At 41.2% G+C, this 72,089-nt stretch overlaps 4 protein-coding genes and 1 pseudogene across 4 annotated transcripts; 1 reads left to right on the top strand and 4 right to left on the bottom strand.

The window, feature by feature from the left end:
• Window positions 1-18,749: 18,749 nt before the first annotated feature.
• On the bottom strand, window positions 18,750-20,533 carry LOC137837558 (acidic endochitinase-like). The gene is made up of 2 exons (XM_068646583.1): window positions 20,064-20,533; window positions 18,750-19,376 (listed from the first exon to the last, which is right to left on the bottom strand). The coding sequence occupies exons 1-2, from the start codon at window positions 20,464-20,466 to the stop codon at window positions 18,886-18,888; spliced, it is 894 nt and encodes a 297-aa protein (XP_068502684.1). The 5' UTR covers window positions 20,467-20,533; the 3' UTR covers window positions 18,750-18,885.
• A 13,971-nt stretch (window positions 20,534-34,504) lies between these two features.
• LOC137837557 (uncharacterized) lies at window positions 34,505-36,880 on the bottom strand. The gene is made up of 2 exons (XM_068646582.1): window positions 36,339-36,880; window positions 34,505-34,847 (listed from the first exon to the last, which is right to left on the bottom strand). The coding sequence occupies exons 1-2, from the start codon at window positions 36,737-36,739 to the stop codon at window positions 34,742-34,744; spliced, it is 507 nt and encodes a 168-aa protein (XP_068502683.1). The 5' UTR covers window positions 36,740-36,880; the 3' UTR covers window positions 34,505-34,741.
• A 2,590-nt stretch (window positions 36,881-39,470) lies between these two features.
• Window positions 39,471-41,212, bottom strand: LOC137838722 (ABC transporter C family member 10-like; annotated as a pseudogene).
• Window positions 41,213-52,603: 11,391 nt separating this feature from the next.
• LOC137837556 (uncharacterized) lies at window positions 52,604-61,607 on the bottom strand. The gene is made up of 4 exons (XM_068646581.1): window positions 61,431-61,607; window positions 61,306-61,356; window positions 60,741-60,802; window positions 52,604-54,632 (listed from the first exon to the last, which is right to left on the bottom strand). Exons 3-4 carry the CDS (start codon window positions 60,754-60,756, stop codon window positions 53,761-53,763), a joined length of 888 nt encoding a protein of 295 aa, XP_068502682.1. The 5' UTR covers window positions 60,757-60,802; window positions 61,306-61,356; window positions 61,431-61,607; the 3' UTR covers window positions 52,604-53,760.
• A 1,038-nt stretch (window positions 61,608-62,645) lies between these two features.
• LOC137838721 (uncharacterized) lies at window positions 62,646-63,683 on the top strand. The gene has a single exon (XM_068647949.1). It carries the CDS (start codon window positions 62,646-62,648, stop codon window positions 63,681-63,683), a length of 1,038 nt encoding a protein of 345 aa, XP_068504050.1.
• Window positions 63,684-72,089: the final 8,406 nt, after the last annotated feature.

The raw sequence follows: 72,089 nt of genomic DNA, 5'->3' as shown, positions 1-72,089 counted from the left end.
TAGCATTGATTCAGCTTCAATGACTGCCTTTTTCTTCAACAGCTTGATCAGATGGCTCAGTTCTTCTTTTTCTCTTAATTTTTCCTGCATAAACAAATTCAAGTTGCAAGATTTGGTCCCCTTACAAATTTGGGTCCACTTGGCTTTTCTTTGCTGTTAGAAACATCACATCCCTTTGGAATCGATTTCATAAGACCTTTAGGAACATAATATTTTCTAATTTTACAGAATCTAACAGAGTGACCTTACTTCATGCAATTAAAGCATGTAATAACCGGTTGTTTCGGCTTAACAATCGGTTGCTTTTCTAATTTTCTTAAAAAACTTTTTGAAAACCTATCTTGCTTGTTCTGTGGATTGAAGCCTAAACCAACCTTTCCAAAAACACAGCTTTGAGATGCCAAGACATTCTCAAAGTTTGATTTCCCTTTTGAAAGCTTGTCCACAGTTTCAACAAGATAGTGAACCTTTTTCTCAAGATTTTCACAATTTGTGCAAATGAGAGTATCACACTTGCAAGAGGCATTTTTGAAATGATTTTCCAGTTTTTCAAAATCACTTTTTGCTTTTCTCATATCCTCTTCAAGTGATTTAACTTTCTTTTCAAGCCCACTGTTAAAATCTTTCAATCGGTTGTTAGAAAGAACCAATCTATTACCTTCATCATGAGTTTCTTGAAAAGCTTCAAGCAATTCACTATAGTTTTGAACTTACCTCACTTGAACTGCAAGAATCATCATCATCCTCAGCTACTAAGCATATGTTGGCTTTTTCATCTTCACTTGATGAAGAACTTGATGATGACACCTCATTTTCATCCCAAGCAATGTAGGCTTTTTTTGTCTTGTCTTTCTTCTCCTTGTAGCTTGTCTTTTTCTCTTTGCTCTTGTTGGAACAATCTGCCTTTATGTGACCTTGCTCACCACAACCAAAACAACTATAGTTATTTGAATTAAATTCATTGGGTTTCTTGTTTCCATACCTATCCTTGTTGTTGTCTTTGTTGCGGTTTCTCTTTAGAAATTTGCTGAATTTTCTTGACAGAAAACTTAGATTTTCCTCATCACTATCATCACTTGAATCTTGCTTTCCCTTATGTTTGGATGCTTTCAAGGCTATGCTCCTTGTGTGCTTACCTTCACTCTCTTGAACATTGAGTCTATTCATCTATAGCTCATGTTCCCTAAGCTTTCCAAACAAAGAAGCAACACTTAATGATGTTAGATCCTTAGATTCGGAAATAGCAGTTACCTTTGGTTGTCATGCTCTATCAAGACATTTCAAGATCTTGATGTTCAGCTCTTCTTTGTCAAACGTCTTGTCTAGGTTCATAAGGTGATTGATGATGTGTGTAAACCTTTTCTGCACTTCAGCTATTGTTTCACCTTTCAGCATTCTAAACATCTCATACTCTTGGATGAGAGCATGCTTTCTAGCTCTTTTCACCTCATTTGTTCCTTCATGAGTGACTTCCAAAGTATCCAACATTTCTTTTGATGATTTGCATTGTGAGACCCTGAAAAACTCATCGGGATTTAAAGCAGAGGTTATAATATTTTTGGCAATGCAATCGAATTTGGCCTTTTTACTTTCTGCATCAGTCCATTGAGACCGTGGCTTCTCAATGACAAAACCATCTTTTTTCAAACTTTGGGATAAAAGGACCATTTTCAATTGCATCCCAAATTCCTTTGTCAAGAGATTCCATAAATATTTTCATTCTAACTTTCCAAAACTAGTAATTCAAACCACAAAACAAGGGTGGTCTGTTTATTGAGGCACCTTCCCCAAACGGTAGTCTATCAGCCATTTTAAAAAGATTTTAGGATCAACTTGAATGACTTTCAAGAACCAAGCTCTTGATGCCGATTGTTAGAAAAGATGGCTTTAAACTAGAGGGGGTGAATGGTTTAAAGGGGTTTTCGCAAACTTTTCAAAGCTAGAATGAATTTATTTCAGAAACCAATTGATTCAGCAATTCAGTTAGCCAAAACAGCAAGCAAAAACTGTAATACTAGAAAAAAAATCGGTTGTTTCTTCGAAATAATCGGTTGTTTATACACATATCCCTTCATGGAGCTCGGCCATAATTCTTGTACATTTTTCTCCGTGCACACATTCTAGGAGTGGGTGTGTGAACCCAAATCTGTACAACTCGCTGTCAATCATGGTGAACTTGCTGGAGTTCTTCTTTATCTTCCTAGCCTCCGTAGGATCCAGCGGGAGAAGGCCATCTGCCAGGCAGCGCTGGTACTGTGTTATCCATGTGTCTGGCTCATGCGTCGCGCAAACCTGCGTCATGTTCACCCTCTCCCCCCGACATGCTCTTATTCTCGGCGATCTCAAGGTCTCCTGAGTCAAGGACCTGTGACTCCTCGCCGCTTTCTCCGTCGACTTGCTTATCTGAAGAACCAGGTGATCTGCCACAAATGCTCTAGGCGTCTTCAGAGTTTCTTGGATCACTGTCCTTTGCCTACCCCCCTTGCCCGAACTGGCGAGCTTAGCTAGCAAGTCTGCTCGGGCATTCTGCTCTCTGGGCACATGCACCACTTCAAATGAGACAAAGGAACTCTTCAATTCCTGCACATACTCCAAGTAAGCTGCCATTTGTGGATCCTTGGCCTGGAACTCGCCTGTTACTTGTCCCGTGACTAATAACGAGTCACTCTTGGCCATCAGCACCCTAGGTCCCATCTCCTTAGCCAGCAAGATTCCGGCGATCAACGCCTCATACTCTGCTTGATTGTTGCTGGCTTTGAAGGCAAACCTCAGGGACTATTCTATCAGCACGTCGTTGGGCCCTTCTAGAATGACCCCAGCACCGCTACCCTGCTGGTTTGACGATTCGTCCACCGAGAGCACCCAACGAAAGTCCTCTCCTTCAACTCGTGCTGCTTCTGACGAGAGCTCGACCACAAAGTCAGCGAAGATCTGCCCCTTGATCGGACCTTGGGGCTCATATTTGATGTCGAACTCTGACAGCTCCACCGCCCACTTCACCATTCTCCCAGCTACGTCAGGCTTCTTCAGGACTTTCTGGATGGGCAAGTCGGTCATCACCAGCACTGTAAAACTGTGAAAATAGTGGCGCAACCTCCTCTCCGAAAACAGTACAGCCAGTGCAGCTTTCTCCAAGGCCTGGTACCTCACCTCCGGGCCTTGCAGCACCTTGCTGACGAAATAAATAGGCTTCTGAGCCTGGTCTTGATCTTGGGCGAGCACCGCACTCACCGCCCTCTCAGTCATAGCAAAATACAACCTGAGAGGGGTTCCCACCAACGGTTTGCACAAAACCGGCGGGCTCGCCAGGTACTCTTTAAGCTTGACGAAGGCCTCTTCACACTCCTTCGTCCAGACAAACTTATTGTTTTGCCTTAAACACTGGAAGTACAGGTGGCCCTTCTCTCCACTAGCCGATACAAAACGAGACAGGGCGGCCATCCGACCTGTAAGTTGTTGCACCTCCTTCACGGTAGCCGGGCTCCTCATCGCCAAAATTGCAGCACACTTATCAGGATTTGCCTCTATTCCTCTTTCAGTTAAGAGGAATCCCAAGAACTTCCCTGCCTCCACGCCAAAAAGGCACTTCTCGGGGTTCAGCTTTAATCTGAACTTGGCGATTGTGGTGAACAACTCCTCCAGATCCGCAACGTGCTTGCTCTTTTCTGGCGAGGTCACGACCATATCATCTACGTACGCTTGCACATTCCTTCCCAGCATTGGTGCAAGTACCTTATCCATCAATCTTTTGTACGTGGCCCCCGCATTCTTCAGCCCGAAGGGCATCACTTTGTAACAGTAGCACGACCTCTCAGTCATGAAGGCATTTTTCTCTTCATCCATAGGATGCATCTTTATCTGATTATACCCAGAGAAGGCGTCCAGAAAGCTCAGCAACTTGCACCCTGCTGCACTGTCGACCAGGGCATCTATGCTTGGCAAAGGGTACGAATCCTTTGGGCAAGCCTTGTTCAGGTCAGTGAAGTCGACGCACATGCGCCACTTCCCATTGCTCTTCTTCACCAGTACGACGTTAGCCAACCACTCAGCGAGGAGCTTCTTCGATTCATCCCTGATCGCCTGCCTCCTCTCCTCGTTAAATTTCCTTCTTCTCTGCCGCACTAGTCTGACCTGGTTGTCCATTGCTAAATGGTGGCACAAGAAGTCGGGGTCTATTCCTGGCATGTCTGAAGCAGACCATGCAAAAGCATCCAGATGTCGTTCTATCACCTTGGCGATCTGGTCTTGGAGCCCAGCCTCCAGAGATCTTCCCAGCTTGAAGACCTTTCCCCCGATCTCCCTTTCGAGCCACTCCTCGACGGGTTTGGGTCTGGCTTCCCTGGCGATCACCGCCCTGGCGATTCCCAATTCCCTCGCTTCCTCTGGGCGTTTCCTCGCCTCTTCCTCCCATCTGGCGCTCTCTCCCTCAACCTCAGCCTCCACCATGGTGACATCGCCTCCGGCGGCCTCCTCCATCGCCGCATCAACAACTCGCCATTCTGTTAGCTTAGGCTTCACACCAGGAGGCGGCGTCGTGGTGATGTAACTTACTGACCTCTTATTCTTCAGGCTATTCTCATAGCACTTCTTCGCTTCCTTCTGGTCAGATTTGATGGTGATCACCACCCCCTCCATTGATGGCAGCTTCACCTTCATGTGCCTGGTCGAGGGCACAGCTCCTATTCTATTGAGTGTTGGCCTTCCCAACAGAATGTTATACGCGGAGGGGGCATTCACAACGAGGTACTTGATTTTCTCCGTCCTCGAGCCCGCCTCATCCGCGAACGTAGTTCTTAGCTCTATGTACCCCCTGACCTCCACCTGATCGCCAGCGAACCCATACAAGCACCCTCCATAGGGTCTTAGCTGGTCAAGGGGTAGTTGCAACTGCGTGAAAGTCGGCCAGAACATCACATCTGCCGAGCTTCCTTGGTCCACTAGCACCCGGTGGACTTTCCTTCCCGTTGTGACAAGCGAGATAACTATGGGATCGTTGTCGTGAGGCACAACGTCCCTGAGATCTTCTTTCGTGAACGTGATGTCCACATCTGGTGAGTGGACCTCGAACATGTCCACCGTCATCACAGACCTTGCATATTTCTTCCTCTGTGACGCAGTGCATCCACCACCCGAGAATCCTCCAGCGATGGTGTGGATCTCGCCATGAGTGGGCATCTCGTGCTGCTGAATCTCGCCACTCGCCGGCTGGGAGCTCGACGCACCTCCCGTCCTCTTGTCCAGCAGGTAATCATTCAAGAAACCGCTCTTGACCAGGTCGTCGAGCTGGTATCCTAGGGCCAAACACGAATCAACGGTGTGACCAAAACTTTGGTGGAACTCACACCAGGCGTCTGGTTTTGGTCCTAACACCTTGTCGCTCACTTTCTCAGGCGCCTTAAGCCTGGCTACTGTGTTGGGAATGGCGATCAGATCCGCTGATGAGAGTCAAGTAAAGGAGGTTTTTATTAATGAAGGAAGAGGCAATTCACCATCACACTTGAAGTTCTTCCTTCTAGTCTTCTCAAAATTAAAAGAAGACATAAAATAAAGAGAGGCCCAAGCCCAAAGCCCAAGCCCAAGCCCAAGTCCATCCTATGAAGGGCAAGGCCAAGTTTTAAATAATAAAGAATTTTGTTTGAAGGTGCTTAGAGGGAAACATTAGAAACCTCTATTGTTAAAGCATCTTTTAGTCTTTAGTTAGGAGTCTTAGGGGGGTGTGTTAGTAGATAGGTGTAGGACTAGAAAAGGAGGTGTCAAAGTGAAGGAAGAGGTCACACCTTCCTCATGCATTGTTTTAGGCACCATATCTAGAAGCTTTTTAGGAGGGAGTTTTTGAATTTGTGTAGCTTACATTTCATCACCTTAGGCTATAAATAGAGGTGCTCTCTTTGTAAATTTCAGATTTGAATTTTAGAGAAAAGAAACTATACTCAAATTTTGAGTGATCATTGGAGAGCTTTTGAGCCTTCTTCTCTAGTCTTATCTTGAAGGATCCATGGTGTCCTCAAGTGCAGCAGCACATTCATCTAGGAGCAACCATCCTTCTAGTGGCGTGATCATCCAACCATACATCCATCTTCATGAGCACTCTCTTCTCCTTCCTTTCTTCTTTTGTTATTTCCTTGTCTTAGCTTATTTCCTTGTTGAATTTGGTTCGGCAGTTTCAGCTTAATTTGTGTTGCTTCGGTTCTTTCTTTATGCCTTGCTGTTCTTCATCTTTCTTCTTCATTTTCCAGCTTTTTGTTCGGTACAATTCAATTTCCAGCTTTCTATTTCAGTTTGCTTAGCTTTTGTGCCTTTTTGTTCGGTTCAATTTGACAATAATTGGAACTTCTATATGAGTTTGTGTTTTGGCACTAGTTTTGGTGAGTTCTTGTTCATAGAACCTTGATCCATTTCTATGATAAAGTGCCTATCTCTTAACCAACTCAAGATGATTCCTAAGAATGTCAAGAATCATTCTAATTGTGCTAGTGGAATCACATCATGTGACAAACTTGTGCTTTGGTGGGCGATTATACTCCCTGGGGCGTCCTGGGCCACTTCCCTTGTTCCTCCTCGGATCATAAGGATGGCGAGTCCTTTGATCCTTCATGGCCGCCATCGCCTCCAGCACCCTCTGCGGCTGGATCCTGGTCTGGGCTCGTGGCCTAGCAGGGGCCACGCTCCCTCTCTTCTCGACGACCTCACTCTCGTCGGCGATGTGGGCCACCGCAAGTCGCCTAACTTCAGCAAACGTGGCGGGGTGAGCCCTAATCAGCGCCTCACAGAAAGGTCCCGGCAGCACGCCCTTTTTAAAGGCGTATACCAGCATCTCCTCGTCTTTAGCAGGCGAGCGGACCATCTGTGCTCCAAAACGATTCAGATAGTCCCTGAGGGACTCTCCCTGGTATTGCCTTATGTCGAACAGGTCATAAGACACCCTAGGTGGCGCCTTGTTCACAATGTACTGCTCGACGAAAAGCTTCGAAAACTGCTGAAAGTTGGTTATGTGACCTGTAGGCAAGCTCACAAACCATTACAGCGCTGTTCCCTGGAGCGTGCTTACAAACATCTTGCAATACACAGCATCTGAGCCTCCTGACAGCATCATCTGCGTGTGGAACGTGCTGAGATGCGCCTCAGGGTCCTCCACGCCGGTGAAAGAAGCTTTCACTTGTACTACGCTCGCAGGAATAGGCGTGTCTATGATCGCCTGAGCAAACGGCATAGGGAAAACGCGAGGTGGCGACGACGGCGCGACCTCTTCAACAGCTGGGCGTCCTTTCTGCTCCTGAAGAGCTTGACGCAATTCCTCAGTCACTTTGCTGAGCTCTTCATTCCTGGCCCGAGAGGCGACCAGGTCTTCATGCATCTTCGCTTGCTCTACGCGCGAGGCCTCCACATTCGCCTGCAGCGCGCGCATGATCTCCACCATCTGCGCCATGGTCATGGCGCCTTCTGTAGCGACTGGCACAACGGGACTTGAACGGTTGCTTCTCATCTTTCTCATGAAAAATCAGCCAATCACACTTCAACGAGCAAAACCTTCACCAGCAAACGATCGACTCAGCAATCAATCGGTCAAAAAACCTTCAAACTCCCAAGAACCTCAAAAACGCGACTGCAACAGCACGCCGATAGATTCGGACGTCGAAACCTTCACCGAAACTTGCAATCGCACCACGAACCTACCACTTCTCCAGCAAAACTCCCGATTCGCCAAACAGAAACGCGAACGAACGGTAAAACCTCGAATCAACCGATTGAAAACCGCGTAAACAGCAAGAAAATTCAAGAAATCGATCTGAAGCTCGAACGAACGGTGGCAACTTCAAACTACCGAACAAAACCTCGAACAAACGGCAGAAAAATCGAATTCACCGAACAAAACTTCGAACGAGCGGTGGAAACTCGAACTCACCGAACAAAACCTCGAACGAATGGCAGAAAACTCGAATTCACCGAACAAAACTTCGAACGAACGGTGGAAACTCGAACTCACCGAACAAAACCTCGAACGAACGGTGGAAAATGGTTGCACCAGCACACAACCACGCGGAAACTACAGAAACCTCAAGAACTCACGCTGTGGATGGGGACAGGTTTTACACGGCCCCACTATGGGCGCCTGATGATCCTGCCTGTTGACCGGAACACAAGAGCCTCGCCTCGTCAAAGGTATCTTCCTCTGGATCGGCTTGCACCACGCTAGCTTCCGTCCTTCACACCTCGATTCACCTCAAGAACCTGCAAAAGACAGAGTGGCGCCACTGCGGCCGATCGCGCTCCGACGCTCAAGTAAGTGACGGAACCACCAAAACTCTAAGAGAGAAAACTAAGAACTCAAGGAACCGTGCAAAAACTCTCTCAGTCACTCGAGTATTCTCCAAGCGTAAAGAAGTATTCTAAACGCGCGTACCTCAGAAGTTCGTTAGAATCTCTTATATACCCGTGCACTTTCTCTCTCCTGACGGTTATACATCTGAACACGTGTCTCGCATCCAGCTGTACACGTGTCACCATCTGGAGCGTTCTCTGCTTGAGCGTCACTTCTTACTCTTCAGGCTGTTCAACTAAGTTACCCATGCAAGGGGTAACTCGGTGTATAGCTGCCTTGGAGCGCGATCTCTTCTGTGTGGCGAGTACGGGTGTCATCATGCACACCTTCCCTGTGGTCTCGCCGGCCGCCATCATGATCTGCTTCACTTGCTTCACCGTGCATGTTCTGACAAACTGTTCCCTGGCCTCAACCTCTGGCTAGGGAATGATCTTCTAATAACTTCATCCTTCGTACTCGTGCCCCTTGAACGCCTTGAACAAGCTTTCCTGATCTTTCGGCGATGTCCTCCTTTCGACGATCTCTGATCACTTGGTCGCCTGGGTTCACATCCGGCGACTACGACACAAGCCTGGTGACCGCCAGTTTAGATATGCTGGAGATGGGAGCACGCCAACTTAACAATTGGCGACTACACGAGCTTCCCGACTTCCTTCCCTACTGCCAGCCATGTGTTCCGCTCAACACGCCTATTTTATCTCTTGTTGCCACGTCATCACTCCCGACTACCTGGTCGGTACATTACTTAACAGTTATAACCATTCAAAAACAGTTTTCAAACTTTCTCAAAACACCTAAGTGTAAACAATCGGTTGTTTCGACAAAACAATCGGTTCTTTCAACTTAGTTTGAAAAACATTTTACTTTGATAAAAAATTGAGATGCTAATTGCTTGAGATTCAATCTAAGGGTGGATTACAACATTAAACTACCCCAGAACAAAGCTTAAACCAGCACAGCAACAACAAGCAGAGCAGAGGCTTCAACATCCTTCAAAGGATTTGGATTCTTCAAAACATTGAACACCACTTGGTTCAACACATTTATCCACCTAAGGCATAGAAACCATACCCGTTGTGCAATAGAACAATCTAAGAACAAGTGATGAAAGGACTCTTCTGAAGCTTGGCACATCACACAATTCGGAGACATCAATTCCACTCCTCTCCTAATAAGGTTGGTTCTCGTTGGCAATCTATCCAAAAGAACCCTCCAAGTTGTAGTTAATACATTAGGAAACGCTTTAGTCTGCCATAACTGTTGAAACACACAATCAAGCGGGCCTCATCCCAATTAACCAAGCATTTGTATATTGATTTGACAGAGAACTCCCCTGAGGCATTCGTACCCCAAAGTCGCAGGTCTGGCTCCTCCGTATTCAAAGCACTCCTAGATAAGTAGCTTAGTAGTTCTATTTCTTGTTCAGATTCCTAGTCGAACCTTACCCTTCTCCACCTTAATTGCCATAGTAATACATGTTCTTCCCACTTCCCTACCTCTCCCACCGTCAACCCCTGATCCAGTCAGGCATCCTCCCAAAATCTTACTTTATCTCCTAGTCCGACTTTCCAGCGTAATGCTTCTTGGAACCATCCTTCTTCTTCACCATCTCCACATACTTTACATAAGTCTCTCCACCACCATGATTGATACTTCATACGGGTTTGACTTCGGCCTAATTCCAAATATTTGGAATCGATAATATCTTTCCATTTCTCCTGTTCTTTGCTCACCATCTGCCATCTCCATTATGGTATCTCTAATCCCCAATCCTCCTTCCTCCAGTGGTTTGCATACATTTTCCCAACTGACCAATGATATTGATTTGTGCTCTCTTCCCCATGCCCAAAGGAACCTCCTCTTGATACTGATAATTTTATTACACACCGATGTCGGAGCTTTATAGGAAGAGAAATAAAACAAAGGTAGGGAAGAAAAAAACTGACTTTATAAGGCTTACTTTTCCCGCCAAAGACAAAAATCTCCCCCTCCAAGTACTTAGTCTAGCACTTATCTTATTCAACATTAGCTCCCAGAACTACTTCTTCCTTGGGTTACCTCCAACTTCTAGCCCAAGGTATACAAAGGGTATCCTCATTAAAGTACAGTTTAAAGTTTTGAAAAACATTGTAGGGAGTTTCTCTCAACATTTATACCTACCAATTTAGATTTGTGAAAGTTGATCTTCTTACCAAAAGCAATCTCAAAACACCTTAAAATAACTTTAACATCAATAACATTAGGATAGGAGTCTTCACACATGAAAAGCTTATCATCCGCGAATTGTAACATACATAATTCAATGTCTTTACTCCCCACCTTTAGACCTTTAAGCATATTCTTCTTAACTTTTTGTCTTACTAACCCAGCCAATCCTTCAGCTACAACAAGAAAGAGAAACGGGGCTAAGGGGTCTCCTTGCTCCAACCCTCTCGATGGCTGAAATTCCGTCGTGGGACTACCATTAATCAGAACTGACACCAATGGTGACTCCAGGCAACCTTTGACCCACTTAATCCATTTACAATGAAATCCCAGCCTTTGTAACATATCATATAAAAAATTCCACTTGACCGAATTGTACACTTTTCCGTAGTCCACCTTCAGACATAACCCACTCCTCATGTGCCTCCTTAACTCTTCAACCACCTCACTGGCCACAAGGATACTATCTAACATTCCTTTACCCTTTAGGAAGGCAGACTGACTATCATTAATAACCATGGGAAGCATGTTCTTGATGCGACATGATAGGACCTTGGTAACGATTTTGTATAGAGCACCCATTAGGGAAATCAGACGATACTGGTCTAAGCTTGTTAGGTCTCTGACTTTAGGTACTACTGTTATAGAGGACGTATTACATCCCTTCAGAAAGCACCCCGTCTCCTGGAAGCATAACATTGCTTCCACAATGTCTTGCTTAAGAGTGTCCCAATTGAACTTTATGAAGTTAAAGTTGAACCCATCCGAGCCTGGATTCTTTGAACCTTCACATTGCCATATCGCCTCCTTCACTTCTTCCTCCGTGATGTCAGAAATCATGCTTAAACTAACCTCCCTTGGAAAAAGATTTAAATTCAACAAACCCCAGGCTAATCGCTCAATCAGATGTTGCCTTAAATGTTTCTTCAAACAAAATTTTAGCTTCCCTTCTAACAACTTCCAGATCCTCACACCACACGTTTCCTACCTCAACCCCTTTGACCGCATTTCTCAACCTTCTCCACCTAATAACAGAGTCATAATATTTTGCGTTAAGATCTCCATGCTTAAACCAGTTTGCTCTTGCTTTTTTCCTAGAAAGAGATTCAAGTTTTTTATCAATCACCCTCAGCTGGCATAAAAGATAAGCACAATTTAAAATCATGCTCTGAATACCACATGATGTGAGTTGATTTTAGGATTACACATTTTATGGGTTGCACTTTGTTTATGAGATTTTGATTTAAGAAGAATATGGTGATAAGCTCAAAGAAGATTACCAGAGGATACGAACTTAACCAAGTCGTTAAGTAAGTGTGATGGTTTTCATCTAGAGAGAAAAATAGAAAACACAATATCAGTGTTGATCAAAAAAAAAAACACAATATCAGGTGATGATGATGAGGTGCGAAATTAAGAACAAAAGAGGAAGCAAATATAATAGATGAACCGAATTCTAAATGAAGAAAAGGAAGAACATAAAAAATGGAAGAAGAGTGGCGCAAAGAAGGAAAGGAAAAGGTGAAGAGATGAAGAAAGCTTATAGAAAAATGGAGTAAGGAGTCATGCCACTTGGAAGGATGAGAGTTTTCAAGATGAGTGGTGAAAAGCCTCCACTTAAGGTGCACTACTCTCAAGACAAGACCCAAGAACAATTTAGGAGACAAAGCTCACTAATCACTCAAGCACAGTTTCTCTTTTTAATTCAAATTCAAGTGTCAATACATGGGGGAAAGCACCCTTTATATAGGAAGGAATGACTTGGAGAGTAAGATGAGAGAAGGGTAGAAAAGGCATGGATGAGGGACGGCCCTAGGGTTGACTATGGTCAATGTCGTCCCCTATACCTAGTTTCTAGAAGCTAGGGTTGCAATTCCTAAACCTAGGTGTTCATGAAGAGAAAATGGGCTTGGCACAGACCCAAGTTCCTAAGTACATTCCTGCTAATGCTATGTGAAACCTAATCTACTGAAAATAAAAACAAAGAGACTAGTTGGTGCTCAGCTCCCATCATGTGGGCTCTGCTCCTAGTGGTCCTCTGAGGAATGATAGGTTCTGAGGCACTAGCTAGTGGATGATCCTAAACTTGTCCTAGGTCCTGTGTCATGCTTCTGGTCATTCTTATGGAAGGTTGGACTAGTTCAGGAGATGCTCGATCTCTCAGGGCTTCATTAACTCCCTTTCCCCGAGAGCACTGTCGTTCGCCACACGCCGTTGCTACCCTCCCCCGCCACCCTCATCGTGCATTCAACAGTTCTTTCTCCACTTGTTTTCGCAACATCTTCCTTTCCTTCCCCATAATCTGACCCCTCAGACTCAAGATACTCTTCTTTCTCATAAACATCTAACTCAACTCCAAAATCTTCCGCATCCAAGTTTGAAACAATTCATGTGCTCCAGTAACATAGAATCTTCCTAAATAGAAATTTGACACATAATATCATTAATCCTCATATATTTAACCCATCTAGCCTCCCATGCTACTAGCAATCTAATATAAACCCTTGTGTATTCCAATTCATTCTTCTCCAAAGTTGCCTCATCCACCTCTATCAACGTTCCCACCATGGCGACAATACTCTCTAGGCACTGCCCAGACCATAATTTCAAAGGTAAACCTCTAATCTTGACCCAAATGTACTTATCCGCATTCACAAAATCATCATCCCTAGGAGAAACAGAGTTAAAGATAGAATCAAACCACTTTTTATTCTCTTTCACCATCTTTTTCACCGCTTCATCACCTTCCTCGGACAACAGCACACTGTTCTCTCCCAAATATCTCACTCTAATAGAGTTAAATCCCCCTAAAATGAAGCTTTCCTTTAAATTTTGCACCTAAAAGAACTTTATCGTTCTTCCAATATAGAATTGCCCAACCACTCCATTGATTCAACATTAGTCTTAAATTGAATGACATTTTCCTTTCGAGGAAACTGCACACCTCTATTGCTACCACCCATGACCACTAGGGCATCAGGTTGAGACTCAGGAAAAGCCTTTTTACATAGCATAATGATTCAAGAATGAAAGTAATAACGTCAAAAACTGTTTCAAAAAGTTCATAAAACACCTTAATATAGGTTTCAAATGATTGCTAAAACAAAATTTCAAATTAATGAAAATAATTGAGTCAATTAAAATCAATTTGAAAGCATAACAAAAATATGTTAAAACATTTAATTGATTCACTGAAATAACTTATTATTTCCATTTAATAAATCAACTTTAAACACTTGGTTTACTTAAAGAAATAACTGATTGATTTCATTAAATATAAAAAGTAAAAATATTTAATATTAAAATCTTTAAAATTATTATAAAGATTTTAGTATTTTCAGACAGTTGATACATAAATCAACCCGTTAACATACTTTACTAAAAACGCAAGGCTTCAGCTTTAATGACTTTAACGGATTAAAACCTGAATCAATTCATTTAAAAATATAACAGCTTTTTAAAATGTTTTCTTAAAGATAAGTTGAATCATAATACTTAGTAAAAAAAAATACAATACAATCTACCTAAACACACATCTACAACTTTACAAATTTTAAGGTTGAGCTTTGATCACAACAAATTCATCCACTTTAGTCAAGAATAACAAATCCCAGAATATTTTGCAATCGGATGTTTCCCGCCTTAAAGATGCGGAAGTGGATTTTCTTTGCAGCTCCCAAAAATCTCCTTACTAAGGTTACTACCCTAGTGAGCTTGGCCAATCTTAAGGCCAAAGTAAGCTAAGATGGAAAGTAAGAGACAACAACACATTTCTAACCTCTAAATGAGGTTGACCGACTTCAGGTCGAGGCTTTGGAGGTGGATTGACTTTGTTCCGAGCGACGCGATGGGCCTAGGAGAAAACTAACCTTGCCCTTTAGATTCACCAACTGGAAGGGGAGCTGAAGTCTAAGGATTACTAGAACAACACGACAGAAAATTTGAAGAACGGGATTGGTTGCTCCTATGGAGTAGGTTTCGAGGTTGCTCTTGAGAAAACCGCTATTCTTCCTCCCATCATCGATCACTTCGTGGTGAATCCATGTAAGGCGGTGATGGATGGAAAGATAATAAAAGACCTCCAAGACTATTTATTTATTTGGAAACATATTGTATTTTGCCTAAGATATTTACTCGTGCCTTTTTGGATTTTTTTCTTGTATTTCTAAGTTTGTGGCGAATGAATTGCAAACTTCGTATCTACTCACCTAACAATCATACTTGTGTTCTTACAATAGTCGAAAATCAATTTAACTTTGGCCCATGAATAATTACAGGAAAGTAGAGTAACTCCTTATTGATTTTAATAGGCAAGAAATAGCACTAAGTTGTTGGTCATAGCCATCCAGTGTACAAATCACGATAAGGAAAATAATTATAAATAAATAGCTTAATCGGACAAATAAAACCTGGGTTGAATTCGAGTTAGTTGGGGGCAGTAGCTCTGAGTTGATCGGAAAAGTAAATCCAAATTTTCAGAAAAATAGATTTGAGGATTTCGAAAAAGTAGATTCGAGTAATTATTATGTCAGAAAAGTATATTTGAGTTGTTCGCACTACAAGAAAAATCCAATTAATTTACGGAAGAAATTTGTAGGTAACAGTCAAAATTCATAGGTAAATTAACATCACCTAGGATGTGTCTGTGGGTAACGAAAACAACAATTACCCACGAACTGCAGTCCGTAAGTAATACCCATTGATTCCAAGTCCGTAGGTAATGTTAATATACTTTATTTTTAAAATTTTAATTATTATTTGAATTTTTTTTATTTTCAATTATTATTTACATATATTAGTATATATGATATGAGAATTATAATTAATGTTAGAACTAAACTGCAGCAGGTGGGACTCGAAACCAAGTCCCTTTTGATAATTGTGTCAGCTTCCACGTCTTGTTCTTCTTCAAAGACTGAATCTCCTCTTCCATCGCACCTGCCCAATTACCACTCTCTGAACTCATAATGGCTTCTGGGTAAGTGGATGGAATGTCATTAACAACTGGAAGTGCATAGGCAACCATATCCATGAAATGAGCAGGCTTCAGAATATCTCGTCTCTGTCTTCTAACTGCAATTGGCACTGATTGTTGTTGAGATTCTTGGGTAGGAACCTCTTCCTCATCTGACTCTTCTTCTGTCATATTAGAGTCACTTGTGGTATTTCGTGTTGGTATCACCACCGTTTGCTCAAACTCCACCTGCTTCCGGGCACACTCCACTTGTTGCGGAGTACTATCAGCTCCTTCTGGATTTACCTTCTTTAACATGACAGATTCATCAAAGGTAACATCCTTGCTGATAATCGTCTTATTTGCCTCTAGACACCACAAACGGTATCCCTTTACTCCAGGACTAAAGCCCATGAAAAGAGCCTTCTTTTGCCCGTGGATCCAACTTTGATTTAATCACATGATAATATGCAATGAAACCAAAAACATGCAAAGAATCATAATCAGTTGCAGGTTTTCCAGACCATACCTCTAACGAGGTTTTGCCATCTATAGCAGAAGATGGCAAACGATTGACGAGATGTTGAGCGTATGTCACAGCCTCAGCCCAAAACTCTCTGCCTAACTCAACATTAGACAACATATAACAAACTTTCTCCACAAGTGTCTTGTTCATATGCTCTGACACCCCATTCTGTTGTGGTGTTTTTCTAACAGTGAAGTGTCGAACTATGCCACAATCTTGGCATACCTGCAAGAACGGATCACCCTTGTATTCTCCTCCATTGTCTGTTCGGAGAACCTTAATCTTCCTTCCTGTCTGGTTTTCAACTTGAGCTTTCCACTTAAGGAAAATTTCAAGCACATCATTTTCGTTCTTCATAGTAAACACCCAAACTCTCCTGGAAAAATCATCCACAAAAGTGACAAAATAATGCGTACCTCTGATTGACAGAGTCTTGGCAGGTCCCCACACATCTGAATGCACATAATCCAGAATACCCTTGGTATTGTGAATTGTAGTGCCAAACTTCACTCTTCGTTGTTTTCCCAGAACACAATGCTCAAAAATTCAAGTTTGCAAGCCTTCGTACCTTTCAACAATCCTTGCTTGGTAAGAATTTGCAAGGATTTCTCTCCAGCATGTCCCAACCTCATATGCCACAACTTTGTTGCCTCGGCATCCTTCTTAGTGCTAGAAGTTGTCGTCGGTACTGTCCCCACCACTGTACTACCTTGATAGTAATACAGATTGTTCTTCCTCGCACCTTTCAACATCACCAGTGCTCCTGAAGTTGCTTTAAAAATTCCATCTCGCATCGTCAGAACTAGGCCTTTAGATTCTAAATCCCCCAATGAGATAAGATTCTTCTTCAACTTTGGCACGTACCGTACATCCCGCAAAATTCTGGTGGATCCATCATGATTCCGCAACTTGATTGAACCTATCCCAGCTGTCTTACATGGATTATCATTACCCATGTAAACAACCCCGCCATCAAGTTCTTGAAATTCAAAGAACCATTCCTGAATGGGACACATATGATAGGTACAACCTGAATCCAATATCCACTCATCTGGATACGATGATACTGAAAGAGAGAAAATTAAAGAGATATCTGATTCCACATCACTTTTGCATTCTGCAACAATTGCATCTTGCGGAGCCTTCCCTTTCTTCTGCAGTTTTGGACAGTCTTTCTTCCAGTGTCCTTTCTCATGACAGAAAGCACACTCATCTTTGACAACGGCTCGACCTTTAGACTTAGACCTTCCTCTTTTCCCCTTTGTTTGGCTTTGCTGACGACGTCTTACCACCAATGCTTCTTCTGATGTCATTGATTTGGTTTTCATCTTATCCTGCTTTCTCAATTCATGACTATATAAAGCAGAACAAACAGCATCTAGCGACACATTCTCCTTCCTGTGAAGGAGCGTAGTCTCCAAATGTTCAAATTCATCAGGAAGAGATGTTAACAACATCAAAGCCAAATCCTCATCCTCAAACTTCACATCTAAATTCAACAGGTCTGCTACTAATTGATTAAACATAGTGATGTGTGCATTTAGTAGTACCTTGTTGGTAGTCAAATCGGAACAACCTTTTCTTCATCAGAAGCTTATTCTGACCACTCTTCTTCAGAAACTTGTCGTCCAATGCCTTCCACAGTTTGTGTGCAGAAGTCTCATTTTTTACAGCATACTTCTGCTCTCTGGTCAGGCAGGATCGAATAGTTCCGCATGCTAACTGGTTGATGATGCTCCAGTCTTTCTGCTCTACCTCTTCTGGTTTCTCTCCTTCAATAGCAATATCAAGACCCTGCTGAAAAAGAGAGTCCAAGACCTTTCCTTGCCATATGCCGAAATGTCCAGTGCCATCAAATATTTCCACCGCCAATTTCAAAGTGGACACCGGGAACCTCGACCATGATGACGAGGAGCCCGACACTCTGGATACATCCTTCGCTTCTTCTTCTTGATTTTCCATTACAAACTCAAAATATAGTATTCAATATTACAAACAATTTCAAACAACCCAAGGGCGAACCTTCGACTCTTGATACCATTTGTTGGAAAAAACGGGTAATTTCCCCACTAAAATAGAACACTAAAAGAGCTACCCGACAAATAATATTGAATACTATAACAAAAGAGAAAGCAACATAATACTTATAAATAGAGCGGAATAATAAAAGAGATAAAGAGAAAAAAACACACCAGAAAATTGTTAACGGAGTTCGGCCAGTTTAGCCTAATCTTTGAGCACAACTGAAACAACCCGTTTTTATTATTATGGAAGAAGATATTACAAATTGGGATATATTACAGTGAAGGAGGAGAGGTTAATTTATAACCCTCAAACCTCCTTCTCAAACAATGAACCCATCGATGTGGGACTCGGGATTAAGCCAAAATCAACCTCTTATATATCTCTTTCTTGGTTTTTTTATTTTTTTTATGTATTTTCATTTAAAAAAGGACATGATAGATGGAACTTGAAGTGACAACCAGTTGAAATTTCATGTCTTGATAGTAATACTACTTAGAAGGAAAGCTTTGATAAAAATAAACTCTCTTTTAAAACATTGAACATAAATTCTCATATAATTTATAAATGTTTTGAATAAAATAAAAACATTGTAAACCTTTAACAACACATTTGTCCCGTATTAGCATGGGTTAGAAAACTAGTAGAATAATAAATACAACAAGAATTTCTCTACAAGAAGCACACAATCTTCTATACGTAAGAAAGGTTGAAAATGACACTTCAGAAATGAACTTTTTATTACTGAGTGATTATATTGTAACTTGTAAGCCAAGTTTTACAACAATGGTATATTGAGTTCACAGCACACTAAGTGGTGACTATTAATTATTTAAGCAGTGTTTGAGTATTAACTAATTAAACATTGCCAATAATTTGATTACTGTAATTATTTTGGAGATCAAAGAATCTGCTCCAGAGCATGAGTCCACCATATTTTGAAGACTGTTTTATCTGAGGAAGAACCTGAGAAGTTAACACATCAGCTGGCACAAAACCACCACTTGGAGCAGCTGCTTCTGATGCAGGAAGCCCCATGAAGACTTGTGAGGCTGGCACAGTGATCCACTGGTTCCATGAACTGATCAAGTTGTTGGTATTTCCACTAGAGTATTGGCATGAAGGGTTGTTGTAGAACTGAACCCACACATAGTCAAAAAGCCCTGTTTTGATGGCAGAATCTAACTGTTGATCAGGGATTATGCATTGTGGGGCTGCAGACAAGTACACCTTTCTTTGTGAACTGAAGCCATTCAGTGCCCTTGCTAGTTCATCCCAATGCTCTCCCCCACCAGACTCAATGTCAAAGTCAATGCCATCCAAGACTGCATCTCCTAATGGTCTTGATCCTGAATTACCAAGGAAACAAAATGGTGAAAACCTAATACTACTATAATTTAACACTTATTGAGAGAAAGAAAAATAAATGTATATACCAATAAAAGGTAACTATTGTTGGTTTGTGTTCTTTCTGCACTAAAAAAACAATGCAACGCAAAACAAGGGATGGAGAGTTTAAGATGGGGTTAAAGAAAAATGTTATTTTGAAAACCACATAATTGAAAAAAACATTAGTTTATATTTGCAGAATAAAAGAAACATAAATTTACAATTGTGATAGCTGTGATATAGTATAATATAATTTCAAAAAAAATTTATGTCAATAAAATATTATTTCTTTTTTCTATTGTAATGTGGTGTAAGTTATGAATATATCATTGATAGATTAAATAAGATTATGTTTTAGAGAAACAAGGTTAAACAAGAAAGTGTAACTAATGATAAATTGTAGAAGTGGAATAAAGTGACAGTGAAACAGAGTTTTCCTGTCTTTATCCTTGAATGTGGTGGTATTGATCGTCCATCAAAAATTAAATTGAATGAAAAATTTATTAAGTTTAAGTTGATAAAATCTTAAAAACTATATTAATAATAATTTAAAGTATAAAATTATTTCATACACGTAATCTTTGTACTTAATTTTATAATATTATCATTGATGAGGAGTAGAAATATATATAAATGATCACTCTTACCGGATTGTCCTCCAAGGAAATTGTCCCAGAGGTATGTTGCAAGTTGATTGGCTTCTTCAGCTGAGTTGAGGGAGTAGCTTCCAGCACCTCCTCCAAGGGAGAGCAACACTTTGACTCCACCGTTTTGGCATGTTGTGATGTCACTGCTCAACCCTTGGCAACCATTGCTGAGGGGATTACAGTGGCCTGCAAGGTTCAGTTGAGGGGTTTGGCCATTGCCAAATGTGGACAAAAAAGCTATGTTCACAAATTGGAAGTTTTTGGTGTTGCAAGTATCTGCTAAGCTGTCTTCTCCACCGTTTTGGCCCCAATACACAGCTATTCCTGCACCATAGGAATGACTGAACAGGGAAAGGAATAAGAGAGGGAATAAGAGGAGTGAGGCTTTGTTTGGGGATTCCATGTTCTAGGGCTTTATGTGTTTGTTTCTGTGTGTTAGCTTCTTGGTTTGGTTTGGTTTAAGGTGCAAGAGATGGTAGCTACTTATAGCTGCTTGAAGGTGTGTGAACATAAATGTTGGGGACCTGAAAACTCTTCAAAGTTTCCTAGAGCATTCTTTTAATATTTTTGTAATTAATTCAAATTTATTAAAAATAATCAGATAACAAGGAAGAAACTTTAATGATTTTTTTTGTAATTATTGATAATCGATAATATAAAAAAATTATAAACAGGGATGAATAACAGATTGAGAGAAAAATTATTTGTTAAACTTGCAAGAACCAGCTCACTTTCAACATGCAGAAAGTATAGTCAATAAGAGAACTTTTCTCACCTTACCAATCCCTCCAAATATTAACTCAACCACACCATCTTCTTTAATTATTTCATGTCCCTCCTAAGTCATAGTCAATAGACTCAAAGAAACAGAGACTTAAAGGACCCAGATCCACTAAATTATGTTCCCTTTATGAGTCAAGTTATTATGGAATAAAGACTTCAAAAGTTTAACGTGTGCTATGGTTTTTTCTTTTGCTATAACGTGTCCTATGGTCACATTATTATTCTCAACTACTTGCTGCCTTTTCAACACCTAGGTTTTCTTAGTATTTTGCTTGTTCAAAGTTTCTTCATAGAGATTAAAATGTTTAATTTTTATAAAATTAAGATAAAGTATTCTTATTTATTATTAATATAAATAATTCTAAAATTAATATTGCTAAAAAATCAATAATGTTATATTTTTAAGAAATATTTATCTTTAATGTTTAATAACCTTTTATTAAAATTATATCATACAATAAATTAATTTCATTTATAGTGACATTTATTTGAAAAAAATTATAATATTGCTATTGATATTACTTATAGTAACATTTATTAAAGAAATGTTACTGTAGTGTATAAAATTTATCTATAGCAATATTTTTAATAAATGTAACTAATAAAAGTAAATGTTCTAGTGTGTAACATGATATTTTTTATATTTTTTTATTAGATAGTGTTTATTTTAATGCAAATTTTTGTTAGAGATATATAGTATTCATTACTTCCCAATAAAAGCTCTTGTAAAAATCAAAGATATTAATAATTTATTATGAAATATAGACTTAATTAGAGTATAATTGAAAAAATATGTAAATTACTATTGGAAGTTTTAGAAAAGCTAGAAATGCTAACACAACAAAAGATTGGAAATGATAAAAGAGACTTTATAATGTAGACTTTTGGAGAAAATATTTTTTTAACTATTTATACCATTGAAATAAAACATCTAGAAAAATAGATATCACTCATGAAAACTTGAAAAAAAAATTCAATTTTAATTTATTACTCCTACAAAGTTACCGAAAGTATCCTTTTAAGTGTGGATTCTAATAACATGTATTTTATCACTTTTTTAAGAAAACTTTATATTATATTGTATTGACAAAATGGTACAATTATTTAATAGCAAAGGCAATAAATTTGAAAGAATGACAATAAACATATACCTAGCTATTCATGAGAAATAAATGTTTATATTTTTTTTTAAAAAAAGAAATTTATTGGTAAAATATTTTTCTAGTCACACTATAAGAAAATCATTTAATAACAACTAATTTAGATAAAAAATAATAATTAGTCATTATACGAAGTAAGTTAGATATTTTTTATAAATTAAATTATTGGTATCTAAAATAATTTTTATTATTTATAAAAATTGATAAAATAATTTATAAATTGGTATCCAACATTAACTATTAAGGTTTTAGTTATTAACTTCTGTATTCTAAATTAGTTTCGAACTTTTGAAAACTCATAATTTTTTATTTTATATAACTTAGTCACTATAGTGACAAAAATCTTTTTAATTTCTAAAATTAGTTGTTATTAAAAGATTTTTTTGAAGTGTTGTCATGTATACTTGTACTTGAATTTATATATGCTTTCGTATTGTTTAAACATCAAAACAGAAAAAGCAAGATATTAAATAACAATTATATACAATTGAATTTTCTTTATAATCATGACATCTTTTATTTTTTAAAAAACAAAATTCAAAGGGAAAATTCCTCATGAGTTGAGTGAACTTGATGAGTTGAGTGAACTTGACTGAACGACATAAATTGTTAAAAGAGAAGATGAAAAATTATATATAGTAAAAGAAGAAAAATATTTCAAATGAAACCAAACTAGGAATAAAAAAAAAGAGATAAATTTATTAGGGTTAATGGATAGATCAAAGGTTTATATGATTGAAATTGATAAATATTATTGTGTGACAAAAAATAAACAACAAATAAAAATATTATAAAAACATAAATTAAAAAATGTCTACCTTAGAAATCATTAGTTCAATAAGATTGATCTTTACATTTTTTTTGGAATGCAATACATTGTTTAAAGAGAACCACAACAAGAATAATATATCTATTTATATATATAGAGAGAGAGATGTGAGTAGCCGAAATTGTGATGAGAAAAAAAAGTATCTTCTTTGAGTGAATTTGATGAATATGGAATGAGTTAAACAATTGAGGGGGAGAATGAAAATATTGTGTAACAAGAAGAATGATTCTTTATGTAATTATTTTTTTGTGAATTTGAAAAAATTTATTTATAATTTATTTTTAAAAAAATTATCAGCAAAAAATAATAAATAAATATAGATCACTTAAGGGGTGACTCAACTCTTATACAAGAAATATGAATAAGATAGGACTTCACACCTCAACCTATCCTAAGCTCCCAACAAAAGCTACCAACTATCCCTAAACCTAAAAACAACATAACCAAAGAAGCTCGCTCTTGGCAATATCCAGAGTATAACAACACATCAGACACTGAAAAACATAAAAACATAATCAGACCACCAAACATTAACCTCCAATATTAGAGGCACTTTTAAAAATCCCCTTTACAAATAGCACAACACCTTAATTTACCACGAACTCAACCAAAAAATCGTAGATATCCCTTTTCATGTTACTTTTTCTCCTCCTTAAAGTCTCTTTATTCTAACGTAAAAGACAAATGCTCCTATTGCATAATAACCCCTCACTCCATTAGAGGGATAGACTGCTTAAAACCAACCTGCAAAACACACAACTTCTTTCTTCCTAAAATACATACCAAAATAAAGGGAGCAAATTTATTTAACAAATTTCATACATACCAAAGGTTCCAAGCACCAATCAGAATAAGTGAACTCTGCATCTTTGTCTTTACTAGTAATCCAAGCCCAGACTTTTCTTTGTGTCACCGCAAACACCTTTATATGATCAACTCTCTCATTCTTAAAAACACACATATTCCGATGTTTCCAAATTTCACCTACAATTGCAATCCACACCCCTCCCCAGATTATGTATATCGGACCTTTAACATTTGTAGGGCAAAACATCATGAAGTAAACCATAGCGTCATAGTGGTTCACCGACAAACATCTCAACCAAGACAAACAAAAACCCCAAATTCTCCACACAACCTTAAACTTAAAAAATAAATAACAAATAGTCTCCTCTTCCTCACCACACAATCCACACAAGCTTACTTACCAGTAAAACTCCTCGTCTCTCAACAGATTATCCTTTATTGCGATCACTAGTACAAAAGTTTAAAACAACGACCCATTATTTAATGAGTTTTTACGGTCAGACGCTGTCTTTCAAAACGCAGTGGTATTTTTGAAATTAAATTGATTTAAGAAGGCGGTTATTTGTAATAGTCGCATTCTTAAATCAAAGCGCTTGATATAAGAAAGCGGCTATTACAAATAGCCGCATTCTTAAAACCTTTTTTACCCTAACTCAGAAGCGCGCCACTTACATTTTCATATTCTCCTCTCTTTCGTGCTTTGTTTCTCTTTTGTGCTTCCTCCATTAACTATGCTTCCTCTTTTCTTCCTCTCTTTTTTGCATTGTCTTCATGCCATTGGTAAGCATTGTCTTCCTCTCTTCTTTTTCACCATTGATTTTTGTATGTTTTCCATTTCTCTTATATTTTGTCTCATGCCATTGCTAAGGTCATTGTTTAATTGGGAAGGTTTTTGTTTGCTTTCTATTGCGCCTTCCTCGTCGCAATTGTCGCATTGCTCCATTGTATATTTGCGTTTCATTGGGAAATTTTTGTTTGCATTTTCTAGACTTTTATTTATATTCTTGGTTATCAGGCCTTCCAATATCAATCCATTATTTGTATTTTTTTTTTTTATTCAAAACATGTCAGATTCATATTCAAATTCAGATTGGGATGAAATACTAAGAATGTGAAGAGGTGTGATATGGATGCACCAAGAGATCAAAAGAAATGCTAAAATAATGACATGTTCTTCGGAAAATATCAAAGTTGAGAACTTTGATTAGAAACCCAAACAACAGTGAAAAAGAAAAGAAACCCTAAACGTCATTCGTAAATGTGATTTATAAATGCGACTATGGTAAATAGTCGCATTTATAAATCGAATTTACGAATGCGGCTAAATAGCCACCTTCTTATCTCTTCGATTTAAGACTACATATACATCAAATGGGGCTATATAGCCGCCATTTTAAATTGAAAATAGTCATCATTGTTTTGTCTTTCTGCACCAGTGTATACTATTATTCAACACCCTCTAAACTGTAATTTGTGCAATTGGGAGAACCTTTACCTCCCAAAACCTCTCATATGGAGCCCTATCCTCCTCTCTCACCTCTATCTTTATGAAATTATATGCAGATTTCACAAAACAACCCAAGTGTTTATCACCCCTCCAACTCTAGTTGTCCACAATACTCTCCCCTATCTCAACTACCTTTTTATTGTCCAACAAAAGCATCAGTTGAATGACCTAATTCTCTTTCCTCAAAAAAATTTCTCCTCCACCCCAGCTTCCATTCCCACCTACCATTATTCCACCTACCTGCATGTACCAGAGTACTACCACAATTTACTGCAACCGAATACAATCTTGGGTATTTATGCATTAAAGTTTCATTATCTACCCACTTATCTTCCCAAAACCTAATTTCCTTCCCATCCCCCATCACCCACTCAACTTTATCTTCAATATCACACCCCCACACTTTTGAATTCCAGACACTTTTCAGATCTCTCCACTTGAGAGATTTCTTATTATTTGTGACTATACTTTTTAACCCCCTCCAGCCTTCATACTTAGATTCCAAAATTTCTTTCCATAAACCACTTATATCAGTTTTGAGACGACAAATTCATTTACTTAGTAAATCAATATTAAATGATCTTAGGTCTCTTACCCCAAGTTCATCGTCCTCTCTAGACACATAAATCCTATCCCAAGACACCCAAGCTATTTTTCGCCCCTTTGATCCCCATCCCCACAATAGATTTTTCATCATTTTTTCCAGTTCCTTCATAACCGACACAGGCATAAAAAAACAGGAGAGATAAAACAAGGGGATTGAAGTAAGAACATATTTAATCAAACAAACTCTCCCTACCATCGACAAAAAAAATTTCTTTCCACCTCCCCAATCTCTTCACAATCTTTTTAAACACAACTTCCCAAAAACCTAGTCTCTTATGGTTTCCTCCTACTTTCATACCCAAGTAAGTAAAATGGGCTTTCATGATATCACAATCTAGAACTGAGGCGAACCTCGAAACCTAACCAAAACTAATACCTTCCCCTCCTACTTTACTCTTAGAGTAATTCACTTTAAGCCCATAAGCAAGCTCAAAACACATCAAAGTAGTCTTAACCGCCAACACACTTTGCATATTCGCTTTATTGAGGAATAACGTTTCATCAGTATATTGCAACATACTCACTTTAGTATTCCTTTCACCAATCTCAATATTGTCTACTAGGCCATTCTCTTCTGCATGTCTTACTACTCCTGCCAAACCCTCAACAACAATGAGAAAAATAAACGATGTCAAAGGATCACCTTGTCAATATCATGGGTGAAATAAGAGGATATTTGTAGGTAAAAAAAGAGATGGGGGCTTGGGGTGATCAAAACACTTTTAACATTGCATTGTTGGACAAATAGATTTAAAGCTTGGGTTTAGAGGAAAAGGAGTTCTAGAAAATAGGTGATTGAATCTAAATATGGCTATTGGAGGAGTATGAGGGAAAGAATGAGTCAAAAACAATCTAGGTGGTGGAGGGACATTCAGAACATAAGTAAGAACTAAAAAGGCAATTGGTTATATGAGAATATAGGTTGTGCAGTGGGAGATGGGAAAGATATTAATTTTTTGAAAGATGAGACTGGTTAGGGGAGATTGCAATTAAGGCAAGGATGCCTAAAGTGTATGGAAATGTTGTAACTAAATCTATGAGAGTATCTAAAGCAAGATTTTGGGACAATAACACCTGGCATTGGTAGATAGTATAGAGAAAAGAGTGATTCAAGTGGAAGAAACATTTAGTGCATAGAATCATGGACGATTTAAAAAGGTTCACCTTAGTTTAGACAGGGTAGATAAATGGATTTGGAAACATAGTGAAAATGGATAGTATTTGGTGCAGTTAGCTTATGATGTAATAAAACAGGGGAGTCAGGGGGTGAATGATGATATACTCTCAGTCTTGTAGAAAATTAAAACCCTACTTGGTGCAGAATACTTTGCATGGTTGAGTCTTAATAGGGAGGGTAGCCACTAAAGATCATAATCAACCTAGGGAACACTTTAGCATGTTTTGTACTACATAAATTAATTCTAAAGGTAACTTAATATGGAACGGGATGTGGGTTGTAGTGATTTTGAATTTTTGGAAGCAGAGAAATAAAATTGTATTCCAAAATGGAATAGCAGACGTAAAACATATGTTTTGTGAGGCACAACTTAAGATGTGAGCATGGACTAGGAGTATGTTACCCAAGTCTTACGTCTCATACTCGTATTGATATTTTAATCTACTGTTATGTGTAAAGATGTTGAGTTAGAAGGATGTGATAGAAGGAAATTGACTTAGGAAAGAGGATTGGGGAAAATGATTGCTTTTATAATATTAACTTTTAAGGCGCTAGATGTTATATCATCATCATACGGTCTTGTGCCTTAAGTGGCACACTTCTGTGTAATTTGGTTTGAATTGAAGTTGTGCCATTTAGACACGACTTAAGTATAATAAACTTTTAACGAAAGTTGTTCCAACTAGGCACGAGTTTTGTATTGGGGAATTCTTTTTATATTTACATACGTGATTTAGCAAAAATATTATCATAAACAATATTAGTTTACATTTATTGTCTATAATATTATTTCATGCAAATAGTAAGTAAATTTGATGTAAATAGTAAAATTTATTTAATTATTGTTAAAATAAATTAAAATTATGTATTGAATGGTACTAAGTTATGTAATATTTTGATTTGATTATTTGATAATAAATTTATGTAGGAGTTTTGTTTTAGAAAAAATGTTGTTTAATATTGTATTGTTTCATATTCGATATAAATAATTATATATGAGAAAACTGTAATTGTGAAGAAAAAAAAAAGGAATAATGATTATGCATTTGGAGACCTAATTGACTCGACTGACCAACCTGGAAACCACGAGTGTAAGGAGCAAACCTCAAAAGATGATAAGTTGGTTGCGATTGCGGTTGGGGTTGAGTGGGCTCTTGTGGCGCCTGCTGTTTTAAAACAATGCTAATTTTGACATTAAGACAATAACATGATTAAAAGTAATAGGTAAATATTAGTTGACTTACATCATCGTTGGATGTGGGTTCTTAAGGCGGTATGTAATGAATAGTATGGTTAATTTACCATTGCATGTATGATGTTGTATCATGCAAAAGATCATTATCGTTAAACTGGACGTTTTCAATGAGACAATTATGTCTACCAGTCCATATTACTATCCACCGTTGATGGTATTCCGACCAATATCTATATGTTTTGGCCCACATGTTTTCTTTGTGGAGCTTATCTAAGTGTAGTGTTTCAAAATGGATGATCCAATTTTGAATATGTAGGAACTAATTGAAGGAAATAAGAGAAGGCAAAAGGTTGTAGAAATTGATTGAAGGTAATTGCACGAAATTGCAAACCTGCTGAACTGATCTCATACATTTTGATTTACTTCAATAATATATATAATAAAATTACAATTACTGGAAGCTATAAAATAGGAATACTAACATGCCTGTAAACTGACCATTAATGCAATAATAACGGTAAAATAGTTTAAGGGTAATAAAATCAGAATTAATAATAATAAAATATGAATTAATAACCAACATCCTCCCTTAATTCTGATTTGGAACAACCTTCCTGCCCAACAGATCTCTTAACTTGATGGAAGCATTGATCTTCAATGGCTTAGTGAAAATATCTGCAATCTGATCTTCTGATCTACAGTATTCCAATTTGATCATGTTCTTCCCAACTTGGTCTCGCAAGAAGTGATATTGAATATCAATGTGTTTACTTCTTTGATGAAAAACCAAATTCTTTGCAAGATTAATTGCAGAGACATTGTCAACATAAATCTTAATTGGAACATCTAGATTAAAACCAATTTGAGTCATGATATTGTTTTTCTCAATCGCCATCAATTATTCATTCATAGCCTTTTGCCATTTGGGGTGTTGAATGGCATCTGCAAGTCTCACGGGTTCTGAATCTGCAAGAAAAGCAAAGTGAACCAAATCTTCATTGTCATCAACTTCATCATCAAGATTTACTTCACAATCTTGAAGGTGTACAGGTTGTCGTTGTTGCCTTTTTGGTCGCTCCATCATAGTTGCAATTGGAGTTGCAACTTCAAGTTGAATTATAACTTCAGGTTGAATTACAACTTCAGGTTTGACGACAGGTGCTTCAAGAGTGACTCCATTTTCCACATCATCGTTCAAAACGTAAATATATCGTTTTTTCGAATCCATTTCAACTGCTACATTCCATTGTCATTCCTCATCTTCGACAAATGTAACATCACGACTGATAATCACCTTCTTTTTATCATTGGATTGTACAGTTTGTATCCTCCATGCTTATATCCAATGAAAATGGTCTTCACTGCCTTATCATCCAACTTCGATCTTGCTGCCTTGGGGACATGAGCATAAGTAATTGACCCAAATACCTTCAAGTGCTACACATTAGGTTTGAATCCGCTTCATGCCTCAATTGGAGTTGTGTTAGGAACACTCTGAGTGGGTGATCTGTTTATCAAATATACCACACATGTTACGGCCTTAACCCAAAAATAATTTGGCATACCTTTCGCTTTAAGCATGCTCCTCGCCATGTCCATGATTGTTCTATTCTTTCTCTCGGCAACTCCGTTGTGTTGAGGTGTGTAGGGACATGTTATGTTATGTTGCAACCCAAGTTCTTCACAGTGCCTCTTGAACTCATTAGACTTGTACTCACATTTTCCATCACTACGCACCATCTTAATTTGTCTGCCACTTTGTCTTTCAACAAATGCTTTAAATATTTTAAAGCAGTGGAATACCTCGTCCTTGCTTTTCAATAGATAAATCCATGTTTTCCTTGAAAAAACATCAATAAAGGTTAAAAAATACTTATTACCTCCAATTGATGATATGTTCATCGGGCCACAAACATCTGTATGAACAAGCTCCAAAGCAAATTTCGCACGCCAAGGCTCCTTAACAAATGGTATCCTGTGATTCTTTCCAAAAATGCAAGTCTCACACAATTGATCAAGGTGATCAATATGGGGTAAACCATTCACTAAATTTCATTTGGAGAGATTTTCCAAACTCTGCAAATTTAAGTGCCCAAAGCGTAAATGCCATAACCACGATTCATTATTCACGATTGCATTCAAGCACTTGAAATCACACATATGAATATCTACTGGAAACATGCAGTTTTTTGATAAAAAGGTTTTAAGAATCAAATTACCTTTTTTTTATCAAAAATTGAGAATTTATTTTCAACTATGTGCATAACGTAACCATTTTCGGCCAACTGTCTCATACTCAACAGATTACTTTTCATATCAGGTACATAGAAAACATCATAGATGTACCTGTGATCACCATTCTTCAATGTAATAAGAATTCACCCTTTTCCAGTTACCAGAACAAACTTGCCATCACCGAATTTCACTTGTGTGCTAAATGAGTCATCCAAAGCTGCAAACAACTCTTTCTGACCACACATATGATTCGTGCTACCTGTATCCAAATACCAACTCTGATTGTTTGGAGTTTCATTTGATGTGGCTGCCATTAGTACTACATGATCCTCTTCATCTTGTTCGTGATTACTATCTTCTTGAGCACAATTGGCAAAATGATTATCACCTTTTGATCTGCATTCATTTGCATAATGGTCGCGTTTATGGCAGTTATAACACTCCACATTTGATTTATTATACATGCCTTCTAGTCCTTCGCGCCAAGAGTTATTTGAACTTGGATTGTGATTGGAACCAATGTTGTTTTGCTCAGCGCCTCCACGATTCTGGCCACCACGACCTTTACTCCAATAAGTACCATGTTTATGATAGGAGCTACCAATTGAGGCTTGTGCTTGTAAAGCCTGCTCAATTGGTTTTTCAATCTTATTGTCATTCATCCGCTGCTCATGCGCTCGTAGGGAACCATACAATAACCTTACTGTCATTTTTGAAATGTCATTGGCCTCTTCAATTGTGGCAACAACATGTTCAAATCTGGGAGTTAAAGATCTCAAAATCTTCTCCAACTTTGCCTGCTCCGAATGTGTTCACCATTGGTCTTCATCTGATTTGTTGAGGCAAAAACTTTATTTATATAGACATCAACAGTCTTTGTGGTTTGCATCTGCAGCAGTTCATATTGGCGTCTTAGGGTTTGAAGACTCACCCTTTTGATCTTGTCATCCCCTTTATAATTGGTTGACAAAATTGTTCAAGCCTCACTAGCAGTTGTTGCTCCTTCTATCTGCTCAAACATCTCGTCATTCATCCCTTGATGGATGAGATACAAAGTCTTATTGTTCTTCTTCTTCTTATCACGATGCGCTACTCATTTCGCCTTAGTTGCATTAGCAACTAATGCAGATACTTCACTCTCAACGACATCTCATAACTCATGATAATCAAACATAACTCTCATCTGCACACACCACCGATTGTAATTTTCTCCATCAAGGATAGGGACTGATAATTGGGTAGAATTCATGATAACAGACTAGCTCTGATACCATTTGTAGGAACTAATTGAAGGAAATAAGATAAGGCAAAAGGTTGTAGAAACTAATTGAAGGTAATTGCACGAAATTGCAAAACTACTTAACTAATCTCATACATTTTGATTTACTTCAATAATATATATAATAAAATTACAATTACTGGAAGCTATAAAATAAGAATACTAACATGCCTGTAAACTGACCATTAATGCAATAATAACGGTAAAATAGTTTAAGGGTAATAAAATCAAAATTAATAATAATAAAATATAAATTAATAAACAACATAATAAGCCCAAAAAATATTCATATTGTAGGAGCGAAAGTCACAATAAAAACAATTATCCATATAGACAAACTTCATAAGAAAATTTAGTCTCAACTTTCATTATTAATTTTCTCATTTTTTTATATTTGTATTTATACCTTCATTTTATTCAACTGCAACATAAATTAACCAACAATAAATATTATTTTATAAAACTAACAACCTAATTTCTATGTTAACCATAATCACAATCTTTTTAACAATTTTTTTAAAAGACATTTAATTATCTTTATAATTTTATTAAAATTATATTTACCCTTCCTTTTTTTACAATTATGAAACTAATTTGTTTAACATAAACTTTACTACCATTTACATTAAATAATATTACATATATTAAACTTAAACTAATATTGTTTATGTTAATATTTTTTTCTAAAACACGCATGTAAACATAAAAAAAATTCCAATACCAAACTTGTGCCTAACTATCATGGCTTTTGTTTAAACTTAATTACACAAAAGTTGTGTATAGGTGACATGACTTTAGTTTAATTTATACCGAAGTTGTGCTTAGGTAACACGACTTATGTGTAATTAGGTTTGAACTGAATTCCAACCACCTAGACATGACTTCACATAGTAAAAAAATGATTAAACTAATTAAAGTAGTGCTAGATTAGCACGAAATTACCCTAAGTACTAAAATTGTATCACATTGACACGACTTCACTTTTACATAGTAGGAATTGTGTTACCTTGTCATAACTTCTTCGTAACGAAGTCGTTCCACGTTTTCACATATAACCCTAATCTGTAATTTTTAAAAAATCAACCGCGATAACCTTATGAAATTGTCCCACGATGGTAAAAAAGCTTTGTTGTAACATTTTCAAGTATTAAAGAATCTCATATTATCTAGGCTTTTCCCTTTATTTATAGATTAAATTGTGATATGTGTTTTCAAAGTGGATAACTTTATTTATAGATTAAATTGTGATATGTGTTTTCAAAGTGGATAACAAAAGATATAAGACTTTAACACATGAGTTTTAGTCTCACGGACTCATGGGCCTTTTATAATTCAAAATGATCTTATTTGTCCTCTATTTGTGTATTAGCAGTTTATTTCCTTGTTCTTGCGTTTTAATCGAAGCGATTTAATACATTAAATGCACTATTGATTTTAAGTGTTTTTATTACGTCCGATTAACTCGATTGTTTTTAACCACTTCAGTTTTTTCTTTATATATTGTTTGTTTCCTTTAGAAGTTTTTCAAACATATTGTAAAAATTCATTTTATCTGGATTTTATCTTTTGAGCTTCTTAGTTTTGTAATCTCCATTGTGACTCTTATATTTGGATAAACTTGTGTGAAAATAAATGGATAAGTATTTAAAGAAATAATTATAATAAAAAATTTATACTTATTGTTTGTTAAATGAATTTACATTAATTATTTCTTTCAGGTACGCTGGTAAATCCAAGTCTTAGGTAGAGATACTTAACACGAGTCTTCCGAAAGACATCGATTGATACTTCACTTATTGAATATTCTTAATGTATAGATTCATGTGTGGTATATATTATTGTATATTATTATTGTAAGTTGACATTTGAAGAACATTGAATGATTGTGATATGTTAATTGAAATGTCTTTTTTTATATACATTTTATTATGATGTAAAATTATTTCAATAGCTTACCCTTACATATTTTGTTTATTTTGTGAAATGGCATGATACAGATTCATGTACAAGAGCATACGGAAGATCATAAGCATTTTATTAAATTTTTTATTGAAAATATCTTATATTTATCTAAATATTATATATGTACAAACAGACTCTATGTTTGGTTAATAAGATAATAATTAGTAAATATTTATGATGTTACACTTGGACTTGATTTTATTTTTCAATCTTAGTTTATGTTCGTGTTTTTACACTTGGACTCTTTATTATTATCTTGTGTTTAAATTTTCTTTTATTTAAGTTATTTTCAATGACTCTAGAATTTAGTTTAATCATGTGTGTTTCTTGATAAATTCAATTTATAACTTTTCTTATCTTTCGAAACTTGTCATTTTAATATCATGTATGCATTTTATGCTTTTATATGTTTAAAGATTGATATATTCTTTGAAAATAGTTATAAAAATATTTTCATTATAGTCAAACCATGTCGTAAACTTGTTTTTATTTTATGTTTAAAATTACTCTAATGCATTTAAATTGATAATCTTAACAAATTTTACGGTCAAACAAAATAGAATCCAAATGAAAACAAATATTTACTTCTACTTGAAACAATTTATTTTCAATTTATCAAAATTTCATCGATTGTAGTCCCTTAACGTCAATATATTCCTAAGGAAAAGCTAAAATGGGACCTTCTAACAAATTATCATCTAGGAATACGCTATGAAGAGATATACAGAAGTTGAAAATCCAATGAAATATAATGGATGATTTCAAGCGTGTTGAGAGAAGACAGAGAATCTTTAATGGAAGCATATGACACAGGACTTTTGTTAATAAAATTATATTATGCTGGCAGTATATAAATTTTTTAAATATTTTATCTAGGTAAAACACTAAAAAGAATTTGCACTGAAGGAATACTAACTCATCTTTCAACAAAAAATATATTCATATTACACTGTATTGCCAGCACCAAAAGAAGTAACAATGTTGTTAAGGGGAAACATGGGTATCATTTTCTTTAGTGCTTTCTCTAAAAAAAAGCCATGCTGACATGAAAGTTAAAGATTCAACATATAAATTGACTACTATTTTGAACAAGGAATCAAGCCATTTTTGTATATTTGACAGATAGAAAGAAAAATGACTATGGTCCTCCAAGCACAGCATTCTCAATGTCTTCTCTGCTTAAAGCATAACTAAACCTCCTCTCTACATCTTTTTCAAGATTCCCTGGTCCACTCTTCAAATACCTGCACCATTTATTATTAATCATTGATATTAACCTTCTAGTTAAACTTCATTATGCACCACCAATACAATGGGACTACTCAATCCATAATTACCAAATATTTCACACTCATCTTGTTATTAGAATACCAACAATTTACTTTGTAATCAAACTTCTTGATCTGTAGATAGTATCCACAATGAATATGACAAATTAGAGGATGTAAAGGATAAAGCATCGATGAAAGGAAGTTCAACTCTAGCACCTGCCCCCTCTCTGTCCCCAACAGACAAATTAGATATCGACAACAAGCCAGTCACAAAAATGCAGACAAAAAGTTTACTTTCAATATTGTCTAGACATTATCTTCAATGTCTTCACTAAAATCAGCAGAATCTAATAAACATTTTCTCAAATTCAATAGACATTTATGTAACATTAACATTCTTCTTCTTCTTCTCCTTTTCAACTAGTGACACTTCTCAGATCCAATTATGTATCAGCTCAACTTTTCTTCAATGGAAACAAAAGGCATTCATGTTTTCAGTTTTTTGCGAGCATTCTGATTGACACACCCTCCTAACCCTTTTAGAAAAATACAACCCTTGAGGCACGGAAGGGAATGTTTCTCCATACAAAACTGAGATAATTACATTGGATCAGTGATAGAAGAAACATAAAAGAGGAAAGGAGCAACCTCCACATCTTTCTACTTTCATTACCATAGTTGCTCCTCTCTCTTCCTCAAAAAGCATAATCCTCCTTCCTTTTAATAAAAAAGAAACCTCTCATCTTTAACCATGTAACACATTCTATGATCAAACTTTAAAAATTGTGAGGAATACTTGAACATGTGGCATGTCCATTTTAGAAAAGAACGTGACTCTTAAACAGTGGAATCTGAATTCTTTTACATGCTTTGAGAATAGCATTTGGAATTTTAACGTCACTACTTTTTTTGCTGTTAAACATAATTTAGCTTGTCAACTGTTTTCAGTACTTTGGCAGATGTATATATTTATATATACAATGGACAACTTCTCAATTTATTCCTTATACTGAGAACAAAAAGAAAGGAAGGGTTGTCATAGTTTACTTTTGCTCACCATCGTTACTACTATACATAATGTTTCTAGATTCTCTCTTTTTCACTGCATCGACACATTATTTTCAAACGGATAATAAATAATAAAAAGCAGGAAAAATAAAACAAATTTCATGTATGATTCGATCTACTAGTGTAAATGCCAAAATTGAACTAGCATACAAAAAATTTAAAATAAAAAACAGCAGTCACCATTAATAATGATAAAAAAATTAAAGCAATTGATAAAGTTTGAATCATTTGTGCATTTTGCAGTGTTAGTTTACCCAACTTAATGGCTGTAATTTACAGAAATATTGCTCCATGCACATAACAATGCAAAAGCAAGTTAATTTACAATGAAAAAAGAGAAATCAAATATTGGTTGAAATAGCAAGGTAGAAGGAAGCATAAAAGAGAGGCAAGCACCTTATGTAGAGATCAGTGACATCAAGGGAGAGGTGGGCCTGCCAATCGGGCTTGTGAACCAGCCAGAGCGCCCTATCGTCCTTGCTCTGGCAGAAGCCCAGGCTTCGGAGCCAGGCCTCAATGCAGGGTAGGCTGTGGGAGTAGAGAGGCTTCGACTTCTCCGGCAGCTTCTGCAGCCAATGGTCCTCCGGCGGCGGCGCCTCCGCTTCCGCTTCAGGAGACTTGCAGAGAAGCGGGGCGAGGAAGGTCTGTGTTCGGAGGGGGAAAGAGAGAGGGTGGGGAAAGGGAAGAAGAAGGGGTTTGGGGAAGAGAGGGAACTTTTGGGAAGATAAAGTGAGAGAGGGATTAGAGTTTGGGAAGGTTGAAGAGGAAAGTGTGGAAATGGACATGGACACAGACATGGATGAAATTGGAAGAGAAATGAAGAAGAAGAAGAAAAAGCAGAAGCGCAGAAGAAGAGAAAGAGGTTTGGTGAAAGAGACGAACACAGTGGTGAAAGGAGAGTGTTATCCTGCTGCACAAAGAGGTTTCTTTCAGTTATTTGTTCTAATGAATCTTCGTTATCACCTGCACGTGCACGGCACGGGAAATGCTTCACACTTAGATTTGGGTATTTGGTCACAAATTCTTTACTAACAGTACATTTTGGATCATTTAAATCTGGATAAATGATTATTATGAAATGTAATGGCTTTTAAATATCTTAATTTATCATTATATAAAATATATAAAAATACCTTTTATTTTCTTCTCTAAAGAAAAACAACAAATAAAATTATACTCTGTAATCATATTAGTATTATAAATTTTAATTACTTGTTTATATAAGAACAATTTTTCTGGATAAAAGGTGCAATATACAAATTATTTTTAACTGTAAAATAAACAGGAGCTTAATTTGTCCCTTCCAACCAACGTTTTAAGGAGGGTTAGCTGTAGAATGTATTCTTTTTTACTAATCAATAGTTTTTAAAAATAATCTAATTTATGTAAAATATTACTACGATTGAAGATAATTTTATTTCTTATTAATTAAGTTATAACAATCTGGAACTTACATACATTATCTTTGACAAAACTAACTGAAAAATTAGTTGAATGTTGGTAAATTGAAAGACATTAAATTAACTTACTAAAATCAGAAATGTTTAACAAAATTGTATATTAAAATAACTAAAAACGTAGAATAATAAATATATACAAATTTATATGATATTTTTTATATTTTTTTATTATATGGTTAAAAATACACTGTGAGGTACCTATAATTTTTGTTTTTAAAGTTATTTTTAACTTTTGGATATTTTTTATTTGGAGATTAACTATTTTAATTTAATTTTTTTAGTTTTAATATTTGGCAAAGGTTTGGAACTAAATTTGCACAATTGTGATCCCTCGAGTAACAGAAGTTGAATTAAACCTTACATCTTCATAGCAAACTTCGTTAACTTTTTGCTAGTATATAACAAAAGCATCAATGTTCTTGGACAAGTTGTCTGAACAATGACCCTTTCTCTTCATCAAGGTATTTGGTTCATCATACTCTACCAATTTTCCTGTAAATGCAATCATAAGGTTCTTTTTCTTTTTTGAAGGAAAGAAACAAATGATCAAGCATATTATTAATTTTCTTTCCCTGATAAAAGTTCAAGTGTGAAAATCAAGTAAATTGAAATGTTTACTTTACCTTGTAAATAGGTAAATGAAACGTACCATCACTGATTGAAAGAACCATAGTGCAATCCATCACAGTTGGTATTCTGTGTGCTACTGTTATTACTGTACAATCAGCAAATTCAGTCCTAATGGTTTTCTGCACAATCAAATCAGTTGCATTATCAATTGACTCTGTAGCTTTCATCGAGCACCAATATCTTACTACTTCTCAATATAGCACGCCCCAAACAAAATAGCTGCCTTTGTCCCATGCTCCCGTTTGATCCATTTCAACAACTGTGTAACAATTTAACATTGTTCATTACTAATTGCTAACTTAGAAAGTACTACAAATGCTTGCAACATAATTATGATAAAGACACTTGGAAGTGTACATGAGGAGTTTAAGCTCTCTCTTCTTTCTCTTGCACAACTTCTCGCAAATGACATTCCCAAGAACCTTCATGTTAAGCAACAAAATTAGTCCACTTTTGCTAAGTGAAGCAAAAACAAATAGAATGCAAACAAAGTTTTGTTGAACATGGGAGCTTTGATGTTTCAAATTCATGATGAAGCTTGAAGTTGTGCTGCTCTTTGTTTTGGGTTTAGTCTAGGGTGTTTAGAATCTTTTTAAGATCTTTCCTAGTCTCTTGCACAAAGCTTGCTCAATCTGTTTTGTTAAAGAAAAGGTGTTTTTAATAAAAGAGAAAAACAATCAGTTGAATTATCGAAATAATCGGTTGTTTGTCACTTGGTTTGTTTGGAGGTTTTAAAACTGTTTTTGACTTGGTTATGTAACTGACAACAATTAAACCGGTTAAAACGACTTTTCAACCGATTGATTGTAACATTTCATAACAACTTTTTGAAAACCTGTTAATCTGTTTTGGATGTGAATCAAAGTTGTTTTGGCAATAAATGTTGTCTTAAATGACTAGTTTTTTGTGCTATAAATATAGCCTTTCTTTCAAAACAAAATACACAAGTTTATATCAAACAAAGTGAGATTGAGATTGATTTGAAAGAAGTTTTTCAAAAGTTTTGCAAGATTGTTGTTAAGTTGTGCACAAGGTCTAATCATAGGAGTTTCCTGGTTTCTGTAATCTCAGGTGTTTTCTATTCCTTTCATGATTCTTGTAATTGTACTTTATTAAACTTGTAAGTGTGTGTGAAATCTTGTAAAGTCAAAGGGTGTTCTGACTAGAGATGTGTGTGTGGAAAGAGGGTGAGTGGTTCTTGTGGTTTCAAGAGCACCTTTTTGTGGCTGTGTTGGTGAAATATGTGAGTGATTACTAGTGGAACCCAGTGGTTGTTCTGAGAACTGAATGTAGCTCAAGGTTGAGTGAACCAGTATAAAATTGCTGTGTAAATCTTTCTCTCTCACTCCTTATAACTATTTGTTTTAATTCTACTTTTGCTACTACCATAAACAATCGGTTAAAACGTATTTTCAACCGATTGAAATTCTGCAAACAGTTTCTTAATCATTGTTTCATTGGTTTCTTTAACTGTGTTTATCTGTGAATTGTGCTAAAGTTTCATTCCTAATCAACTTTTGCGAAAATCTTTGACAAACAATTCACCTTCCCCCTCTTGTTTAAGCCATTAATTCTTACTAGTTTTGCCTCCCATATATCTTCATCAGAATGTTGAGACAAAGGGTCCAAATTGTATCTAACAGTTCAATTAAAAAGGGTAGGATCCTGATGTATAACACCAAAACGTGACCTCGAATAATGTTTATGCCATCCACAATAATTTTTCCTCCTGCTGGCCCCACAAGACGAAATAAAGAACCAATAAGACTGGACTTTCCACTGCCTGTCCTGCCACAAAGTCCAACCTTGTGTCCTGCTTTAAATGTGCATGTGATTCATGGAGTATAAGTGGTCCATCAGGCCTGTATCGTACCTGTCTTAGTACATAAACAAGTAAATTATTCAATTCACTTCAACATTACTTTTTCTAAACATTATACTCCATATTCTAAGTATGAACCAATTACCTGCAAGTCGTTTATTTGTATTTCACCTTCCTCTGGACAATTAAAAGGAGGGTGTTTTGTTTCTATTACTTCTTCAGCCTCACTTTGTATATGCATATATTGATTTAACCTCTCTACAGATATTATGTAATTTGCAAGACTGCATTGACTTTGAATTGAAAATACTAACTGAAAGTTTAGGGTAAGGCCATAAGAGAGAGCCATGCCAATAAATCATGGGAGAAAGGTTACTGCAAATAAGAAGCTTGCTTCAAAAGTGATAATGATTTTGTTGAAGATAAAAGACAATAATTTGAAGATAATTGGAATACACAAACAATTATATTATAGAGATTACAATGACAAAGTCTGACCAGATGTAAAAGTCCCAGGTGGAAACAAGACCATCCAAAGTGCTGAGAAGGTAAGAACAACTGCAACTACAAGTTCTAAACTTAGGCTCAACCACTCATTTGAGGCAAAGCTATGGAATGGAAGAAAGGACTAGCATTGATGTCTATGAAATCAAGATTCTTTACAAAATAACGATATTCCTCCTCAAAAGCCCTTATTGTCACAACTCCAGCACAGTTTCATCAACATGATTAGCTTAAAGGATTTTGTTGTGCCATTCATCCGCATTACTTCTTTATCAGAGGCAAAGTAATATCTCTATTAAAAAATAAACAAAACTTACCCTGTTTATGATAGAAAATAGAAATGCTGAGGTACAACTGGGCCAGGAATATGGTCCTAAGCCCAAGAATTGGAGAGTGTATGAGAGGAAGAATAAGAGAGGGGTCAAGAGGAATGACGTGGCCCTGAATCAGGCTTGATATGTATGGAGGATATAAGGGGTATAAGCATTAGTAATATATATAGGTGGTTAGAGGAGAGAGAGAGTATCGAGGATTTTGTTAGAAGTGGATTCACTGTAAACGTGAATTGTAGAGGCCCTGTGGCTCTGGATTGGTAGCTTGCTACCAATTACTGTTAGATTGTTATTTCCTTATTTTTCCTGTTGAGATACACGATATTAGTTACCTGATTCAGGAATCCTAAAGGAGATATCCTTTTTCTTGCTGATTGTCTCTGTTATTTGATCTGCATTCCATTAAATTGGTCCGACCTGCCGGATAAAGACCCAGCCCGGAGAAGACCGTCGATGCCAAGGAAGCCACCTACGCCTAAGATGGGTGATCGGATTGACGCTTTGGAGACCCAAGTGGGACATGTTACCTCCACGCTCAACGCATTGGTTCGACAGATGCAGCTCCAGTCCGAACAGATGCAGCAGCAGAGTCTAGTTCTTGCGAAACTAAGCAAACTGAAGGAGGGAAATAGAGAAGGAGAGGCATCGAGTGGAAACTCGGGTGGTGATTCGCCTTCGAGTGAGTCTCGACTCGCCGGGAAGAAGGTGAAGCTTCCACTGTTCGATGGCGAAGATCCAGTGGCTTGGATAACTCGTGCGGAAATATATTTCGATGTCCAGAACACACCGGAGGATATGCGGGTGAAGCTTTCACGTTTGAGCATGGAAGGTCCCACGATCCATTGGTTCAATTTACTGATGGAGACGGAAGATCAACTATCATGGGAAAAACTCAAAAGGGCATTGATCGCACGTTACGGTGGCCGGAGATTGGAAACTCGTTTGAAGAATTATCCACGCTCCGTCAAACTGGAAGAGTTGAAGAGTTTGTTGAAGCATTTGAATTGCTTTCCTCGCAGGTGGGTCGATTGCCGGAGGAGCAATACTTAGGATACTTCATGAGTGGGTTGAAACCTCCGATCCGACGAAGGGTGAGAACTCTGAATCCTTCTAATCGGATGCAGATGATGAGGATGGCTAAGGATGTTGAGGAGGAGATTAAGGAAGACGATGCCGAGGGTGAAAAAGCTGTGGGGAAAAGGTTTGTGGGCCGAAGAGAAGAAAGTGGGCTTAAGTTCAGTAGTGGGTTTAACCCGACCCAGAAGGACATGAATAGACCCGGAAACTTAAGTTGGCCCAACCCGGCAAAAACAGGGAGCTCTTTTGGGTTGAACGCGAACCCAACTTCATCGCTGAGCTCGACGGGACGGAAGAGCGACGGCGACCGCCGCGGTAGAGCTTCGGAACGGTGGCGGGGAGTGCGAAGTGAGGAGATGGAGGAACGGCGAGCAAAGGGGCTTTGTTTTAAGTGCGGTGGTAAGTATCACCCAACCTTGCACAAATGTCCTGAACGCTCCCTACGTGTGTTTATATTGGGGGAAGGAGAAACAGTGAATGAAGACGGAGAAATAGTAGCGTTGGAGGTAGAAGATGCTGAGGAGGAGGAAGAACCAGAGGCGGAGTGCAAAATTATTGGGGTTCTGGGAAAGATGGGAGAATATAATACCATGAAGTTGGAGGCACAATTAGCTGATGTGGTTGTGGAGGTGTTGGTCGATAGTGGAGCTAGCCACAATTTTATTTCACCTGAATTGACCTCCGCCTTGGGACTACCAGTAAGCCCTACTACTGTTAAGAGAATCAAGCTTGGGGATGGCCATCGGGTTATGTCCGAAGGCACGTGTAAAGGAATTAAGCTTTTTCTGGGGTCTAGGCTCTTTGTAATAGATGCTCTGGTGTTGGAATTAGGAGGGTTAGATGTGGTTCTTGGTATATCATGGTTGAGCACATTGGGGAAAGTGGTAATGGACTGGAAAAATTTATCTATGCAGTTTTGGCATAATGGGGAGCTGGTAACATTACAGGGTCAAGGAAAAGGATAGGTTCGACATGGCTGTCTCAATTCCTTCTTGACAGGCCAAGAGCGGGACTGGAATGGTGAAGGGTGGTGGACTCAATTGGAAGAGAAGCAGCATGCAATGGAATTGGGTCAAAACAGTGTGCGGGAAGTATTGGAGCGGTTTCCTGCAGTGTTTACAGACAAGTTAACACTACCTCCAGTAAGAGATCAGGTGCATAGAATCATTTTGTTACCTAATTGTGGTCCAGTCAATGTGCGGCCATATAAATACCCTCACCACCAAAACTCTGAAATTGAGAGACAAGTAGCGGAGCTGTTGCAGGCAGGGGTTGTTCAGCCCAGTATGAGCGCTTTCTCTAGCCCCGTCATTTTGGTCAAGAAGAAGGATCAAACATGGCGGATGTGTGTGGATTATAGAGCTCTCAATAAAGTAACTATCTCGGATAAATACCCTATACCCATTGTGGATGAATTGTTGGATGAATTACATGGGTCAACAATTTTTTCGAAGATTGATTTAAAATCAGGGTATCATCAGATACGTGTGCATGAGAATGATGTGCATCAGATACGTCTTCATTCAGAGAGTTTTGAAAAAGTAAGTGAAGATTTAAGAAATTGATAAATTTTAATTATTTAAAGTCATTTATTAATTAACATTTTTTTTTAATAAAAAAATAGGTTCATAAAAAAGGCTATTAGAGTGTGGGAGTTTATGACTAATGAAATAAGTCTAAGCCTTTTCCAATTTTAAATAATTTAATATTATTTGAGCCTCTTATTTATGACATTTGAATCAGAAAAAAAGAGCCTTATTTCAATACAGCAATCAAACTCAAAGGAGAACTATACATTTCAGTAGATGAAAGGTTATTAGTGTAATTTATTATAAGATCATATCAGTCATAAGAATTCATAGGTATTATGCTTCCTTTGTTTTCTTTCATTATTTTAAGCAGAGAAATCAGTTAGTGATGTTCAAAGGAAACAAATAGGAAGAAGGGGACGTAAACCAAAAGTTCATTTTGATGGGACTAGCTTGAAGCTTGAATATGGATAAATAAATAGCAAAGGGATTTCAGCAGATGATATCAAAATAATTAATAAAGAAATGCAAATATTCTCTATTTTATTGTAATTAATCCGTTATTTATTCATTCATATTAAAACTAGTCTCATCAAAATGAACTTTTGGTTTACGTTCCAATCTTTTTTTATTTGTTTCCTTTGAACATCACTAGTTTCTCTAACTATGTTAGATGGAGTTCATTAACAAACAATTAAAAATAATGAAACAAAATACGTATATAGATTCAAAAATAAACAAAGAATTTTTATGAATGAAGACTATGATCTTATAATAAATTACACTACAAATTTGTTGTACTGAAATGTTTTCACTAAAATAAGGCTAAATTTTCCGATTCAAAATGTCATAAACAAGAGGCTCAATCAAAATTAAATTACTTACAATTGAAAAATAAGACTGAGACTTAATTCATTAGTCATACATTCTAACATGAGACTTAATTCATTAGTCATACATTCTAACAGCCTTATTATGAACCTATTTTTAAAAAATAAATGTTAATTAATAAATGACTTTAAATAATTAAAATTATCAATTTCTTGAATTTCACTTATTCTTTTCAAATTTTCTAAATAAACATTTTTTTATTAGTTTTTTCAAATTTTTTACTATAATAATGATCATTATTAGCCAATAAACCAAAAAAGCAAAAGTAGAAACATGAACTAGGATTTTCAATAAGAGTTCAAAGGCATTGGGTGGATATTTGAGAGTCTTAAGATCTTTTTCAAATGTGACAACACCAACATTAACGTCTTCGAAATGGTACAATATATCTCAAAATAAGATTAACAAAATTAATTAATAAATAATATAAAAACAAAATAAATAAAAAGTGTTACATGTGTTCACCTCTTAGTTTGTGTTAGTTTTCTCTTAGTTTGTGTTAGTTTTCTACCGTAGGAATGGTTTGACCTTGTTTCTACATTAAAAAAAACAAAAATGTAATGTGTGATATCTAATTCAATAATAAGCAATGTAAAATTTATATATATACCTCAAAAACAACTTCCATGATTTCTACCTCAAAAACAACTTCCATGATTCCCAAATATTGAGCCATTACTCCTGGATGGAAAACAAGTAAAAGCAATGTTGAAGTGATTTAAAAGTTAGATTTCCATGGCTTCCACTTGCTCTTTTAGCATTGTTTCCATTTCCTCTTGCATTCTTTCTTTTATCCTTTGAAGTTCAACTAAGCATTTCTTTGAACTTTATCAATTAATTTTTGTATTGCAACTTGAGTTTTAGATCCTCATAAGTCAGAAGGTACAACCCTTTTTTTATATGTGTATACATAGCCATGTCGTTCTTTTCCAAAGACTTGGAAAAATATATCCTTTAGGGTTGAGTTTTTTAGTTGAATCTTCTAAATGAAAAACAATTTCATCCTCATGTTTTGAATAAAAATGAATGAATATAACAAGAATCATATGCAGTCACGGGTTGAGATAATTAGAGAATGCAAGTTGCCAATAAGTAAGAAAAGGACCAAATTCAGTATTGTACCGCCCTGGTAGTCGGAAATGATGACGTGGCATCAAGCTATTGTATAGGCGTGTTGATAGGACGCCTGGCTGGCAGAAGGGAAGGAAGTCGGGGGGCTCGTGTAGTCGCCAGTTATTAAGTTGGCGTGCTCCGATCTCCAGCACACCAGAACCGGCAGTCACCGGGTTAAAGATGAAGTCGCCAGATGTAAACCCAGGCGACCAAGTGATTAGAGATCGCCGAAACAAGGACTTCGCCGAAGATGAAGGCAGATAGACATTTCCCAGCTGGCCAGAGGATGAGGTCGGGGGACAGCTTACTTGAGCATATACGGTGAAACATGTGGTGCAGATCATGAAGGCGGCCAGCGAGACCACAGGGAAGGTGCGTACGAAGGCACCCGAACTCGCCATCCAGAAGAGATCACGCTCCAAGGCGACTATGCACTGAGTAGTATCATGCATAAGTAACTTAGCCAAAGAAGAGTCGGAAGTAGCGCCCAAGTCAAGGATGCTCCAGATGATGGCACGTGTACAGCTGGATGCGAGCCACGTGTCCATATGTGTAACTGCCAGGAGAGAGAAAGTATCCAGGTATATAAGAGTTTCCAACGAACTTCTGAGGTACGCACGTTCAGATTGTCTTCTTTACGCTTGCGAGTCTTGAGTATATTGGGAGAGAACATTGCACAGTTCCTTCAGAGTTCTTAAGTTTTACTCTTAGTAATTAGTGGTTCAGTCGCTGACTTGGGCGTCGGAACGTGATCGGCCGCAGCGGCGCCGTTCTGTTCTTTTGCAGGTTCTTGAGGTGAATCACGGTGAAAGACGGAGGTTGACGCGGCGCAGAAGTCGATACAAGTTTGACGAGGCAAAGCTCCAGCGTTCTGGTCAACAGGCAGGATCATCAGGCGCCCACCGTGGGGCCGTGTAAAACCTGTTCCCATCCACATCGTGAGTTCTTGAAGGTTTCTGCAGTTTCTGTGTGGTTGTGTGCTGGTGCAACCATTGTCCGCTGTTCATCTAGGTTTCGTTCGGTAATTTCGCGTTTTCCACCGTTCTTTTGGGTTTTTGTTCGGTGAGGTGAAGTTTTCTGCTGATTGCGCGAGTTTCGTTCGGTGAGATCTGAGTTCTTTGGCTCGTTTGGTTTTTCGTGGGAGAAGCATTGGTTTTTGGTGGAGTTGCGGGTTTCTGTGAAGGTTCGTTGTGTCCTTGAGGTTTCTTTCGAAGTTTCGCGAAGTTCTGACCGATTGATCGCTGAATCGATCATCGTTGAAGAAGGTGTTGTTCACCGCTCTCTGTGATTTGTCAAGTTTTCATGAGAAAAATGAGAAGCAACCGTTCAAGTCCAGTTGCGCCTGTTGCTGCTGAAGGCGCCATGACTATGGCGCAGATGGTTGAAATCATGCGTTCGCTGCAGGCGAATGTGGAAGCCTCGCGTATAGAGCAGGCAAGAATGCACGAGGACCTGGTCGCCTCTCGGGCCAGGAATGATGAGCTTAGCAGAGTGACTGAAGAACTGCGTCAAGCTCTTCAGGAGCAGCAAGGGCGTCCAGTCGCTGAAGAGGTCGCGCCGTCAACGCCGCCTCGCGTTTTTCCTATGCCTTTCGCTCAGGCGATTACCGACACGCCTATCCCTGCGAGTGTGGTACCTGTGAAGGCTGTTTTTACCGGCGTGGAGGATCCTGAGGTTCATCTCACCACGTTCCATACGCAGATGATGCTGTCAGGAGGGTCAGACGCCGTGTACTGCAAAATGTTTGTGAGCACACTCCAGGGAACGGCGCTGGAATGGTTTGTGAACCTGCCTACAGCCACATAACCAACTTCCAACAGTTTTCAAAGATCTTCGTCGAGCAGTACATCGTGAACAAGGCACCGCCCAGGGTGTCTTATGACTTGTTCGACATAAGGCAGTATCAGGGAGAGTCCCTCAGGGACTACCTGAATCGTTTTGGGGCGCAGATGGTCCGATCGCCGGCCAAAGATGAAGAGATGCTGGTCTACGCATTTAAGAAGGGCGTGCTGCCGGGACCATTCTGCGAGGCATTGATCAGGGCTCACCCTGCCACATTTGCTGAGGTCAGGCGACTTGCGGTGGCCCACATCGCCGATGAGAGTGAGGTTGCCGAGAAGAGGGGAAGCGTGGCTCCCGCTAGGCCACGTGCCCAGACCAGGATCCAGCCCCAGAGGGTGCTGGAGACAGCGGCGGCCAGGAGGGATCAGAGGACTCGCCATCCTTATGACCCAAGGAAGAACAAGGGCAGGGGCCCAGGGCGCCCTCAACCAGCACGCCGGGAGTACAATCGCCCGCCAAAGCACAAGTTTGTCATGGGATTGGCGGACCTGATCGCCATGTGCTGGGACCAAAGCCAGACGCCTGGTGTGAGTTTCACCAGGGCTTTGGCCACACCGTGGATTCGTGCTTGGCTTTAGGATACCAGCTCGACGATCTGGTCAAGAGCGGGTTCCTAAACGACTACTTGCTGGACAGAAGGACGGGGGGCGCGTCGAGCTCCCAACCAGCAGGTGGTGAGGCTCAGCAGCACGAGATGCCTACCCACGGGGAAATCCACACCATTGCAGGAGGTTTCTCGGGTGGTGGGTGCACCGCGTCACAGAGAAAGAAGTATGCGAGGTCTGTGATGACGGTGGATATGTTTGAAGACCACTCGCCGGATGTGGACATTACGTTCACAAAGCAAGATCTTCGGGACGTTGTGCCTCATGACAACGATCCCATAGTCATCTCGCTGATCACAGCAGGAAGGAAGGTCCACAGGGTTCTGGTGGACCAAGGAAGCTCGGCAGACGTGATGTTTTGGCCGACTTTCATGCCGTTGGAGCTACCCCTTGACTAGCTGAGGCCCTATGGAGGGTGTTTGTATGGTTTCGCTGGTAACCAGGTGGAGGTCAGGGGGTACATTGAGTTGAGGACTACGTTTATAGATGAGGCGGGTTCGAGAACAGAGAAAATCAAGTACCTTGTCGTGAACGCTCCTTCAGCATACAACATTCTGCTGGGAAGGCCCACGCTCAACAGAATAGGCGCTATACCGTCGACCCGACACATGAAGGTGAAGCTGCCGTCTATGGAGGGGGTGGTGATCACCATCAAGTCCGACCAGAAAGAAGCGAAGAAGTGCTATGAGAATAGCCTGAAGAACAAGAGGTCGGTGAGTTACGTGACAACCACCCCGCCTCCTGGTGTGAAGCCCAGATCGACGGTAATAGAAGAGACCGCCGGAAGTGACGTGGTGATGGTGGATGCTGAGCAGGGGGAGGGGAACGCCAGTTTAGAGGAAGAAGAGGCAAGGAATCGCCCTGAGGAAGCGAGGGAGCTGGGAATCGCCAGGGCGGTGATCGCCAGAGAAACCAGGCCAAAACCCGTCGAGCAGTGGCTCGAAAGAGAGATCAGAGGAAAGATCTTCAAGCTGGGAAGATCTCTGGAGGTTGAGCTCCAGGACCAGATCGCCAAGGTGATAGAACGGCATCTGGATGCGTTTGCATGGTCCGCTTCGGACATGCCCGGGATCGATCCCGACTTCTTGTGCCATCATTTGGCGATGGACAATCAGGTCAGACCGGTACGCCAGAGGAGAAGGAAGTTCAACGAGGAGAGGAGGCAGGCGATTAGAGACGAAACACAAAACTCCTCGCTGCAGGCCATATCCGGGAGGTGCAGTACCCTGATTGGCTGGCCAATGTCGTACTGGTGAAGAAGAGCAATGGGAAGTGGCGCATGTGCGTCGATTTCACTGATCTGAACAAGGCTTGCCCAAAGGATTCGTATCCTTTGCCAAGCATAGACGCCCTGGTGGACAGTGCTGCAGGGTGTAAGTTGCTGAGTTTCCTGGATGCTTTCTCGGGGTATAACCAGATCAAGATGCATCCCATGGATGAAGAAAAGACTGCCTTCATGACCGAGAGGTCGTGCTACTGCTACAAGGTGATGCCTTTTGGGCTGAAGAACGCAGGGGCCACGTACCAGAGGTTGATTGATCGAGTACTTGCACCAATGCTGGGAAGAAATGTGCAAGCGTACGTGGATGACATGGTCGTGACCTCGCCAGAGAAAAGCAAGCACGTTGCGGACTTGGAGGAATTGTTCACTACGATCGCCAAGTTTAGGTTGAAGCTGAATCCCGAGAAGTGCATCTTTGGCGTGGAGGCTGGGAAGTTCTTGGGCTTCCTCTTAACTGAAAGAGGAATAGAGGCCAACCCCGACAAGTGCGCCGCCATCTTGGCGATGAGGAGCCCGGCCACCGTGAAGGAAGTACAGCAGCTTACAGGTCGGATGGCCGACCTGTCTCGCTTCGTGTCGGCTAGCGGAGAGAAGGGCCATCCATATTTCCAGTGTTTAAGGCGGAATAACAAATTTGCCTGGACGAAGGAGTGTGAGGAAGCCTTCGTCAAGCTTAAGGAGTATCTGGCGAGCCCGCCGGTTTTGTGCAAACCACTGATGGGAACCCCTCTCAGGTTGTATTTTGCTGTAACTGAGAGGGCGGTGAGTGCGGTGCTCGCCCAGGACCAAGATCAGGCTCAAAAGCCCATTTATTTGGTTAGTAAAGTGCTGCAGGACCCCGAAACGAGATATCAGGCCCTGGAGAAGGCTGCACTGGCAGTAGTCTTTTCGGCAAGGAGGTTACGCCACTATTTCCATAGCTTCACGATACTGGTGATGACCGACCTGCCCATCCAGAAGGTCTTGAAGAAGCCCGATGTTGCGGGAAGGATGGTGAAGTGGGCAGTGGAGCTGTCGGAGTTCGATATTAAGTATGAGCCCCGAGGTCCGATCAAGGGACAAATCTTCGCAGACTTCGTGGTCGAGCTCTCGTCTAAAGCGGCACGAGTTGAAGGGGCTGATTTCCGTTGGGTGCTTTCGGTGGACGGATCGTCGAACCAGCAAGGTAGCGGTGCTGGAGTCATCTTGGAGGGACCCAACGGCGTGCTGATCGAACAATCTTTGAGGTTTGCCTTCAAGGCCAGCAACAATCAAGCAGAATATGAGGCGCTGATCGCCGGTATCTTGCTGGCTAAGGAGATGGGAGCCAGGGTGCTGATGGCTAAGAGTGACTCGCTGTTAGTCACGGGACAAGTAACAGGCGAGTTCCAGGCTAAAGATCCACAGATGGCGGCTTACCTGGAGTTTGTACAGGAATTGAAGAGTTCCTTTGTCTCCTTTGAAGTGGTGCATGTGCCCAGGGAGCAGAATGCCCGAGCTGACTTGCTAGCCAAGCTCGCTAGTTCAGGCAAAGGGGGTAGGCAGAGGACGGTGATTCAAGAAACTCTGAAGACTAGAGCATTTGTGGCAGATCACCTGGTTCTTCAGATACGCAAATCGACGGAGAAAGCGGCAAGGAGTCACAGGTCTTTGACTCAAGAAACCTTGAGATCGCCGAGAATAAGAGCATGTCGGGAGGAGTGGGTGAACATGACGCAGGTCTGCGCGACCCATGAGCCAGACACCTGGGTGACGCAGTACAAACAGTGTCTGGCGGATGGCCTTCTCCCGCTGGATCCGACGGAGGCTAGGAAGATAAAGAAGAACTCTAGCAAGTTCACAATGATTGATGGCGAGTTGTATAGGTTTGGGTTCACTCACCCACTCCTGGAATGTGTGCATGGCGAGAAATGTACGAGAATTATGGCAGAGCTCCATGAAGGGATATGCGGAAGCCACGTCGGGAGTCGAGCTCTGGCCGCAAGGACTCTCCGTGCAGGTTACTACTGGCCAACAATGAGAGAAGATTGCAAGAAGTATGCGCAGTGCTGCAAACAATGCCAGCAGCACGCCGATTGGCACAAGGCGCCTCCCGAGGAGTTGAAGTCGATTTACAACCCTTGGCCGTTTCATACATGGGGAATCGACATCCTAGGACCATTCTCGCTGGCGATCAGGCAGATGAAGTACTTGGTGGTGGCGATTGAATATTTCACCAAGTGGATCGAAGCAGAACCAGTGGCCCAGATCACCGCACACAAGATCGAGGGTTTCGTGTGGAAGAACATTGTGTGCCGGTTTGGTGTGCCCAAGCGCCTGGTGTCGGACAACGGGACTCAGTTTGCAAGTCACCTGTTGAAGAAGCTGTGCGAAGGGGTGGGAATTCAACAAGTATTTGCATCCGTCGAGCACCCTCAGACGAATGGCCAAGTAGAGTCAGCCAATCGGGTGTTGCTAAGAGGTTTGAAGAGAAGGCTAGAGAAAGCCAAAGGAAGCTGGGCTGAGGAGGTACCCCGTATAGTCTGAGCTTACCACACCACCGAGCAGTCAGGAACCCATGAGACCCCGTTCAGCCAGGTCTATGGATTCGACGCAATGATTCCAGTAGAAATCCAAGAGAGCTTGCCGAGATTCCAGAATTTTGTAGCGGAAGACTCGAATGAGGAAAGAAGGCTGAATCTGGATTTGCTGGATGAGGTCAGGGAGGAGGCGAGATTGAAAGCTGAGGCGGTGAAGAGAAGGATTGAACGAAGATATAACTCGAAGGTGATGCCAAGACAGTTCAGAGAGGGCGACCTGGTGATGAGGAAGGCCCACCAGTACGAGATGGAGAATAAGCTGTCGCCTAAGTGGACGGGACCGTTCAGAATAACCGAAGCACTCGGGAACGGCGCCTACCGCCTAGAGACATTGGAAGGAGGGGCGATTCCTCGCACTTGGAACGCCACGCACCTCAAGTTATATTACAGTTAAGAACTTTGTAAGTAAAAACAAACACGAAGAGCTTTACAATGTTTCTGTTAAAACAGTTTGGAGGGGGCACTCTTTTTTCCCTAAGGAGGGTTTTTAATGAGGCCGCCCAATAAAGAAGAGTTTTCGAAGCTTAAAGTTGTTTTAGATTGCATGCTTGTTGTTTTCCGAAAGTTTTGAAGAAAGACCCTATCACTTATATGTGATTTAAGGCGAGTTAAAGTTATGGTGCATGCTTTCTAAAAAGTTTCTAAGTCCCCATCGTCTTTCGGCGATTGGCGACCTCAGTTAAAAGTTAAAGTCCTCATCGTCTTTCGGCGATCGGAGGCACCAGATAAAAGACCTCAACGCCCTCGCGCGTCCTGAGGCGAGATAAAGACCTCCTCGCCGTCGAGCGAGTGCAGGCGAGGAAGAGTAAAAAGTTCTCAGTGCTCCCAGAGGAGAGAAGATGTAGCCTCTGGGGCAATGTAGAGGCACCAGCAAAAAGTCCTCAGTGTTTCTGGGGGAGAGAAGATGTAACCCCTGGGGCAATGTAGAGGCCCGAGATAAAGACCTTCTCGCCGATGAGCGAGTTCAGGCAAGATAAAATCCTTCTCGTCTCGAACGAGTTCAGGTATGGTGTAAAGGGTGGAAGAAGTTTGGAGGGTGGCTAAGGTAGGTTCGAAGAGAACGCCTAGCCACCCGGTCTTTTGTTCTAAAGCTCAGGGAGGTAGAGAAGGATCCGAAAGGCGCCTCTACCCCCAGATAAAGAAACAATGGCCAAGTTGTGAAGGCAGGAGGAAGTTGATATCGCCAAGAGTCTTTGGCGACCAGGAGAAATTCAAGCAATAGCGAGAAAGTCAAGACCCGTTTTGATAAGGCAGGTCAGATGAGCTGTGTCTTGAGCCATTAGTTGGGTTGAGGTTCGTTATTTGAAGAGCGATTTCGCGCTAAGGTTCAGTACCCTGTGGTTACAAGTTGTTAGAGTGTTATTGTTCGAAAACTGATGGTTCGAGGCGGATAGTATACGATTGCGCTTACAAAGTTACTAAGTTAATTTCGTTGAAGTGAGGAAAGATAAAGCAGACAGAGAAGTTGCAAGAAGAAGCACAAAGACTTTATAATAAAGTATAATCAGTTCAAGATACATGAGCAGAAAAGGGAAAATTTGTTACAAGCAAATTGGGTAAGAGAGAGGCAGATGAGTAAGTGGTGAAGGAAGCAGCGAGCAGCTAGTCTTCAGAAGGGACAACCTTCCCGTCCACCACCTCGTTGTTCAGCGACACCATGGAAAGATCTAAGTCAGGGTACAGACAGGCGAATTGTTCTCGGGCAGCCTCGAATCCAACAGCGAGAATCTGGGCGGAGCTCAGCTCAAGTTCTTCAATCTGTTTCTTTGTTCTGCTGCTTCAGCTCTTCAGCTTGTTTCTTGAGTTCTTCGATTGTTTCCCGAGCTTGAAGAAGGTCTTCAGTAACCTTCTTGGATTCCGCCTGCGCTTGGGCCAGCTGTGTGGTGATCTTCCCATGCTCCTCTTTGGCCTCGGCGAGTTTGGCCATGGTGTCGTCTCTCTCCTTTTCGACCTTCCCCAAGAAGACCTCCCGATCGGCTGACCTCTTCTCGAGGGTTTTTACCTTGGTGGCATCCGCTTTGATCAACGCCTCCAGGTCAGCCACTTTGACGCGATAAGGGACCAGCTTGCTCTCCAGCTCGATCTTCTCTTGAGCTAAGAGCTGCACCTTATGGCATAAATCGGTGGCCTCCTTGCGTGCCTCCCGAAGCTCGGTGCTCATGGCATCCTCCACTCAGGAGTGCTCGAGCTCCGCGAGCATGAGATTGCAGGATAACTTCTCCGCCTCGATCCTGATTAGGCGATTCTCCTCTTGGAGCACGGAGATGTCATCCTGGAGCTTCTTGTTGGAACTCTCCACAGCTTTGGAAATGATGGAGGGGAAGTCCTCCGCCATCATCTTGAGTTTTGCTGAGAAGGGTTCCCACACCCTTTTTACCTCAAGTGAGAGGTTTGCTCGTGGGGGCACCAGGGGAGCTTGTTGTTGGTTCTCACCGCCACCTTCTTGAGTTGGTTGTTGAATGGGTGCTTCTTGGCGTGGTGGCAACGTCGGGGATTCGGTGATGATGATAGGCGAGTTGTGAGCACCTTCATCCCCGCCTGGTGCAGCATCTGCGGTTGAGGCGTTTGAAGGAGGGCCCCCTCCAGCTGATACATAGGGCGTGGAGGCGCTCGGGGAGTTCTCCATGAAGTTGGGCTCGGCGGCCTCAACCACAGGAGGTGCAGATGCCAGAGGAACTGCTTGGACTGGCGAGGTGGGAGCTGGAGCAGGAAGCAGTGTGGGAGGTGGAGCTGGTGTGGAAGGTGGTGAAGAAGGCGCCACCCTCTTCCTCTTGGTGATAAGGCCATCTTCAGTCGCCTCATCATCTTCTTCGTCATCCTCTTGGACCACCTGAGGGGTTTTCCTCTTTGGCTTCCTGAGGAAGAGCTTTTTGCGCTGTTGGGCGGGCTGGGCCTCTGAAGGAGTTGGGCCTTTAGGGGGCGATCTGCCCTGGGCAGCAGCGATCTCCACCACTGAATTTGGCACGGTCTGGGAACCCGACGCCAACCCATGGGCTCGGGCGAGCGCCCTCAGTTCAGCCAGTTTTCCCTTGCCCAACATACGATCTGCATAATACAAAGATACATGGGTTAGCTCAGAGAGAAGGATAAACACATAAGTCAGTATGCAACAAAAGCAGATAAGTGGTGCAGAAAATAAAACCAAAGTCTTGTGCACAACAGACAAGACGCCCAGAAACAATTAGCAGAAGTAACGTCAAGTGTAATGACTTAGACACTGATGTGAGCTCTAACCTATGCGAACTTCGAGTTGATCTTCGAAGAACTCGAAGGAGATAAGCGCAGTGGTGAGGAAGGTGATATTGGCGCCTGCCACGCTCTTCCAGAAGAGGCACAAATCCTTGTCCAAAGCACCCATGCTGTCAGGACTTCTTGGCATCCTGAAGCTTCCCTTGGCGTCTTTGTTTCCCTTGTTTACCCAGTACAAGGGAAACCCGTCGAGCATCGAGGCATCCTGGTCGTTTTGGCGTACTTGGACAAATTTGCCCTTCCAATCCTTGTAGGATTGCTGGAAGATAAAGAGGATCGACCTCCCAGCAATTCCGTTCAGACTCACCCACAAGCGATCTCCCGGGTGTTTGGCTTTAAAAAGAAAAAGAAAAACGTCCACTGACGCTGGCAGCCCCAGATGGTCGCACATGATCTGGAACGCCCTTACGAACGCCCAGCTGTTGGGATGAAGCTGGGCGGGGGCGATATCGAGCTCGGTTAGCAGCTCTCGCTCGAAACGGGTGAAGGGAAGTCGGAGCTTCACCTTCTTGAATAACGTTGTGTAGAGGAAGCAGAACGACTCGCCACCGCTCACTTTGTCGTCAGCACAAATCGGCTCCTCAGGGTGGCAAGGCAGCACGGTCACCTTGTTGTCATGCTCCTTGTGAAAGGAAAGATCCGACTGATCCCCTTTCCTTAGTCGGAGTACCGCCGTTTCGGAGTTTATCGAGGACGTTTCTTTCAGCAGTGCCGAGCTGGCCCAGGGGTATAGCTTTTTGAAGTCTGGGGAAGGAATGGAGGCTCCTCCGGCGACTAGGGGAGTAGCCTGAGCCAGGTTAGGGTGGGAGGTTGCAGGCCTCTCAGCCTGGGAAGAAGAAGCACCAGGTGCTCGTGGTGCGTTGTGAGCTTGAGACGAAGGGTTTCGTGACGAGGGAGGAGGATTCGCGGTGGTCTTTGTTCGAGCCATCGCGGAAACTGCAAAGGAAAAAGAAAAGGAAAGGTGATCAGGGTCCGCAGAGGCTGACTCGATCGTGAAAAAAGGGTGAAAAACGAACGAACGAAGGTTCGTTGTAACGAAGACGAAGCCCTAAGTTACGAGAAAGGAGAAATAGAAGAAACAGCCCACAGCGTATGCACCAGATAGTTAATGGATGATGCGAATCGGTTAAAATGCAGGAAAAATCAGCAGAAGAAGTAAAGGGAGTACCTTTTTATGATCGGAAGAACGATGAAGGAAGTTGAGGATTCAGGAGGTTGCAGAGCGTCGTGAGTTTTTGCAGAAGAAGCTTGAAGCGTTTGAGAAAGCAAAGAAGTGATGGAACAGTAGAAGTGAAATGGGTTTAAGGGTTTTTCGAATGGGTTTTGGAAGCGCAAACGACAATTAAGGGTAACCGTTGATGAAGCCACGTGTCGAGCGATTGGAGGAGTGTTTGGTGGAGCGTCAGGAAAGCAGAAAGTACAAACGTTTGGAATTCTGCGTCAGCGCCACGTAGATCGGTATTGACGTGACTCCTTTAGTCTTTTCGCTGGACAAGTCTTCGCTTAAGACTGGGGGACTTGTGTACCGCCCTGGTAGTCGGAAATAATGACGTGGCATCAAGCTATTGTATAGGCGTGTTGATAGGACTCCTGGCTGGCAGAAGGGAAGGAAGTCGGGGGGCTCGTGTAGTCGCCAGTTATTAAGTTGGCGTGCTCCGATCTCCAGCACACCAGAACCGGCGGTCACCGGGTTAAAGATGAAGTCGCCAGATGTAAACCCAGGCGACCAAGTGATTAGAGATCGCCGAAACAAGGACATCGCCAAAGGTGAAGGCAGATAGACATTTCCCAGCTGGCCAGAGGATGAGGTCAGGGGACAGCTTACTTGAGCATATACGGTGAAACAGGTGGTGCAGATCATGAAGGCGGCCGGCGAGACCACAGGGAAGGTGCGTACGAAGGCACCCGAACTCGCCATCCAGAAGAGATCACGCTCCAAGGCGACTATGCACTGAGTAGTATCATGAATAAGTAACTTAGCCAAAGAAGAGTCGGAAGTAGCGCCCAAGTCAAGGATGCTCCAGATGATGGCACGTGTACAACTGGATGCGAGCCACGTGTCTAGATGTGTAACTGCCAGGAGAGAGAAAGTATCCAGGTATATAAGAGTTTCCAACGAACTTCTGAGGTATGCACGTTCAGATTGTCTTCTTTACGCTTGCGAGTCTTGAGTATACTGGGAGAGAACATTGCACGGTTCCTTCAGAGTTCTTAAGTTTTACTCTTAGTAATTGGTGGTTCAGTCGCTGACTTGGGCGTCGGAGCGTGATCGGCCGCAGCGGCGCCGTTCTGTTCTTTTGCAGGTTCTTGAGGTGAATCACGGTGAAAGACGGAGGTTGACGCGGCGCAGAAGTCGATACAAGTTTGACGAGGCAAAGCTCCAGCGTTCTGGTCAACAGGCAGGATCAAGTATATACAATGCTCCAACATTGATCTAAAGATCATAGCATTCCTAATTGTTATCATAAGAATTACATGAAATTAATGGTGTTGACATGCATAAATAGTTCTCTCCTGTTTTGCCTCATACGCATATTCTTCAAGGTCAGTAATGGGAACTAAATGAACTGCTTTTTTCCCTTTTTCCTCATTTCAAAGACAAAAGTCATTTAGTGTACACGATGAATGGGGATAGAATGAGTAAAAAAAGAGTAGGAAATCGATAAATACCATACCAAAATTTAAATGTATAATATATGGAAATTAATCAAAAGAGATTTTCAAACTAAATTCATCTAACAAGTTAATGTGTCAATGAATTAATTGTGTTTCTAATTATCAATTATTAGTGTTTGGAATGCATTTTCTCCATATTATTTTAGTTTAATATGTTGAACCAACTTTGTACTTTAACTTCATTCTAGTTATTAATATATATGACTAATACTTTAATAAGAGTTACCCCTTCTTATAGTTAACCTAAGAGGCACCAATCTCCTGAAGGCTCTTAGAGCTCGCAAGAGGGTTGTGACAATTTTAAGTTTAGCCTAAGTTAACTTACATAGCTTTTGCATGATTGGTTAACATTGGCAATGGAGGTCATTTATGTAGAGACTACAAAAGGAGACTGCAAGACACACTTATTCACAAGTTGTTGCATCTAGGGCTACGGTATGCATGATAGGTATCAAAAGTTTAGTGATAAAATGATTTATAGCTTAGCATAAGTTAGTCTAAATAGCATGTGGGTGATTGGATAACACTAGCAATGGAGGTCAGTGATGTAGAGCAATGTTGTTAAGATCGCAAGTTTAACTCATACGATTCAATGAGTTTGGAGGAAAAGGCGAGGCGACTCGAACGAAAAATAAGAGCGATAGCAGATAGGAGCGAGTAGGCGTGTTGCTCGGTGAATCAGAGGATTGTTGGACCGTCTAAATCCTCCTACTTGTCCCCTTTTCTGCTAGGGTTAGTAATCAAGTCAGAAAGAACCCCAAAAAACCAACTCCCGAAACAAACCCACAACCATCGCTCGCCACCACACTTGCCACCATTCACGTTCGCAACACTGTTTGTTCTCACACTTGTCGTCGTTCTCCGCTCTCTAATGCTTGCACTCGCCACTGCTGTCGCTCGTTGTTGTTCACTCTCACTACCCATTGTTCTTCTTTGTTCCTCTCTGTTTTCTACCTTGTTTTATAATGAAGGAAGCACTGAAGGTTAGATAATAGGAAGGATTACATAGGATAGTTTATTAGTTGTTTAATGCATTTTTATGAATTATCAACCTACTTTTAGTTGTGTGTAATTTGAATATTATTTTGGTTAAACCAATAACTGTTATTCTTACTCTTACAAGTCGAGTAACAAATTTATTTATTTTTTTCCGATCCTCGAGTTTAACAACATTGGACTACATCTCATCAATTATAAATTTTATAATTTAAGTATTACATATAGTTGAAGATAAAAGGTTAGTGAAGTACTAAGAATGTTTTCAGCATGATCTTCTAGTCTTTTCCAAGTAGTGAAAGTCATAGGAGCTAGGTGTGCATTCCTAGCTAATGTCCCCAGATAATTACTCAATGTGCTCAATAAGTACCAACAGGTTGGCCAAGAGCACTAAATTTAACGGGTAAATGCTCTTCATATTTCAAACCATAAGTCTTGAGACATTTGGTAGGGTCTCTTTTTCTTTTACTAGTAGACCCTGCTAATTAAGTATAAAATTAAGAAATTAGTACATTGTCTACTAGACACATATAGTAACATATTACATATTTGAATAAACATATATAAATAACTAACCAATGTGGTAGAGAGAAGTTTATATTCTAAATAAATTGATATCTGGAAAATTATTTTTATACACGGTGGGAGATGGTGATAAAGAAATCTTGTATCCCAATCACATACAAAGATATGAATAAATATTAATACTAGAGTAAATAGAAGATATAATCAAGGATGATTTATGTTCGTTTTACAGAAACTAGATCAAAGGGATTGATTATTAACTCATACTAACTTTTAGAATTGATTTAAACCTAATTCACTCTTGATTTTGATGTAGTATTAGAGCTTCACTTATATATAATTCAGAATGGGAATGACTAGTTTAATAAAGCTGGTCCTCCCCGGTTTCTGTTTATACTGAAAAGAAAAGACCAGTGGAGGATAGGATATGTGTTGCCCAATAACACATAATAGGCTAACAAGTATTCTATAAGACAATGAGATTGACTACTCACTACATACATCAACCTGGACATATTCTACCTTGACCAATTAAAAATGATGGATGTAGTTATCTATTTATAATGTAGACCATTATCTTTTCTGTTAATTTTATCAATCATGTATTAAGATTGTTAATTTTTGTTGTTGAATAGTATACAGTTAAGCAAAGCAGGTACAGGTTCCTTGTTTCATTTCAATCAATCTCTCTAGTTCTTTAATTCTTATAATAAAATCTTTGTTAATCTTTCTATGACAAAAAATTTAAGGAGCCCTCGTGACCAGAGTAATAGAAACCCTTGTAAACGTAAAATTGTATCTTCTTTTTCATCTCCTAATCAATTTTCTATTGATTTTCAACAAGAATAATAGAAGACAGCTTCATGTCATTGTGCTAAATAATGTTGAGTAAATGTGTGTCAGCCCTTTAATTTAAATATGTTCATCTTGGTCATATTTTATATCCCTTTCATTCTCTTTTGCTTAACATAAACATTGCACATTATTAATAATCCTATGTCTTGATAGCTTAGCAATATCATTTAGCAAAAAGCCCAACCATTGAAAAGTCTCATGTTATAATTTAGAAGACAGTGGAGCAAGTAATCATTTATCTAAAATATGTAGATAGTTTACAAGTATTAGATTTTGTTGTGAAGAATGAACTGAGAAAATTAGAGAATAGAGAAGGGACATTTTGGTTGCAGCCTTAACCAAAAGGAGCCAAACAGAGCAAGGTGATTGTGCACCAAAAGTGGGATCTAGCTATGACTAGCTTTGTGGGTGTTGTTGTGGTATTGTAGGAAGGGTCACATGGTACAGTGACTGCACACTGAATGGAGAAAAGGAAACAAAGAGTTTTGCTTCCTAAAAGACACTGAAACATTATAATTATTTTCCAACACATGAAGTGAATTTTATCCTTTGCACCGACCCAACTATTATATTATTCACTCCACACTTTTCTACTTATTCCCCCATCCCCACACCATTCCTTCAATCACCACAATCAAAATCATGTTTAAACCAATGGACTGACAAAAAAAAAACTGGCTCAGCTCAGACAATAAAAGGACAAAACAGAATAGATCAAGTATGACATTATAAGATCAAAAAAATGATATATCAAGTATGACATTATAAGATCGAAAAAATGATAGATCAAGTATTATATATAAGAAAGGCATCACATTAAACTAAATACTGAACAGGTAAATCAAGTATTACCTCTATTTTTTTTCATCTCAGCTTCAAGAATTGCCTTCTTCTTGTTTTCCAAGCAGCAACCTCTGAGAGATGGTTTTGAGCTCTCTTAAAAGATCAAATTATGCTTGCCTTCGTACTCTAGGAAATCGAGATTTTCTATAAAGCACTGTTTTGTTGTAATTACTGTTAGTATCTTGGTTGTATATCTATCCTTGTTTTTTCATGACATTTATTAGCATGAGGTATTTATTTATGTTAGAGAGAGTGAAAAGAAACACAACACACCCTATGTAGAACTAAGCATGTATTAACTTAGTGTATTTAGATGTATTAACCAACATCAGAATCAACATATTTTGTACCAAATCAACGACAGAATAGCTCAAAACAAAATTATCAGCCGTTCAATACGAAAAACAAACAAAAATCAATCATTAAAAACGAAACAGCAACGAAAAAAACATTAATCCAAGGGTTCAAATGTGAGAGTCACTACGATCAACGTCGATCAAAAATCAAATAAAAACGAAGCGAAAATGAAAACGAAAATAAATAAAAAAATCAAAATAAAAACAAAAAACCCTACCTGATTAAGAACAGCTTGAAGCATGTGATACTGAAGATCAGATTCAAGTAACTGCGTTTGGCATCGTCACCATGTTAGTCGCATGCACGAGATAAAGAGCATATTAGAGAACGAGAAAGACTTACCTTGATTTGAGCGAGGAACGAGACAATGAGACGTACCAATTGAACGAGACTGAGAACGAGACCGAGAACGAGAACGAGACTGAGAGCAACAATGAGAAAGAGGAAGGAGACTGAGAGGGAGGAGAAGTCGAAGAGTGCAGTAGACGAAGAGACTGAAGAAAAAAGAACAAAAGAGAAAGTTTTATAAACCGTCTAGAATATGAGAAAAATTTAGTTTAATTACTTTTTGTCCTTATTTTTCAGATTAATATTCAATTCAATATAATAATTTTAAAAAAAATCAATTTTATTTTAAGGAATTTAAAAAAAAGAATTTAAGTTTTTTGTTAAGTTTTCACCAATAATATTAGCATTAATGATTATGTGATGCACACTGGAATGTCTCTCTCATTCTTTTTTTTCTTCTCTCCTTCTCATTTATGACTTTCATCTCTCTCCAATTAAAAAATAGACTATTTTGTGATGATCTAATTAAATACAGAGGTTAAATTAATGTATATATGGCTTTAGTTCTGATTAAAAAAAATCATATAAATATTTCTGTACAGGGATGACTGACCGGGGATGTTGACTCGGTCAACCTACGCAATTAGACCCCACCTTAAGCTACGAGGTCGACCACATGGCATATGTGGCCGACCGACATAAGATGCTCAAGTCAAAAGTTGACCCGATTAGTAAAGGCTAACCCATGGTTAGGGAACGACCTAATCCAACCCTAATCGCTAAGCAACCCCCTAATCCGGCCCAACAGCAAGGGCCCATCAAGGTAATATAAATATCACGCATTCCAAGGAAAAAGGTACGTCATTATCAACAATATTCTGACAGCCGAATACGATACCCCACTAACTTGAGCGTTGGAGTGTCATCTGCAGGTACCCCACCAGTCTGAGGAGTCGTTCGGTGAGGAAGTTGGAAGGAGGAGCGTTGAACGCGGCTGAACCGACCGAGTAGCACCTGAAGTCAATAGTTCTCCCTGTCCCCAAAACTAGTTCGAGAACAATTGGCGCCCACAGTGGGGCCGAGGAGAGCCAGAAGAAACCACAACAGTAGATGGTATCAACCCGTAGCATGGCAAGCATGTCCGAGGCAGATCAGACGGCAATGATGATAGCCCTCCAGAAGGAGTTGGCAGAGATGAAGAAGGCCCATGAGGAGGTCGCTAAGAAGAACGAGGAGGAAATAAAAAACCTCCAAGAAGAGAATAGATGAATGAAGAAGTTGGTTGAAGGGGTGTCGTCCCTCGCCGCGACCAACCAGGCTGGCAGGTCCTACGCCACGGGTGCCGGCCTCCAGGCCGAGAAGGAGGTGAAAAATGATTTCACTCTGGAGATGGATGGGGAGTCCCACCCTAACAAAACGACTAACACTACCGGCATGACGGGCCCGGATTGGAGCCATTCTTTTACTGACCACATTATGGATACCCCCCTTCCGGACAAGTGGAAAGGTTTCAACAGGGATCGGTATGATGGGACGACCGACCCAGACGAGCACGTGGACGCGTACACAACCCACATGAGCTTGTACACCACGGATGACGCGGTCTTGTGCCGAGTCTTCCCCACCTCCCTAAAGGGAGGAGCCGTGAGTTGGTTCACCAAACTCCCTGCAAATTCGATAGACTGTTTCGAGACCCTGATGGCAAAATTTGACGTTCAGTTTGCAACAAGCCGTCCCCACCACCTAACATCCATAGCACTAGTCGGCATTCGCCAAGAAAAGGGAGAATCCCTAAGAACATTCATCGATCGGTTAAGCAAAACTGCCATAAGCATTCGCAACCTCAGCCCCGAGGTGGCAATGCACCACATGCTGACCGCTCTGCGTCCCGGCCCGTTCGCCGACAGCCTGTGTATGCAGCCAACAACTAGTCTCGACGATCTTAAACACCGGGCATCGAAATTCATGCAGCTCGAAGAACTCCGCGAGTTCAGAAACAACGCCCGGGCCGAGGCAAATGGAGAAAAAAAGGAAGACAGAGAACGACAAGGAAGGTCCCGGGCTGGCCGGGATCAAAGGAGGGACAACCGAGGACCTCGTTTCTCCCGCTACACACCTCTGAACGCTGATAGGAGCAAAATTCTGCAAGAGGCCCTAAGCGCCGAGTTGATACCACCACCCCGAAGGGCCCTGAGCCTAGAGAATGCTGACCGCAGTAAAAGGTGCCGGTACCATAAGAATATCGGCCACTCCACCGAGGAATGCCAAGCTCTGAAAGACAAGATAGAAGAGCTCATTCAGGCCTGACACCTCAGACGCTTCGTACGTAGTACCCGAGAAACACGTCGTTCCCCGTGCAAAGAACAAACTCCTAGGAGAAGGGACCGAACCCCCCCGGGACCTCGAGAAGGCGATAGACGTGGAGACCGACGGAGAGACGACCCCCCACAGACCGACACCCGTAAAGGCCGAGAGGTCATCAACACCATTGTCGGAGGGTTCGCTGGGGGAGGCAGCTCCAACAACGCACGCAAGAAACACCTGCGGGCCGTCCACCAGGTAAACCTCGTCTCCGCTCGACCGAGGATGCCACCGATTACGTTCACGGATAAAGATTTCAAAGGGATAGACCCTACACAGGACGACCCCATGGTGATATCAATTGATATCGACAACTTTACGATCAAGAAAGCCCTCGTAGACCAAGGAAGTTCGGTCGATATCTTATACTGGAAGACCTTCAAAGCCATGAGGATTCTGATAAAGGAGATGATGCCCTACAACGACCACGTGGTCGGTTTCTCTGGAGAACGTGTGGGCACGTAGGGCTATATAGAACTATACACAACGTTCGGCCTGGAAGGGGCAAGCAAAACCCTCAGGATTAGGTATTTGGTCATAGACGCAAACACTTCCTACAACATCCTCCTTGGGCGGTTGTCCCTCAACAAGCTTGGAGCGATCGTCTCAACGCCTCACTTGGCGATGAAATTTCCCTCCCTCTCAGGCGACATCTTGACGATCCACGTCGACCAAAAGATCGCCAGAGAGTGCTACGCAGAAAGCCTGCGAGTTGAGCCAACATGGCAAAAACCCACAGGCAGCCACTCGCCCAAACGGAAGATGGTCGGCCGAGGTAGAAGCCCTCGGAAACATTCCCCACAACCCAGGAATGTCGTCGCAATGGCAGACCTAGACCCAAGAGAAATTGAACTGAGACTGGAGGCCAAGGACGAACTGCGCCGAGCAGAACTCGGCGAGGGGGAGCGGCACACGAACATCGGCACGGCAATGGCCGCCGCCGACGCAGAGTTCATCCACCGAACGCTAAAAAAGAACGCAGACCTCTTCGCCTGGATGACGGCCGATGTACCCGGCGTTCACCCGGACATAATCACCCACTGCCTCTCCGTATACAAAGAAGCACGCCCAGTGGCCCAGAAGAAGAGGAGCCACGGGGAGGACAAGAGGTTGGCAGCCATAACCGAGGCCGAAAAACTCCTAAAGGTCGGCTTCATCGCTGAAGCACGATACTCTACCTAGTTGGCCAATGTGGTGATGGTGAAAAAGGCAAGCGGCAAATGGTGGATGTGCGTAGATTACAAAGACCTTAACAAAGCGTGCCCCAAAGACTCATACCCCCTACCCAACATCGACCGGCTGGTTGATGGAGCAGCCGGTCATAAAGTCCTAAGTTTTCTGGACGCTTACTCCGGCTACAACCAGATAAGCATGCACCACAGTGACAGAGGCAAAACAGCTTTCACGACCGACGACGCAAATTACTTCTACAAGGTAATGTCGTTCGGCCTAAAGAACGCCGGAGGCACCTACCAAAGGCTCATGGACAAAATCTTTAAAGGGATGATCGGCAAAAACGTGGAGGTCTACGTAGACGACATCGTGGTAAAGTCTGACTCATGCGGTCAGCACATCAAGGACCTACAAAAAGTCTTCGACGTCCTAAGAAGGGTCAACATGCGCCTCAACCCCAAAAAGTGTGTGTTCGGCGTGGAAGGCGGCAAGTTCCTCGGCTTCATGCTAACCCACAGGGGAATTGAGGCAAACCCCGATAAATGTAAGGCCATAACAGATATGAGAAGCCCGAGCAATCTGAAAGAAATCCAACAGCTGCTCGGTCGGCTAACGACACTATCTAGATTCGTTCCTCGCCTCGCCGAACGAATCAGGCCCATAACTCAGATGCTCCGCAAAAGTTCGAAGTTCAGCTGGAACGAGGAGTGCGAATAGATCTTCGGCCAACTCAAAACGTTCCTATCGTCACCAACCGTCATAAAAAAGCCAAGACCAGACCTACCCATAGTAGTTTATCTGGCCGTGTCCGAAGAAGCGGTCAGCTCAACCCTGGTCCAGGAGGTGGACCACGAAGAATATCAGTATACTTCGTCAGCCGGACACTCCATGCGGCCGAAACCAGATACCAAATGATAGAGAAAGTGGCATTAGCCCTGGTGCTGACCACAAGGAGGATGCGCCCATACTTCCAAAACCATGAAGTCACGGTAAGGACCAATTAACCTATAAACAAATTTTATCTAAACCTGACCTGGCAGGACGAATGATAGGGTGGTCGGTTGAGCTGTCAAAGTTCGACATCAGTTACGAGCCAAGAGGCGCCATCAAGTCTCAATGCTTGGCAGATTTTGCTACCGAGCTACCCAAAAACTCAGGGACCTCTTCCAAGTGGGTACTCTACGTGGAAGACTCATCCAACAAAACAGCTTGTGGCGCCAGGGTCGTCCTCGAAGGCCCCGAGGACTTGTTGATTGAGCAAGCCCTCCAGTTCTCCTTCAAAGCAACGAACAATCAAGCGGAATACGAGGCCATACTGGCCGGCCTCAACCTAGCGAACGACCTAGGCGCACGAGAGGTCACATGCAAAAGCGACTCCCAGCTGGTCGTCGGCCAAATTAAAGGAGAATTCGAAGTCAAGGAACCTCTCCTCCAACGATACTACCACACGGTTAGCAATGTCATAGCCAAGTTCGACAAGGTCGTAGTCGAGCACATACCACGACAGGAAAACGAGCGGGACGACGCCCTTTCACGCCTTGCGTCTTCTAAAAAACAAAGTCACCACCGATCGGTCGTCCAAATGCGACTGCCACAACCTAGCGTAGGTGACACCGAGTGCATGGCAATCATCGAAACTCACACATGGATGACCCCGATCACCCAGTACCTAGAACACGGGACATGCCAACCGGGGGAAGAAAGAAGCATCCGACGGCAGTGTGCACGGTACACCATGATCGGCCAAGACCTATACCGTAGAGGGTACTCAACACCACTCCTAAAGTGCCTCACCAAGGAACAATCCCAATACGTGCTGCAAGAGATCCACGATGGAGCGTGCGGAAGCCACTCCAAGGCCCGGACAATGGCGGCCAAGGTCATCCGAGCAGGATATTATTGGCCGACCGTGCATGGAGACAGCGCTGACTACGTCAAAAAATGTCAAAAATGCCAAGAATTTGGCCCCCTCCATCATCGGAAGCCAGAGGAACTGCATAGCATGACATCACCCTGGCCGTTCGCCATGTGGGGGATGGACATCATCGGGCCGTTTTCACCGGGGAAGGGCCAAACGAAGCATCTACTAGTCGCGGTAGACTACTTCACCAAGTGGATAGAGGCCGAACCCCTAGCCACCATAACTGCTCGAAACGTTCAAAACTTCGTGTGGAAGAACATAGTGTGCCAATTCGACATACCACACTCGATAGTCTCCGATAACGGCCGACAGTTCATCGACCAAGGCCTCATGACCTTCTACAACGACCTCGGCATCAAATCCCTCACAAGCTCCGTCGAACACCCACAAACGAATGGACAGGCCGAAGCAGCCAACAAGGTCTTACTGAACGAGCTAAGGAAGAGGCTCGGCACCGCAAAAGGGAGATGGACAAAAGAGCTACCCGAGGTCTTGTGGGCATATCGCTGCACCCCGCAGTCCACCACACAAGAAACCCCCTACAGCCTCACATACGGCACCGAGGCCATGATACCGGTGGAGGTCGGGGAGTCATCCATCAGACGCCAACTCTTCGACTTATTCCTCAACAAGGAAAGTCTGGCGGTTGGCCTAGACCTCTTGAACGAACTTTGAGACAAGAGCAAAATACGAGAGGCGGCATGCAAGCTCCAAGCGTCAAGAAGGTACAACTCGAAGGTCCAGCCCAGAAGCTTCCACCAAGGCGACCTCGTCTAGAGAATGCGCAGCAACGCTAGGAAGTCGGACGACAAGTTCTCATCAAATTGGGAAGGACCGTTCCGAATCCGAGAAGTAGGAGAGGGAGGGGCTTATCACTTGGAACAGCTATCGGGAAAAATTGTACCTAGGACGTGGAATGCCACGCACCTAAAGTTTTATTTCAGCTGAACATGAATAAAATACATGCACTCTTTCCTCGCCCGGCCTATCCATCGATCGGAGAGGTTTTAACGAGGATTTTTTTACAAATACGATGCACACAATGAGTAATACACACGGTTCGGCCAGGATGTAGCCCTAATCGGCATACCCTCCCGAAACTGACACGGTTCTGCCAGGATGTAGCCTTAATCGGCATACCTTCCCGAAACCCGTACCTAGCTCGGCCAGGATGAAGCCCTAACCGGCATACCCTCCCGGCCTTTACTCCAATCGACGTTAGTCACAACTTGTTCAATTAAAATTTGTCAAAGCAATATCGACCGACCTTATTCAATTCGATCAAGTTCGTTACAATCACTTGGTTGATTTTAATTCGACCAAGATCGTCACAATCACTTGGCTGATGCTACAATCAGCTCATTGCAAGCGATTGGGTTAATTACGTTCGGTCAAATTCGTCATTACAATCACTTGATCTTACAAATAACATGCCGACCGGTTACTTAGCTTATTTTACTTAATTAATTCTACCTCGGTTAGGGTTAATTATTCCGACCGGCTCGACTTGTTAAAGCCCACTCATCCAAAAAAACAACGCGAAGCAATTGAAAGAAAAAACCATTATATTAAAACGCAAAGGTGGGGGCCACACCCCGGCCCCAAGGGAACAAGTTACAAAGCATGCCGACCGCCCTAGTGTACAATATTCAAAATGGCGGTGGAGGGATCAACTTCATCGGCAGGTTGGCTGGCTGCCGCAGGGACCAAACGGCCATCGACAACCTCCATGTCTTGGTCAAATTGACCAGAAGATGGGGGGCCGCCGTAGAGCACCTCGGCTTGGCGGACGGCAAGGTCAAAGCTCTGGTTAATAAGAACCATGGTATCCTCCATGGTCTTCAAAACTTCAGCTTCGGCCGCCTTCTTCCCTTCGCGCTCGGACGCGGCTTCCTACTCCATCAAGGTAGCCCGACGATCAGCCGCCTCCAACACCTTACGAAGAAGAACAACCTCCGCGACTTTGTCGGCGTCGGCCTTCTCCAACTCGGTCAGCCGAGTTTGACGCAGCTCCAGCTTGGCAGCCTGCACATACAACTGTTTTTCATAAGTTGTGTTGGCCTCCACGGTCTCCTTCAGATTATGACCCGCCTCTTGGAGCTCGTGTTCGAGGCAGGAAATGTCTTCCATTCGACCCTTCCGAGCGTCTGCGCCTCGCCAGGCAAGCACCAACCCCCGACATATCATCTCAATGCCGCCATTGAGAAGGTCGTCCTCGGGGATCGACTTGATTTCCCCCTCAAGGCCAGGGGGCAACTGAAAATAGACGACCCGATTGAAGGATCGGTCACCCCCAGTAAGGCCAGCGCCGACCCACCAGTAGCCGACACTGGTACCGCCACCGCCGTCGAGATAGGACGATTGAAGTCATCGGTGGGCGGAGAAGCATTCCTCGCCGGCGGGCTAGGAAGAGGCGTCGGCATTTGTCCCGCCTCCCGCACGGTACAGGCGATGTTGCCGCCCTCAAGGCCGCGTTTCTTCGAGGGCCCTGCCCGGGCGCCCTCCTCCGCTCGGGGCTTGGCATTAGTGGCCCCCCTCTTCTCATTCAACTTGTTCTTCAAGGAGTGCAACATGCCGATGGCTTGTGGTATCTCTTTCTTGGCGATTTCTGCGAGTAAACAACAAAAAGTCGGTCAGACAAAGCGCAATACATAAAATAAGACAAGCGTTAAACAGCGTACCCTCAAAAGCCTCCTCGCGGTCGGTCGCATTGTATAGCGACATGAGCGGCCGAGCGGGGAGCTTCCTGGTAAGTGATGTGATTCCACTAGCCATATAGAGAATGATTCTTGACATTCTTAGGAATCACCTTGAGCTGGACATTATTGAGGCACTTTTCTTAGAGTTGGATCATTGTTCTAAGACAAGAACTCACCAAAAACTAGTACCAAATCCCAAACTCATTTGGATGTTCCACATATTGTCAAATTGAACCAACAAAAAGAGGTAAAACTAAAAAGCACCGAATAGAATTGAATAAGAACACATTTGAACCGAACAAAGTGAAATTAAAAAGGCAAGAACAGCAAATAGGTGCTGGAAAAACAGAATAGCCGAAACAACAACAAGACAACAAGCTAGAACAAAGAATTAACAAAGAAGAAAGGAAAGAGAGAAGAATTGCTCATGAAGATGGAAGGATGATGGATGATCTCGCCACTAGAAGTGTGGAATGCTCCTAGATGAGAGTGATGCCGCCACTTGAGGACTCCATGGATCCATCAAGATAAGACTAGAGAAGAAGGCTCAAAAGCTCTCCAAAGATCACTCAAAATTTGAGTAGAGTTTTCTTAGATTAATTCCAATCTGAATTTTACAAAGAGAGCACCTCTATTTATAGCCTAAGGTGCTGAAAATGCAAGCTAAAACAATTCAAATTTCCCTCCTAAAGCAAGCTAAAACCGGCGCCTATTTCAAGCCATGAGGAAGGTGTGACTCCTTCCTTCACTTTGGCACCTCCTATTCTACTTCTACACCTATCTACTAACACACCCCCCCTAAAGCTCCTAACTAAAGCCTAAAAGATGCTATAACAATAGAGGTTTCTAAAGTTTCCCTCTAAGCACCTTCAACTAAAGAAATTACAAAAAGAGAAAATAAATGTCCTCTAGTTCCTAAAGCTTTAAACATGCTTCTTGTAAGCCTTTGAGGTGGACTTTGACCTCCATGGGTATCTTCTATTTGTGCCTCCACCTCCTCTTGATCTTGTTGATTGGCCTCTATGTTCTCTTGATCTTGATCTCCATCAGGAAGGCTATCGAACAAAGAAAAAATAAGGCGCTCATGCTCGCTCGGATAGGCTGGTCTCGGCCAATCCGTTATCTTTGTTGGACTCCTCGACCAAAACAGCGGAAAACGAGGTCGACCAACCTTGTCAAAAAAGTAACGCATTCCAGCCGGCTCCACGTACACTTTAAAGAATTTCTCTTTAAAGTTCTTATAAGAAGTCGTGAAGAGCTTGAACAACACGCTACCCGCCCGACTAACCAGAGATTGCCAACTGGTAAGCTTAGCCGGGTACGACGAGTAGAAATGAAGAAAACAAGAAGGAAGAGGACGCAACCCAAATGTCCGGCAAACAATGCGAAACACTTGCATTGACGTCCACGAGTTGGGGTGAAGCTGGGTCGAAGCCACGTTAAGCTCCCTAAGAACCCCGGCCGTAAAGGCATCAAAGGGAAGAGACACATGCAGGTCCGCGAAAAGACAACTATACATGAAGAAAAAGGGAGGCTCGGTGGATGACCGCTCCCTATACACACGGTCCTCCAAAGAACAAGGACCGAATGCCAACAAGGATTCCTCGGTTGAAGCCTTCAAAACAGGAACCTCGTTCAAAAACTCGGCAACGGAGGTGTCGGTATAAAAGAAGGACGACACCTCACACACTCGGGGATCAACCCAAGCAGGCCCCACATGGGGCCGCGGCAGCTCCAAAGGGGCCGAATGGTCTGACGCATTGCCAGCGTCTTCCCTCACCAACCCCGGAGAAGGAACACCCCCCACATCTCCGACCGGGACGGCTTGGCCAGAAGAAGAAGAAGAAGACGATGACGAGCAAGCGGGGGGAGATTTAGAGGGAGAGTTCGGACGCGAAGGAGCAGATATGACTAACCTTTAGACGAACGAAGAAGGCAACTGAGATCGGTCGGATTGATTCGGAGTGTCGGAGCTCAAACAAAGATAACGCGTAAGACACACTGTTCCCAGCCCTTATTTATAGCCCGGAAGGATCTCAGAATCACAAATGTCACAAAACCACAACCGTTGGATTCGCTTGATCCAACGGTCCACGTCACTTGGCGCCCAAAAAACCCCTCATAAATGCGCGTCACGTCAATCGCTCAGGCGCCCCAAAACATCACTTCACTCATCATTACACAAGCCGCCCGAGGCCCATTCTTCAGACTCTTCGGTTGTACCACCTCTCGAGCCTGGGAGGCAACTGTACAGGGATGACCGACCAGGGATGACCGACCGGGGCTGTTGACCTGGTCAACCTACGCAACTAGACCCCACCTTAAGCTACGAGGTCGACCACATGGCATATGTGGCCGATCGACATAAGATGCTCAAGTCAAAAGTTGACCCGATTAGCAAAGGCTAACCCATGGTTAGGGAACGACCTAATCCAACCCTAATCGCTATGCAACCCCCTAATCCGGCTCAACAACAAGGGCCCATCAAGGTAATATAAATATCACGCATTCCAAGGAAAATGTACGTCATTATCAACAGTATTCTGACAGCCGAATACG

Source organism: Phaseolus vulgaris, chromosome 4, assembly GCF_000499845.2.
Source record: "Phaseolus vulgaris cultivar G19833 chromosome 4, P. vulgaris v2.0, whole genome shotgun sequence".
Lineage (NCBI taxonomy): Eukaryota > Viridiplantae > Streptophyta > Magnoliopsida > Fabales > Fabaceae > Phaseolus > Phaseolus vulgaris.
This window is presented reverse-complemented; position numbering and strand designations above follow the sequence as displayed.

Coding starts and splice junctions, on each gene's coding strand:
- LOC137837558 (XM_068646583.1), bottom strand. CDS start 20,466: ATGGAATCCCCAAACAAAGCCTCACTCCTCTTATTCCCTCTCTTATTC. Junction 19,377..20,063: donor TTTCCTTGGAGGACAATCCG/GTAAGAGTGATC, acceptor TTGGTAATTCAG/GATCAAGACCATTAGGAGAT.
- LOC137837557 (XM_068646582.1), bottom strand. CDS start 36,739: ATGTCTGTGTCCATGTCCATTTCCACACTTTCCTCTTCAACCTTCCCA. Junction 34,848..36,338: donor GTCACTGATCTCTACATAAG/GTGCTTGCCTCT, acceptor TAAATGGTGCAG/GTATTTGAAGAGTGGACCAG.
- LOC137838721 (XM_068647949.1), top strand. CDS start 62,646: ATGAAGAAGTTGGTTGAAGGGGTGTCGTCCCTCGCCGCGACCAACCAG.